Here is a 70,944-nt window from a genome sequence, read left to right as displayed (position 1 = left end):
AGAAAACTCAGATCAGCTGATGCAGGGATGATGCAGAATAGAAGAGATTGAGGGGGTGTGACTTTACTTGGAGTAACGCCATTATCTAAGAGAAACTGTTTTTCTTCGTCTCTCTGTGAATATTGAATAAAATATTTGGTAAGAACTCTTCTTGTTTATCTGCTTCTTGGCTGCCACCGTGGGAGGGATGATTTGATTTCCTGAAGCCTGACAAGAATTGTGCTTGTGGCAGAGGAATTCAAACCCCAGCCAGGCAGGGGTGGGAGATGATGCAGTGGCATAACCACCACAGCATCCACAGCTGCACTGCTCATGTTGACCCGGGTGAAAGGCAGGGTAGGCAAAAGCCTGCTCTGGACAACACCAATCTGGAGTTGGCATAGTCACTGGGCCTGGTGCTGTTGGGTGAGGGCAGTGTGGCTGGTTGGGTATCCAGGAAAGCCTATACCAGTTCAGCCCCATCCCTGGAGCTTTCCATGGGCTACTGCCAGTGGGAAGCCTGCCAGACATCAGAGCAGCGGCTGGAATGTGGAGCAGGGAGCAGTGCAGTAATCCTGGGCTAGGTGGAGGGAGACCTCCACTCCATCCGCATGCATTCTAACCCAGCAGATCATGGTTTTGGATTACATTTGCAGCCCGCCCAGTCTAACAGCAGAGCAATGTATGTAGCCCTTTCAAATAACCACAATTCTACTGATCAGGTCAATGGGTTGTTGAAAGTTCCCTCTTTCCATGCTTAACAGCAGATCAGTGGAACTTCGTCTATAAAGGCACAATTCGGCTGTTCATTGCAGATTCTGTTGGATCAGAGAACTGGGACACATGTGGACCTGCTTTGATTGAAATAAATAGAGCAAGGTTACAGCCTTGGTAAAATACGGTAATCTCTCAATTTATAAAGACTGAAGCGGAGTTTCCACTAAGCAATTGAGTCTTGAATTTTGATTTCTGACTCTTTGCTCTTTCAAAAAATACTCTCAAAATTGTTCACTAAATGGATGAGGGATAAAGAAGGAAGTGCTATCAGTAAAGAAGTAGGATTAGAACAGTTGGCCACTTGTGCCCCTGCTCAGAGACTCTTGCCTTAATATATTGGAACCTCTCAGCATCATTTGCCACAGAAGCAGGGGTAATCTAGGATTTAACATATAACCTCTTTAATTATAGGAGTGAATCATTAGTTTAGCCCAGCAGCCTATGCAAAACCAGGAAATTATCTGGCTAGGCATTAAAGTTTAAGACCAATTGTTAAAAACAAAACAAGGAGTAGTGAGTTCATTATGTTGTGATGAAGTAATAAGAGCAATACCAGTGCTGTAATCTTTATCTTGTTTGGATAACTCCAAGAATGATGAAAATACGGTAATCTGAAGACTGTAGATTGTCCAAGAGGGAGAACAGCCACCCGATACAAATTCTGTCCATTAATATGTCCCATTAATTAGTTCCAAGGAAGAGAGCAGCATGTTAGTGAAATGTTTGCTGAACGTTAGCTAGACACAAGCAGTGGAATAATGTTCTATTACAAACCATTTGATAGTATGCTGTTTCTTAAGAATAGCACAATAGGTGCCCTGACCATAAGTGATGTGTTTGTTCATGAGGTAAATAGGTAATGCATATATGTATTTGTATGCTTTATTTCCATTACATGTGTTAAATCAACAATGTGGGGAGGGTGTGGTTCAAAGTGAGGTGACACGTTTCTATTTAACCATGCTCCCGAGATTAATGTTTCTTAACTGTCATGGCAATGGAGGTGCATGTTGCATGGATAAATGTAGTTGATCTGATTAGTCCAATAACCTGACTATCTAGAGCCATGTGGCTTTATTAGCTCTGCAGGAGAATTAGGAACATGGCCTGAAATAACATGGAACATTGTTGTCTAATTATTCAATACCTTCCAAAATTATTTACATAAATACGCAATGAAACATTTGTTGATGCAAGCCTTTTGTTGGTAAATATAAATAATAGCTGTTTATACTCTTTCTGTTCAAGAAAAAAAGACTTTTTGTAACGTAAAAAGAAAAAAAATACTTCATTTTATAATAAAAAAGAAATACGACTTTCATTGATACCTTCCTGGCCACCCCAAGAAACCCATCACTCCTCCATTTCTGAGATTGGGCTGGCACAGTCCATTTTCCAGCCACTGTGCGACATTCATAGAATTGTAGTGTTGGAAGACACCCCAAGGGCCACCTAGTCCAACCCCATGTAATTCCCAAATCTCAACTGAAGCATCTATGACAGATGGCCATCCAACCTCTGCTTAAAAACCTCCACTGAAGGAGAGTCCACCACCTCTTGTGGGAATCTGTTCTACTGTCAAACAGCTTTTACTGTCAGAAAGTTCTTCCCGATGTTTAGTCAGAATCTCCTTTCTTGTAACTTAAATCCATCTCTTCAAGTGGGAAAAATCAAGCCTGCTCCATCTTCCATGTGGCAGCCCATTACATATCTACTCTCAGTCTCCTCTTTTCCAGACTAAATATACACAGCTCCTTCAATGGCTCCTCATAAGTTTCAGCTTACATTGTCTTATGCAGAGTCAGACTATTGGTTTTTCTAGCTGTATTCTGACAAGCAGTGGCTTCCCAGGGTCTCCTGCACAAGCCTTTCCCATCATCGTGTACCTGGCCATTTAGGTATTCAAAACGAGAGCTACCTGGACACTAAGCTGTATGTCCCCCACTTCAGTCTTCCCTTGTCTTGCTCTATAGTTGAGGCTGTTAAGTTAGTGTTATTGTGTTAGCCCAGGATATTTTGCTGCATGAAGCTGAGTCCAAATGGTGCCTCTCCTATTAGGGCTAACACTTTGCAAAGTCTTGCTGCACCATTCAGGCACTGGCTCCTGCCTGGATCTTTGACTTGCCACTACTGCCACAGTGCTGTCCGAGATAGGTTACTTCGCCTTTCTGCATAACATGGCCTGCCCCTGAGCCTTCATGTTCTCCATCTCAAGAAATAAAAAATACCCCTCTCAGACTTTACTACCCATCAGGGTTTTTCGGTAACACATGTATTATATTTCAGCTATGTGTGTTTGAAGAAATGTAGCAATTTTGACAACTCTTAGTGAGGATGAAATACCTTTATATATAGATAATAACTGAGCAATGCTACAAGAGGGGGGAATTGTTTTTCCTGACAATTTTTGATGTGGATATGCAAGTGAAGTTCTAAAGAGCTCGTGTTTTCCATTGTGATTAGTCATCACACTTTCCTTTCTCATATAAATGCAGAGGTTGAGCATTACTCATAGTACAAAAATTGGAACTGGCTTGACAGTAAATTCATCGCTCTCTCTCTATATATATATTAACCAAAACTTTGTAGGTTTCTGGAAGCCATTAAATAGCATTGTCTATATAAAAGAAAATGCATATTTAGGAGTGAGGGTAGAAGAAAATAAATCCAAATTTCTGTAAATCTTATTTATCCCCTGCATTTCCAAAGTAGCAAACGATACATAGGCCTAGTTTGTATGACCCAGTATGTCTACTTTTACATAATGGGGCCACACAGACGTGCAGGCTACTGGAAGGGAGCTCATAGAAACTTTGTGTCCCCCCCCCCCATCCTTTTTCCTTTCCTTTTTCCTTTTTTATAATTTTTTTATTATTTCACACACAAAAAAGAAATATAGAAATAAACAAATATACATCACCTCCTAGCAAGTAAAAAAGAAAGAAAGGAAAAACAACAACACATTAAATAGTGCTCACAATACGTTTAACATAAAAGTGTCTTTTTTTCTGTATAACTGACTTCCCTTCTACTCCTTACTTCTATTTCTCATCAATTATTCACTGCCATATTATAACTTGTTTTGGTTTTGATATTATTTATTCTATCCTCTGTTTTCCATCAAACTTAAAACTCCTGCTGAAGTTATTCAAATGCTGCTACAGTCTTCAAACTGTCATTACTATTTTTCAGATAAAATTTAAAAACTTCCCATTTTGAGGTAAATACTTACTTTGATTTATTCTTTATTCTTTCTGATAAGTTATCTAATTCCGCATATTCAATCATTTTTTGAATCCACTCTGATCTAGAAGGGACTTCTTCGCTTTTCCAATTTGTCGCAATGAGTATTCTTGCTGCAACGGTAGCATAAGGAAAATGTTCCTTTGCTTTTTTTAGGGATATCCGAATCTGTGATTCCCAGTAGGTAAGCTTCTGGTTTTTTGCTGAAAGATATTTTTAACATTTTTTCCAATCCTTTTTCTACCTAGCCATGCTGAGTCTGTCGTGAGTTGTCCAAACCAGGGTTTTTGGTTAATCTCTCTCCTGACTAACCATGAGCTGCCATCAAGAAGAAACCATAGTTTGGCTTAATTTGTTGTGCAAATCAGGCCAATGTAAAATGTGTAATTATCATTCCAACCCATTAGAGAACAAACATACTAAAGCTCTTTAATCATATGTGTATTTTTTCATGTAACTAGTTGTCAGCACTGAGAAATGCGCGTTAAATACTATTCTGGGTACTTCTACTGATTTTATGCTTTTAAAATCACATGTTCACCCTTCCTTTCCTCCAGAGGAACTTTCAAGTGCCTCTTGTTTGTTCTCACATGTATGTAAACGTGACAGAGCGGCTCTTAAAGAGAGCCTGCAAACTTGTTCCAATATAATGTGACTCTTTCAGTAGAGAGCAATTGACTGTGTTCTCTGCTGTGGGAAAAGCTTCCATGTGCAAATCCTCTGGGGATGTGATGTTTCAGGTGACAGGACCTTTTTTAGATGCATCTAGATCAGATCTAAAATTGGCATAAAATTTGCCTTCTTAAGTTAAGAGACTTTATTGTGCCTTCCCATATTTAACTTGGAATCGCAGCTCAAACCTCACACTTTCTGAACTAACGCAGAAGTGCTTCTTAACAGTTTAAGAAGGGACAGAGTGGTCATCTACTGCATTAAATTCATTGGCAGTAGATTCAGGACTGAGAAAGTACCGTACTTCTTCCCTTAACACAATTCATTTACGTGGTTTCACTCAGCAGTTTCTACACATTGCACCATCTTTTGCTTATAGTATTTATATGAGTGAGTAGGTGCCATGCACCCATAATCAGGTGGGTGACACCTGGCTTGAGAGCAGTACATGTGAAAAGGATCTAGGAATCTTGGTTGACCACAAACTTGACATGAGCCAACAGTGTGACGCGGCAGCTAAAAAAGCCAATGCAATTCTGGGCTGCATCAATAGGAGTATAGCATCTAGATCAAGGGAAGTAATAGTGCCACTGTATTCTGCTCTGGTCAGACCTCACCTGGAGTACTGTGTCCAGTTCTGGGCACCACAGTTCAAGAAGGACACTGACAAACTGGAACGGGTCCAGAGGAGGGCAACCAAAATGGTCAAAGGCCTGGAAACGATGCCTTATGAGGAACGGCTAAGGGAGCTGGGCATGTTTAGCCTGGAGAAGAGAAGGTTAAGGGGTGATATGATAGCCATGTTCAAATATATAAAAGGATGTCACATAGAGGAGGGAGAAAGGTTGTTTTCTGCTGCTCCAGAGAAGCGGACACGGAGCAATGGCTCCAAACTACAAGAAAGAAGATTCCACCTAAACATTAGGAAGAACTTCCTGACAGTAAGAGCTGTTCGACAGTGGAATTTGCTGCCAAGGAGTGTGGTGGAGTCTCCTTCTTTGGAGGTCTTTAAGCAGAGGCTTGACAACCATATGTCAGGAGTGCTCTGATGGTGTTTCCTGCTTGGCAGGGGGTTGGACTCGATGGCCCTTGTGGTCTCTTCCAACTCTATGATTCTATGATTCTATGTTGTTGTTTAGTCGTGTCCGACTCTTTGTGACCCCATGGACCAGAGCACGCCAGGCACTCCTGTCTTCCACTGCCTCCCGCAGTTTGGTCAAACTCATGCTGGTAGCTTCGAGAACACTGTCCAACCATCTCGTCCTCTGTGTTCCCCTTCTCCTTGTGCCCTCAATCTTTCCCAACATCAGGGTCTTTTCCAGGGAGTCTTCTCTTCTCATGAGGTGGCCAAAGTACTGGAGCCTCAGCTTCACAATCTGTCCTTCCAGTGAGCACTCAGGGCTGATTTCCTTAAGAATGGATAGGTTTGATCTTCTTGCAGTCCATGGGACGCTCAAGAGTCCCCTCCAGCACCATAATTCAAAAGCATCAATTCTTCGGCGATGAGCCTTCTTTATGGTCCAGCTCTCACTGCCATACATCACTACTGGACCCATAATCATAGCAAGTGTTAAAAGCTAATCAAGCCAGGCTAGCTTCCTGACGAGGTAACCGCCTGGCTGATGGGTCATTAAGAGAACAAAGAAAAGAGTCCTCTGTGCCAGGTGACGAATGGGTGGTGCCCCTTATCCAGTGCTTAGACAGTTGGAAGGACAAAGCCTGAGTCTTTGAAGGGAGAGTTGGCTGTGATTTGACCTAGAGGAAAAAGAAGCAGGCTGGAAAGTCAAAAGAGAAAGTCATGGCTGATTTCTGCTGGCATCCAAGGCTGTGGGACCAAGAGCCTTTTGGGGTGTTGATGCTGTGAACCCCTCCTTTGTAGGTTCAGGTTATATATGTGTGTTTAAGTAAACCTTGTATAATAAAGCCACCAGTCTCTGCTGTTCCTCATTCCAAAGGAAACACAGATCCTGGGTAGGCGCCTGGACCCCCTGGAATCTTGCACTGCTCAGAGATTGGGGTGGTGTGCAACAGTATGTTCTACCTTGGCTTTCCTCCTCTGGCTATTTTTGAAGATATGCAACAAACCACAACTAAGGCTACTGTGGCAAATGTTTCAACAGGTACTGCGATGGCTGCAGGAGTCCTGTTGGAAAATGAATTACCCTACTGTTCTCTGGTATCGAGCAGTGCATATCTTGCAACCATGAGTTCAGGTAAGTGGGCTTTTTGGGGGCAGGAGCTGTTTTTAGTAAATTAAAATGTGGGATAAAACAATGAAAAAACCTCAGGCTATTCTTGCAAATTGTGATGTTGAAAACCAGATATCGCTCAGCCCTAGTCCCACACCCATACATAATTTGGATTTGTATATAAGGAGCAACATTGGTCTTTCCCATAGATGTTCCTGTTTGTGTTTTCCCTGCTTTTAAATTTGTTGATTCTAATCTGTTGAACCTGTTTTTTAAAAAAATCCCTGCCCAAGAATTGTGTAAAAGTACACAGTCAAGCAATTGTAAATTTGCTTCTGCAGTTTTCTGGTTTGGTGCAAGTTTATAGATATAGATATTACCCAATGGAAGAGCTTCCCCCTGTTTCTCCTCCAATACACTTCATAGGAGGGACTAGGGTGGAAAATCAGCAGCTGCCCCAGAAGCAGTGCTGGAATAATAGCAGAATGTAACAGAGGGAGGATATTGACAATGCAGGATAACAAACGACCATTGTCATGACTTGTAATTCTGATTCATCATTTTGGCAGAGTGCTTTTAAGGTCAGTGAATTAAGAAAAAAAAAGTTGCTGAATGTGATTAGGCCTTTTTTCTCATGTCCGAATCTCATGTTCCCAATTGTAAAAAAAAAAAAAAAAATGATCAGAGACCTGGGATGAGAACTCTCTCCACCTTGCAACTACAGGAAGCTACTTTGGATAGCACTGTGATCACTATTTGCTGTTGATTCAGCAATATCATGCCAGGTTCTGGGCACCACTAAATATTACAATTAAATGTTTTACATTTTTTTTAATGAGAGAGAGAGAGATTGTTTTGACTCTGTGGAGAAGTCTGTACCTTTGGGGTTTCTTCATTTATTGTTTCCCTGATTTCTGTTCCTTCAAAAAGGATGGGCAGGGGGAGAAATGACATAAGTACGAGCTCCTGAGGATTGGGCACCAGTATGACTGCTCCAGGTTATGCATGACTTCCTACACATGGCTGTGCTGAGAGGTCCATTTGGGTTGGGAAATGTATAAACTGGGGTGTAGACAAAAAGGAAGTTGAAAGCTATGTAAACCAGTTGGCACAGCTACAAGATTTCCAGTAACTCCATTTGTAAAGTAGTCCAACACCTTTTAAAGTGAATTAAAAGACTTGTCCTGTTTTGCCATTAAATTATAGTTAAGACCCTCAGTTGGACTAAAAGAATATGAGTGACTTTTAGCGGTTTTTGGTGGAAATTTAGGGTATATTCACAGAAATTCTCTTGTGGTGCAATGTGCTGTGACAGGCATGTACTTAAGAGTGCAATTTGTTGTGTATCTGCTTATGCATTTGGAATTCGCGGTGTAGAAATTCCTGCTGGAGACTAAGCAAATGAATAAATCCATTTTTGGATTGCTGACATATTCTTTGATAAGTGCTCCCAGGACCGCTTTGGATTGCTTTGTTGTTGTTCATACTATGAGGAATTATTTTACCCCTCATCTGTTTCCTTCACCCTTCAAGTAGTATCTATACATTCTTTTACAGATCTCATAAAATAGCAGGATAATTTATTTTTTTAAGAGTAGTGTTGCTTTTTATTCCTGCTGATAAAATACTTTACAGATCTTAGTGTTTCTTTAGAAAGCTTTATTTCTACACTAGCATTAAAATTCAAAGGCATGATAGTTATTTTGCTGGGGAAATGAGTGTGTTATATAATTTCTCTCCAAGAAAAGGTTAATTCCCCTTTTCATCCTTTTACATAAGGCTCTCCACGCACTTCTGATTTTCATCTTCCAATCCGGCATGGGATGTTCGTTGACACCTTAGTCGTGATTTCTTGAATTGTATTAATTTCTGAGGGTTTTTTTTTTAAAAGAAGAAGCCTCCTCTTGTCTAGGCTGTTGAGGTCTGTACTTCAAATTCCAGAAACCTTTCCTGTTCATCGTAAACTATTTGGGAGTCCTGCTCCAGTTTGGAATGATCTGCTTCAAGTGATTCTAATCCTCATCGGCAGTGGAACAGTTTGTCCCACACAGAATCAATGTATATAGAATTCAGCTGCCAAAAGGGTAGCTGCCACTAGTGAGTTCATTGTTGGTTTCTATGGAGACAGAGCAGCCTATCCTGAACAGCTATTAGATCATACAGAAAGATGCATGTCTCTGTGCAAGTTCAGTACTGAGCAAGTCAGACTTCTCATTCAGTTTGACTTCCTACAGCATTTCTAAACTGCTCCAAGTAGTGGGTGACCATGCAAGGCTCACCCAGAAGACGCTTGACAGTGAATATTTTTAGCAACTTTTTTCAGGGCCGGAGACATTCCTCCTCTGATCCTCTTCTCCGCATACTCCAAAGGCGACGGAGCTCTGTTGTAGAGGTCCTCTCGACTTCTACGCATAGAGTTATGGTGGCCATTTCCTCTGTAAGCCCCGAGGAACTAAATGCTGCTTTCCATGAGAAAAAAAGTAAAGTATTGGCAATTTCCTTTATATAAACTGGACTTGGGTTTTATGGCAATGTGTCTAATCTTGTTCTCATAACTAATCATAGATTAAGTTCTTGACTCTTTACTTATCATTTTATACCATCATAAAAGCTTAATGTTATTTTTCATGGAATTTTAGTTGAGAAAAAAGCATCAGCTGCTTCTAGATAATGACTGACAATTACTTTATTCAGGAGCTGCTACATACAAAGACCCTTGAGAGGGAAACGTTAAGACAGAAGCCAGTTTTCAGTAAATGTTTTAATGATCCTGATTGCTTTGCCTGCTTTGAAATATATACTGCATACATTCGTTTTTATATGATTCACAAAAGTTGTATGATGAAAGATTTTACTTGGTCTTGCCTTTTGTGTTGCAGGAAGGTCTAGGCGTCCGACTGCGAAATACACAAAAGTTGGAGAACGTCTTCGCCATGTCATTCCTGGTCATATGCAGTGTTCTATGGCATGCGGTGGTCGTGCTTGCAAATATGAAAATCCAACTCGGTGGAGTGACCAAGAACAGGCTGTGAAAGGGCTTTACTCTTCCTGGTAATGTGAAGCAATTAGCTTCTACTAGAGTTCTAAAAATGTTGCTTTTAAATGTCAAAGGTTACCCAGAGTTACTTGTGAGCAAGTCCCATTGAATTCTATTGAACTTCTGAGTAAACAAGTTTAGAATCAGGCTCCACAGTCAGCGAAAAAGAACTAGTTTTATATAGATTTAGATACTTTATGTTTTAGATGTGCAGACCAGCTTAAATACAGTGCTAGTAATCATATTTTACATGAACTACATATGTGGAACAGGTAAGGTTCCTTTTGAATTCTGTGTCTTTGACTTATGCTCAAAATATGTATGTTAAAATTCTATTGGTAGCATTGGCTTTTGCTTTTTGTAGCATGGTTTTAATTTCAGATTTTTTTTACCACAAACCATATTTTAATTTAAATGAAATTTTAGAATTGAATAGTAAGATTTAGATGTAACGATAGCATTCCCAAGCACTAGAGTGCTATTTTATAAAGCTGTTAAAAGAACATTTTAAAGAAATGTATAGTTATTTTGTGCATGGATATAGAAATAGAAATCTGAATATTCTGTGCTATCTACATTCTTATCACAGTATCTTGCACCGTAATGTAATTTTGTTACATAACGTTTTTCAGCTAGAGATAATAGACATTAAATGGTTTAAACGCACATAGTTATCTAAGGTGGCATGGTTTGTTATTAGAAAATTACAGCTGAACACCAGCTAGGAAGTATTTTAACCCATAACTGCTCACTTCTTCTCTCCCTGCTCCTTTCCAGGATAACAGATAACATTTTAGCCATGTCTCGACCATCAACAGAACTTATTGAAAAATATAATATTATCGAGCAGTTTCAAAGGTAAAAGAAACAGACTGGTAATGAATTATTGCAGCTCTTACAGCTGTAAAGCTGACCTATTATTTCTTTTCTGCGTTGGTTTGGAACTGTTCATAACAATTCTGAAGTAAGAAGGAACGTTGGTGGGGATATTGATTGTGGAAAAGCATGCACAGCTCAATAATGTGCCTTCCTTTTCTTTGCCTAAGATGTGGCATAAAAACAGTAATTAACCTTCAGCGTCCTGGAGAACACGCTAGCTGCGGGAATCCACTGGAACAAGAGAGTGGTTTCACCTACCTTCCTGAAGCTTTCATGGAGGCGGGAAGTAAGTTTGCTCCTGCTGTTGTTCCTTGTTAATTATAAAGTGTGGCGCTTACAGGCTGTTTCTGCCACCTACTTCTTGGTGGCAGCTAGCTGAGAAATGTTTGCCAAAGAAAATAACTTGCACCTAATGAGAAAGTTGAAGAAATACACAGCTCCACTATGGAGCATTATAGATACTAAATCTCATAAACAGCCATAAAATAAGCAGCTGAGAATGGATAGCTGTGTTTAGTATCTGCAGCTGTGCATTTCGCACATTGGCAAAGCAATAGATTTGCATGTGGATTTTATTGCCTCCGCTGCAATCAAAAGACTTTCCCTTCCAACGAAAAGACACTGTTGCTCATTTCGGTAAGATTGACAGCTGCTAAGAAAGTGGGGATTCTGTTACTTCCCAAAACATTATGTTACATTGTGTGTGTGCGCACACACACACACACACAGCAAAATCCTTACTTGTTACAGGTTTGATATGCCATGTTTTGTGTGAAATGCCTTGACTAATTTCAATGTGGCATTTGCAATTCTCATAAGACGATATACTAAAATGGAGGAAGACAAATACAGGCTAAAAATTCTGAAAAGCTTTCTTAAAACAGATCCGAATATTTTTGTTGCAATATGAATACAATGAGCTGTGTATGGTCTTTTGATAATAATGATGTTCTAAACTGTTTTTTCTAGTTTATTTTTATAACTTTGGATGGAAGGATTATGGTGTGGCTTCTCTCACTACTATCCTCGATATGGTAAAAGTGATGACTTTTGCCTTACAGGAAGGGAGAGTAGCTATTCATTGTCATGCAGGACTTGGCAGAACAGGTAAAAATGCTCAACTACAAATTCACTGAGAATGTATTGTTATAAAATGCAAAATAATGATAATTTAGATTCCTTGATTCCTTTGTAGATTCCTTGATACATTCATATAATGAAGTCTATTCTGATAGAAATGCTAGCACAACGCCCTCATTGTTTCAAAAGCTGCATGCATGCATTTTTCACAATTTTCTTCTCAGATGTGCCACACAACTCCCAAACTGGTCTTTGTGTTCAAAGGATTTGGCATGAGAGCTTTTGTAAAGGGGAAATCGGAGGTGGGGATAGCATTTCTAGAGGCACTTGCTATTTAAGAAGCTTTTGTGCCATATCCATGAAGTGCCTTTTCAACACCATCCTACTTTCCATGCTCATACTTAAAAAACCCTACGTAATTCTTTTCCAAAGTATCCCTCAAGCATAAGTATATTAATCTAGCCCTTTTTGTAAAAAACCCAAAATGTGGTAACAAGAACAAGGCCACTCCCTCCTTCCCCTTATAGGCACCAATGCCTTGTAATTTTTGCAGATCTTTTGCTTTATTATTGTTAAGAACTGCTTTCTCATTCCTCTAAATCAGGGAAAGCACTGCTAGAAAAGCTCAGTATGTGCCTTCCCTGACCTCCATTCATCCGCTAGTAAAGACCTATTTGTTTCCAAAACAATTTCCCAATTTTTTCATCTCCCGTTTTGGGTGATGATGTAATCCTTAAGTCAATTTGTTGCCACCTGCTCAGTGTAGATGTTTCAAGGTTGTTGGTTTCTAATAATTTTTTGTTCTGGAAGCTGTTCTATGTTTCTATAGCAAATAAATGTGCAGTTCTTTATATAAATAAACAAGTATGGTGCAGTAGGGGGGAAATAATCTGGAGGAGCTCCTACAAGGCTGAATTGATTTTCATAACTGGCGACAGCTTCGGCTAGCCTGCTCTATTGGAAGGAACATGAATCTGCATCTGTACGCTCTGTGCTATTTTGAGAATTACGGTACATTTTTGTTTTCACCTAACAAATTTAACATTTCCTTCTTCTTTTTTGTCCTTTACTTACCTTCCAGGTGTTTTAATAGCTTGTTACTTGGTTTTTGCCACACGAATGACAGCAGACCAAGCAATCCTTTTTGTCAGGGCGAAAAGGCCTAACTCTATCCAAACCAGAGGACAGCTGTTGTGCGTACGGGAGTTTTCCCAGTTCTTGATTCCTCTCAGGAATGTTTTTGCATCCTGTGAACCCAAAGCGCATGCTGTGACTCTTTCCCAGTACCTGATCCGGCAGCGGCATTTGCTCCACGGTTATGAGAGCAGGAACCTCAAGTATGTGCCAAAGCTTATTCATCTGGTTTGCAAATTGCTGTTGGACTTGGCTGAAAACCGGCACGTGATAGAGGAACTTGTGGACCTTCCAGACCTGTCCGCTGAGATTGAAGAGACCGTTTCTCAGCTAGCTTCCACGCAGCTTGATAAAGAGCTGACAAGGCAAGACAGTAGTGCTTCAGAGCCGTTTTCTCTCTCGGGAGCCAATCCTCTTCATCCCAATGAACATGAATGTGATCCTCTTTGGAAGAGGAGGAACATTGATTGCCTTCAGCCTCTGGGTCGGGGAAAAAGGCGCCTGAGCTATAGCGACTCAGATTTGAGAAGAGCGGTCTTTGTCTGTGAGCAAGGAGAGACCCCCTGGTCGGTGCCTGTGCAAGTGCCACTCTGCAGCAAAACAAACCCACCGAACAATTGCCAGACTCTCAAGGTTGATTTAACCCAAGAACTCTTAATCCGTAGTACATTTACTTTCTCGTGTCAGGACAGGACGCCTTTAGATGGAAAAGAAGCCAATTCTCCATTTTTCCATAAAAGCAGGTATCCCGGAGAAGTGCAGCGTAGCCAAACCTTTTCTTCAGGCCTTTCGAGTGATCGGAAGGAAGAGGAGGCGGAAGAGGACGAAGAAGAGCTAAAAGCACTAAACTATAATTGTGGCAGAAAAGCTAATAGCTATGGCAAAAAAATGTGGTCCTCAGAGGACTCGGATGCTTCGAAAGCAGAGCATGAGATCCGCAATATTCGGGATCTCTGTGAATCGATCCCCCATATCGTTGTGCAGTCAGAACTAACTCTGGAGGCACGAAGAACGTTGGCAGCCAAGGCCCTGGCAGATGTGAATGAGTTTATGGGATCAGACGAAAAAGAGAAAAAAGTGGAGATGTGGCAGGTATTTTCATTTAGTAAATGTTGCACACGTGTCTAGTTCAGGAGAGCACCTCCAGGAAGTGGGGGGGGAGGGGGGAATCCTATAACATCTTTGCTTTCAGAGAGCATAAAGTCATACCAGTAAAGGCCATTCTTCCTACTGAAGCTTATGCTATCAAAAATATAAAGCTATAAAGAGAACATACTCAGGGGTGCTTACTATGCCCTACTTCATGCCCTTCAGCGATAAGACGCTGTAGCCACTAGCTTTGTTGTATTTGCTTAATCTAGGGACAATCAGGTGTTCTTGTACACATGTAATTACCGTGCAAAGCTGGGCTCTAGAACGAGACTTATGGCATCTGTAAAAAGACTACTGCTCCTCTTTCAGTTGTGGCAAAGTGAGTAGTTCATCAAACTGGTGCACACTCCCCTTCAGTGCTCCTTCATAATACTTGAGCACATATTTTGAGAAACATGGGAGTCAGTCCCCTACCAAAACACAGTCTGAAACCAAAATGGGCATGCAAATGCAAAAAGTTTTAAGCAGTGACAAACCCTTCGATTTCTGTGTGAATGTAATGCAGTCTAAGGGACACGGGTGGTGCTGTGGGTTAACCCACAGAGCCTAGGACTTGCCGATCAGAAGGTCAGTGGTTTGAATCCCCGCGACAGGGTGAGCTCCCATTGCTTGGTCCCTGCTCCTGCCAATCTAGCAGTTTGAAAGCACATCAAAGTGCAAGTAGATAAATAGGTACTACTCCAACGGGAAGGTACACGGCGTTTCCGTGCGCTGCTCTGGTTCACCAGAAGCGGCTTAGTCATGCTGGCCACATGACCCGGAAGCTGTACGCCGGCTCCCTCAGCCAATAAAGCGAGATGAGGGCCGCAACCCCAGAGTTGGTCACGACTGGACCTAATGGTCAGGGGTCCCTTTACCTTTACCATTAATGCAGTCTAAGGGCAAACCTCCTGCTTATGAGTCAACACAGGGTCCTAAACTCTCTGCTTACATTAAATCCCAAAACAAGAGCAAGGCATTTGTAAGAAAGACTCCGTTTGAAGCAGCAGGTGCTTTAACATATACCTCCCGGCCATTCCCCTCTTGCAGTTGTCCTGGCCAGCGAGGTAGGGACTTGAAGGCTAGTCGTGGGCTCTTTGAATGGGGCACCCAAGAAGGTAGGGACGCGGGTGGTGCTGTGGTCTAAACCACTGAGCCTAGGGCTTGCTGATCAGAAGGTTGGCGGTTTGAATCCCCACAACAAGGTGAGCTCCTGTTGCTCGGTCCGAGTGCCTGCCAACCTAGCAGAAAGCACATCAAAGTGCAAGTAGATAAATAGGTACCACTCCAGTGGGAAGATAAATGGCGCTTCCGTGCACTGCTCTGGTTCACCAGAAGCGGCTTAGTCATGCTGGCCACATGACCCAGAAAAACTGCGGACAAACGTCGGCTCCCTCAGCCAGTAAAGCGAGATGAGCGCCGCAACCCCAGAGTCGTTTGCGACTGGACTTAACTGTCAGGGGTCCTTTACCTTTATCTTTTACCCAAGAAGGTCAAGGGCACTGTGCCCTTGGTCTTACATGACTTGTCTCACCCAGGTCAAGGAAGCCTACTAAGAATGCATTGGCTGAAGGGGGCCCAGATCCTGGAGCTGGCACCACAAATGCATCCAGGCGTGTTGAATCTGTTTGCTTCTAAACTGGAAGGCTTTGCGGAAACTAGTTTGATGGTCCCCAACAAATGCTCTCTGCCCCATATCCCCATTATCTTTTCTCTCTCTCTCTCTCTCTCTCTCTCTCTCTCTCACACACACACACACACACTGAGAGAGAGAGAGAGAGAGAGAGAGAGAGACTACATAAGCTGCCTGAAGGCATTATTTTCCATATGCCTTCATATTTTCCATAAATGCATGGAGAAAGAGAGCAGGTTTGCCTCTGCTGCTCCTGTCACATTCCCAGCAACCCCCTCCCTGAAGACCACGGTCACATAGAGTGCTAAATCACAAATGGAACAAATGCTCTTCAGACAGTTTATCCCCCATGCATGTATGGCAGGCAGGGATTTGGGAATGGGACAAAATTGGGGGGTGGCACAGCCTTGCTTTCTTCCTCTGTGTGATTATACCAAAAGGGATCTGTGTTTATAGAATTCTACCCTAAAGCAAAGACAATTTATAGAAAGTTGACAAGGATTTCTTTCTTTTTTATCTTTAGAAAGAACTGAATTCTCAGAATGGAGCCTGGGATAGGATATGTGGCGAGACAGATCCTTTTATCCTCAGTAGTTTGATGTGGTCCTGGATAGAGCAACTTAAAGAACCTCTTCTAACCAAAAATGATGTAGATGTGTTAGCAAAAAATAACGTAGACCCTCAAGAAGCACTTAAATTATTAGACAAGGTAAGCATTTAATGTATTAAGGCAGTTATATACCACTTCAGGAAGACCTCACAAAGCATAAGATGACGCAAATGCGGCATACACATCTCCTTGCCTTTGGTTGCTTCCAGACGTCATGATTTATTTGCACATAGTTTGCAGCGAGTTTGTGATGTCAGCTATTTATTGAGCATTCATTCTAATTTGTTTATTCAGAGGTTATACAATGTTGCATAAATAGTTACCCTATACTTCCCAGTGTATTTTCCTGTCACTTTCCTTATCACAAAAAGTACAGCTTAACAAATGTACATTCACTAAGGCCTCTTCTTTCATGGTACTTGTATCTGCCCCTACGTTTCTGCATACCCTCTTTCATATTATTCCAGTGTGGGTTCCTTTATTATTTATCTTTTGCATGACCCTTAGGAGTAATGTTTGCATCCCCCCCCCCCGCCGCGTATTTCTACACCACTATGAAAATATGTCCACCTTTCATTTTGCCTCCTATACCATGTCACTCTCTGCCTTTAAACATGTTCATGTTCTCCTTTTACTAATAGCTTTTACTTTCTTTTCTTGGTAACTTATAATGACTAGGTGGGAGAGCCCTATAAGTGCATGCTGTATTTCATATCACTTACCCTTTTTTTGCTACCAATCTAGAGGTCTTATAAAAACTATTTTTTGTCCAGTCTACTAGGTGGCAAATGTTAGTGGGGCAGTATTTAAGAGAAATGCTCTTTTCCATGTATGCTAGTCACCTGTGCTCAGAACTTGTAAATTTTTGATGGGAAACATTTTTGTTTGTTGCATTTGAATACATAATTCAAGTGGACATAATTTACTGAGTAGCCTATATTCAGGGCTGGATTGAGATCCTTAGAGGCCCTAAGCACTTATGAGATTTTGGTGCCCCCATTTATATCAAATTCAAAATATAAACCACAGTAAACCATAAAATAAAAATTTATTTTTCAAAATGAAATGGAACCTACAGTAGGATGGAAAATAATGCTTAGTTTTCTATATTTGTATAAATAATGTTTATTTTTGTTCAGGTGGTAAATCTGGCCGTTGGGAATTTTCTGTGGTGCCCCCCTTCCCTTGATGCCCTAAGCATGTGCTTATTTTTGCTTTATGGTTAATCCAGACCTGCCTGCATTTGCTATGAGTGAATACTGTTGATAAATGCCACTGACCTTAACAGGCTTAAAGGGGAGGAGCACCTGTGGCTCTGCAGACATTCCTGGACTACAGTTTCCATCATCTCTGATCAATGGCCATGCTGGTTAGGAACTAGGAACTGGAATCCAGCATCCTCCAAAGGGCCACAGATTCTCCACTCTTTTATAGAGAACATTTTGTGCTTATGCAGAAGAGGGCATTTCAGCAGGTGTAGTTTGCTCTTTCACTAGTGGAAATCACAAAGGTGATTGTGAAGGAAAGAGTTCACGCTCTCTTTATAGAATCGTATAGCTTCAAGCATGCCAAATGCTGTTGGATTGTGGTATCTCCTCCACGTTGGTGTCTTTAAAAAAATTCCTACCTAACAATGTCTTTCCGCTCCCCATCAGGGAAAATATCACACTATACTGTGCATTTTAAACTGCGTGGTGCAATTGCAGACCATACCAATGTACGTGGAGGACCTTCTCCTTGATCGTGCCATTAAAGCATTTACAAAGGCAAGTGGAATGTGAAATTGTGATCTTTTGTAACTCACAGACTAGCCTAGAACGCTGACCATAATTAACCTGAGGGTAAACTATTTCAAACATTGCACTTCATGCAAAGAATCTGAACCAAATGTACTGTACGCTGGAACCAATTAATGTGTGGGTGCACACCTACAGAGGGCTATAGAATTCTGGTGTCAATCAGTGTCCACATGGAGCTTGCTTGCTTGCTAGGGGTGGGCACCACAAAACAAGATTTGTTTTGGACCTTGATCTGGCGATTTGGAAAGCAAACTGATTCAGCTCCGACTGCTTCAGAAGCCACCCACTTGGCCTCTTCTCCCAATTACAACCTTGCTTTGGGGGGGAAATGAAGCTCTGTGTCTCCCTATGCTTTGAGAGATTGGTTCTTCAACACCTTAGGACATGTTTTCCGCCGGATTTTGATGAACACCAGTTCGCTTATAGGAGAAATAGGTCAACAGATGATGCCATAGCCACAGCTTTTCACCTTGCAGCGAGTCATCTGGAGAGACCGGGGAATTATGTCAGAATGCCGTTTACAGGGGTACCCCGGGTTACATATGCTTCAGGTTACATACACTTCAGGTTACAGACTCCGCTAACCCAGAAATAGTGCTTCAGGTTAAGAACTTTGCTTCAGGATGAGAACAGAAATCGTGCTGTGGCAGCACAGCAGCAGCGGGAGGCCCCATTAGCTAAAGTGGTGCTTCAGGTTAAGAACAGTTTCAGGTTAAGAACGGACCTCCAGAACGAATTAAGTACTTAACCTGAGGTACCACTGTACTGATTATAGCTCGGCTTTTAATACCATCCTTCCGGACATTCTTATTAAAAAGCTGAAGGACCTGGACCTTTCCCCTACCATCTGTGATTGGATTAAAGACTTTCTTTTCTTTTTTATATATATAATATTTATTAACAGTTTTTTTTTTAATTACATTGCCAATAAACAATACAATATAACACATCTCTTAACATAATTTTCTTAACTTCTTTGGACTCCCTCGCATCTCCCGCTCCTGCGTTCCTGACTATAAAATTTTATCCAGCAAATTTATCCCCTTGTTTCTATTCTTATTATCTGATTTTCAATATTGTATCTCTAGTTTTAGATATCCTTTATTCAAATCTTAAAAGTTCAAATATAACCTGAAAATTATCCAAAAATTTGTCTTTTCTTAAATTTAGCTTATCTTCATATTTCACTTCATCTAGCTTATCGGTGCCAAGTTGTTTATATTCTAGCATCCTTCTTAACATTCATACAATTTACAATACTTTTGTAGATAAATCTTGAATTTCTTCCAGTCTTCTTCTACCGTCTCCTCTCCCAGGTCTCGGATTCTGCCAGTCATCTCAGCCAGTTCCATATAGTCTATCAGTTGCATCTGCCATTCTTCCAGTGTGGGTAAATCTTGGGTTTTCCAATGCTTAGCGACAAGTATCCTTGCTGCTGTTGTTGCATACATAAAAAATGTTCGGTCCTTCTTTAACACCTTCTGGCCGACAATACCCAGAAGGAAGGCCTCTGGTTTCTTAGGGAAGGTATACTTGAATACCTTTTTCAGCTCATTATATATCATTTCCCAGAAAGCCTTCACTCTAGGGCAGGTCCACCAGAGGTGAAAGAATGTTCCTTCATTTTCTTTACATTTCCAACATTTATTATCAGACAAGTGGTATATTTTTGCAAGTTTGACTGGGGTCATATACCATCTATATATCATTTTCATAACATTTTCTTTCAAAGCATTACATGCAGTAAAATTCAGCCCAGTATTCCACAACCTCTCCCAGTCCTCAAACATGATGTTATATCCAATGTCCTGTGCCCACTTTATCATGGCCGATTTGACCGTTTCATCTTGTGTGTTCCATTTTAACAGCAAGTTATACATTCTTGAAAGTACCTTAGTCTTAGGCTCTAACAGTTCCGTTTCTAACTTCGATTTTTCCACCTGGAATCCTAACTTTTTGTCAAGTTTAAAAACTTCTTTTATCTGAGCATAGTGTAACCAATCTCGCACTTTGTCTTTCATTTTCTCCTGACTCTGCAATTTCCAGTTATCACCATCTTTTTCTAGTATTTCCCAATACTTCGGCCATTTGGCCTCCATATTGAGTCTTTTCCGGGCCTTAGCTTCCAATGGTGAAAGCCACCTTGGAGTTTTATTTTCCAGTAAGTCTTTGTATTTTGTCCAGACATTAAACACTGCTTTTCTGACAATATGGTTCTTGAAAGTCTTATTAATCTTGACCTTGTCATACCATAAATATGCATGCCAACCAAAAGCATTATTAAAACCTTCCAAATCTAATACATCAGTGTTTTCGAGAAGCAGCCAATCTTTTAGCCAGCAGAAAGCTGCTGATTCATAGTACAACCTTAAGTCTGGCAGGGCAAAGCCCCCTCTGGATTAAAGACTTTCTGAGGGATCGCACACAAATAGTGAGGATTGGGCCTGTTACATCTACCTCTCTAAAGCTCAGCACTGGCACCCCACAGGGATGTGTGCTGAGTCCCTACCTGTACTCGTTGTATACATATGACTGTATTTCATCTGATCCATCCACTGCAGTTATTAAGTTTGCAGATGATACCACCATAATGGGTCTAATTACAGGTGGAGATGAATTAGCGTATAGGGAGGAGGTTCAGAAAGTCTCCACATGGTGCCTAGAGAACACCTTGCATCTAATTTTTAATCTTTGTTGGAAGCCACCCAGAGTGGCTGGGGAAACCCAGCCAGATAGGTGGGGTACACATAATAAATTATTATTATTATTAAATATCAGCAAGACAAAGGAGATGGTGTTGGACTTTCGGAGGAAGAGAGGGGAACTAGCCCCGTTGTATATCGGGGGGGGGTCTGTGTAGAGAGAGTCTCTTCCTTTAAATTCCTGGGAGTTTACCTTGAAGACCTCACTTGGAAAATCAATACAAACCAGGTGGTTAGGAAGGCCCAACAGAGACTCCATTTCCTCAGGGTCTTGCGAAAGAACAATGTCAAACAAAAATTGATGATCTGCTTTTACCAGGCCACAGTAGAAAGTGTCCTTTCATACTGTATTACAGTGTAGTATGCTGGTTTGACAGCCACAGTCCCTACAGAGAGTGGTGAACACAGCACATGATATCATGGGCTGTCCCCGGAGTTTGCTAAATGACATCGCAGGAGACCGCTGCCTCAGGAGAGTGAGGAAAATTCTTAGGGACGACTCACACCCTGGCCAGCACCACTTTAATCTCCTACCTTCGGGCAGGAGATACAGAAGTATAGTCAGCCACACCAACAGGTTAAAGAACAGTTTTTATCCGTGGGCTTTTGGGCTGCTGAATGGAAAAAAATAGTGGTGCGATTGACTTCCGACAAGCACACAGAGCGCGGACAAGACTGAGTGTATGTGGGTGGGCTCATTTAATTTCACTGCGTACGGGTGGTATAGTGAAAATAAAGGTTATTTATTTATTTATTTATTTATTTATTTATTTATTCATTCATTCATTCATTCATTCATTCATTCACTCACTCACTCACTCACTCACTCACTATTATGGGAGTAGTTGGGGGGGGGGGGACAACCGCAGATGTAATAATTTACTTTTTGACAAAACTGCATCCATAGCAGTTCACAATAGATTTGAACAGCTAATTTTGCAAGCGCTGTTCTCTATTTAGCTCCTGCTACTCCATTTTATAAACTACATCTAATAGCCATTGTAGTTCAAGTGGTAAACTTCAGATATTATTCTAGTACTAGGTGAAATGAGACACTCTGAATTTGTATATGCAGGATTCTATATGTAGGATTTATACTTCATTTTCTGTAGACACCATTGTGTTTTGAATTAGACAGTACTGTCTTTCGATAAAGCCTGATATGTATGTGTTATAATTTTATTAACTTTAAGTTTGCTTCCGGCAGGTGAGTTCTGATTCGGAAGGTGGATTGGACATTTACAGCATTCTGAAGAATATTTTTAAACAGATATTGGAACACCAAAGACAGTACTCCAGAGACCAAACAGAAACCCTCTTTTGATGTTTACATGCTAAGCTAGTTTTCTGCAGCTTTCCAAGACTATCTTTCCTTTACCATCCATTGTTATATTTTGTATTCCTTGGTTCATGTTAACTAATAACGTTGGTTATTAAATAACCACAACTAATTCTATCTGGCTCTGTACATAAGTTAATATTTAATGAGTTGCCATTTTGTGTCTGTACTGTGGCATTTTGTATTTAATTTATTGATTTTAGAAAGTTTATCATTAATAAGCTATTTTTTTCACACTGAGCTATTGCCATAATTTCAGTGCCATGATACGCAATGGTTTATTCCGTTAAATGTTTGCATATTAACACTAAGTATACAAGATGAAGTTTACGACAATGGTATTACATTTTATTTTGTGGTGAGTAAACATTGGCTTCTATTAATGACTGTTGTACAAATGTACAGCTTTTCCTCTGTAATGCCAAAACAAACATGTAGGGGGAAATAGAAACTTGACGTGCAGCACCAAGATAGGCAATCAATTGCTCATAGATCCTTTTTAGAAAATTGAGAATTTTGACTTTATAACACCATATAAATTTATAATTCTCACATTTGTTGGGAAAACTGAAATGTGAGACCTGTATTATAGTGTCATGGAGACCAGAAGATAAATAAAAAAAGAAAGTTATTGTTTTAAAGTCTCTTCATTTCCTACATAGATTACACTGGGCAACAATTTTTTACTTTTTGAATGTTGTCTAGATTTCTACAACTGATTTAGGGTATTTTTGCACTGCTGAATCAGGAAATGGCATTTGTTTCTCTCCATCAGGTCAGGTTTACTGTAAACTGAATGGTGGGCATTGATAAAGGTAAGTACACGTAAATTGCATGTTGCTTCACCATTTTTCAAACTTCAGGGCTTGAACTTCCGTTTCTTGGAACTCCTGGAATGCTCAGCGGCAGGGAGGTCTCTCTTCAGAGTCCAACAGTAGTCAGCCATCATGACTGCATCCCAGCGACCCTGATACCTGGTCTCCATCTCTTTCATGTCCTGATGGAATCTCTCCCCCTGCTCGTCACTCATTGAACCCAGGTTCTCAGGAAACCAGTCCATGTGTGAAAATAGGTAGTGCATCTTGACGCTCATGTTGCAGCCCAGGTTTCTGAAAGCAGTCAGCATGTTGTTGACAAGTTCTGCGTAGTTTCTGGCCTTATTGTTGCCAAGAAAGTTCTTCACTACCAGAACAAATGCCTTCCACGCTTCCAGTTCCACTTCGTTCATTGAGTTTCCGAACTCTGGATCTCTGATGAGCTGACGGATCTGAGGACCGTCAAAGATGCCAGCTTTCAACTTCTCCATGGTCAATCCTGGAAAAGCCTGGCACAAGTAAGTGAAGCAGTCACCACCCTTGTCCAGAGCCTTGGTGAACTGCTTGATTAAGCCGAGCTTGATGTGCAGCGGTGGGAAGAGTATTCTGTCTCTGTCCACCAGAGGGTCGTTGATGACGTTCCTTTCTTTGCAAGGCACCAATTCCTCCTGCACAGGCCAGTCCTCCTTCGTGTAACGCTGAGCACGGACCCTACAATCCCACATGCACAGAAAACATGGGTACTTGATGAAGCCAGACTGTTGTCCCAACAAAAAGTTCACCATCTTCAGGTCAACACAAATAAACCACTTATGCTGATCATAACCAATTTTCTCCAGTACATACTTCACTGCTTCATAGTTCTCCTTCAGTGTACTCGAGTGAGCCAGGGGTATAGAGGCAAACTGGTTGCCGCTGTGTAGCAGAACACATTTCAGTGATCGCTTGCTGCTGTCAATGAACAGTCTCCAATCTTTGGGTTCGTACTGTGGCACTCCAAGCTTGAGCAGAAGCTGCGCAATATCTGCACAGTACACCAAGTCCTTCTCTTCCGAGAAAAAATGGAGGTACTCTTGATGCCTGTTGCGCAAGAAGCTAATGCGAGCACTGTCAGAGAGGAGGTTTTTTTTCCTTCAATCCTGGATGCCAACAGTTCGGCAGAGTCCTTTGACAAGCTGAGGTCGTGAACTAGATCATTCAACTCCTTTTGGGAAAATGGATGTGGAGCATCATCTTCAAGAACCACTTCTTCTTCTTCATGTCCTTCAACACTGGAGGCATCTTCGTCACTAATGTCAGGAAGTTCTCCGAAGATAGGCACTGGAATTTCACCACAATGAGCTACAGGACGACGTGCTGATTGAAGATCAGGATACTTCGTGGGGCGGCTGCCCCATTAACTTAGTTTTGATCCCCCAACTTTATGCTTTGCCGCACCAATTTATGGAAGATTTTGAGGTTTTATGACTTCAAACTGATCCCTTTTTGACATAATCACCCAGAACTATCGGACCTGAATACTTCTTGTCATTAAAATAATCATTTCCAATCAAAACAATTATTCAACATGGCATTTTACCCCCACCAACTTCTTCTAAAATGCTCCACACAAGCGTACATGTGAACAAAAACGTAAAAAAAGACATGTGGCCGTAGCTCAAAAACTTGACCTGATTGAGCAAAACCAATGTGATTTTTGCATTCAGCACATCAGATTCGTCCTAAATCAACTGAAAAAACGCAGACAAATTTGTTGTTGACCAGTGTTATTGACTGGGGAGGTGGTGAGTGTTGCTCGTGACTCTTAAGAAAAAAAATTGTATGTTGTGAACATACAAATCAAATCAATCAATATATCCAGAGCCTTAAAACTGGAATATTGCAAAATATCATCTCATTCAGACCTTGTTGAGGCAGAATAAGATATGGACAGTTTTATCTGTCTTCCTAGGGTTAAATTGCTGCTTGAGATTTTGAGAAGTTCTGACACCTTTACTTAAAAGAAATATTGTTTAACAGAAGATGGATATTAACATGGACTAAAAGTTTTAAGTAATATTTTTTTAAAAAAAATTATGAAACTGGCAGATGGGAAATCAAAAGTTTTCTTTTTGCATCTTTTTCTAATGTTTCTTTCTCTTGCTCTCTCCCTCTCCTTTTTATTGTCCCATTCCGTTTTCTGTTTCCCGTCTTCGTTTCTCTTCTTTTTCTTTCTTTGGAGTCCAATGTTTGGGGGGTGGTAGATGGTTGATGGAGGACCCTGGGGAAGAGATAGGAAAAGGTTGGTTTCCCAGTATGAGAAGCTGGGATGAGAAAGGAAAGATCCCAGGTGAGCTGGGAGGAGCTACTGAGGGTAGTAAGGACCAAGAATTACTTTTAAGAGAAGACTCTATTCTACTTATTCAATCCACCTCCGGTTTTTTTGTAGTTGTAATTTGACTATATTGTGGGGAGAAATGAATAGATTTTTTTTTAAAAGGAAATCATTTTGAGAAGCTTTTAAAACTGCTACTTGTGTTTCCATGCTATTTTACTTGGGGGTGGGGGTGTTGCTGCTGCAGTGGAATTTGCTTACCATGAAAAATCATGTGAGAAGGGTCAGCAGGCAGAGATTAAAATGGAGAGAATATTATCAGGCCTGGTGTGTTCTTATGTATCTAAATTTACCAATCAGGGACTCGAGCTCAAACACAACTGTCCTATCTGGATGATGAAATAGCAAACAGACCCGATGGCTATGATATCCATTGCTATGATATCCATCCAGAGCAATCACTAGTGGTGAGGTGGGATTCAGTAGTCTCTGCTTGCTGTGGGTCGGAATAAGTCAATTAACTGAAGCAGTCAATTACCTCATAAGCAAATTGTATTTTTTCAACTCTTGGCTACGGTGTGTGATTCTATGCCTTGCTAGACAGGGGGCAGGAGATAGATTGAGTTATATCTTCCCCTGGCTGGGAGGAAATGCAGATCTTCAGTTCACCACCACTATTATTATTATTATTATCATCATCATCATCATCATCATCATCATCATCAGGACTTCAAAGCAAACATCAGTTGTAAGTTTCTCTGCTGGAAATAAATCTAGTGACAAAAACAAACCCCTGTGTTGCAATACAGAATAATCTGCTAATGGCTAATGGATATAGTAAATGTGTTATTATTAGTAGTAGAATGCCATCCAAAATGAAATGATTTGCTGGTTAGTTACACTGGTTAGTGAGTTCTGATCCACAAGTATTACATTTACCTGTATGGATATTCTATCGAAAACTATTTGCTGATGAAGATTCATCTTCGAAACAGTTGATTCAATCTGGATATACTGTCTTGGACATCATCCATTGAAAGACGTCGTGGTGTTCCCCACCAGCAATTCATTTCATTGACTACTTGGTTATGGACTGATATATATATTATTTTGAAGTTACTGAATTGTAAATTTTGGATGACATTCTACTACTAATAATAGCACATTTACTATATTCATTAGCCATGTGTTGCGGCTGTATTTGAGCAGGAAATAAATCTAGAACAGCAACTCCTGTCAGAGGCAATGTGGTAGTGCTTTTACCAGACAAAAACAGCACTGAATCTAACCCTTCATCTGTCAGCAGGCCTACTGCTGTTTTGGAAAGAGAATGCACTGTGGGAGTCAGGTGGGATTGCTATCAGAAATTATTGTCAATGGCTCAAACCCAATCAAAGCAATGCTTTCATTGCTGACACAATAGCTTGCTTCATTTTTCATAATTCCTCATAGCTATCCCACCTGACCCCCACAATGTACCACTAAGATGTTAACAAGAAATTCATCTGGCTTTACTGAGATACTGAGGTGAATTTAAAACTGCAAATTGATCAGTGCATCCTTCCCTTGTAAAAACTTTGGCCAAATAAATACAAACTATTGAATTGTTTGATTGGTTCTGTAGTCCTTTACAGTATTTCTTACTGAAATTATGCTAAACGTCCTGGGAATATATTAAACTTGTGACATCACTACTGCACCAGGAGAATATGAATATTGAGACAGCATTTAAATGGATTGGGAGGTATTTGCAAGAAATGTGAAATAATTGTTTTCAGCACTTTTTTGTTGAAGCATATGAATCTGCTGAACATGAAGCACCACCATCAGAACGACTTTGTTAATTCTCACAGAGGTTTTCTGACACTATTGTTAACAGTGATGCTATTAATTTTGAAGGAAGTAGTGAAAATGAACCTTTAGTGAGAAGGCCTTATAACTGTTATTGACTCATGAATTGGAAAACAGATTCAGGGAGAGACAATTCTGTTATAATAGCAGCTTGCAAGCATTTGCTCCAGTATGGGAATGAGGACAATTTGAACCAATATCTGAAATACTGAAACATTAGCCAGACAACTGCAAAAAGCTAGGAAACTTAAAACCTGAGCTTAAGTTGCAAACTCCTTATTAAAGAAATATATTTGGTACGATCTGCAAATGAGCTCTCAAAACATGAACCTGCATTTCTGGGACTTGGTCTTTTGGTCAAGACTGTATTGGCACTTTCAAACAATAATGCAACACTGAAAAGCTGCTTTTCAAAGTCAGTTTCAGGCCCACAGCAATGGTCAACGCCACATGATGAATATAAGCCAATCTCATTCTTTTAAGTTAATAAATGAAATCAGAAAACTAAGGGTTATAGTCAGTGAAGTCCTACTCCAAGTAGACCCATTGGAACAAATGAACCTAAGTCCTGTCCATTAATTTCAATAGCTTTACTTTGAGTGGGAACAGCATTGGATGCGACCATAAATACTGAGAATTTAGTGTTTCCATGGTTTGGCAATGACAGACCACAATTCTCAAAGGTCTTCTGCAAAAGTGTGACACCGTTGAGTTTATGTTGCTATGGAGCTGCTGTGACATGCCTCTGGAAAGTGCCATTCTAGAACTTAAATGAGAATGCTGCTGGAAGAGAAGGCAAGTTGAGGCTCCGTTCTTTTGAGCGCAGCCATGTCATGGAGGCATTAGCACAGGTGCTTTCATGTTCGGTGTGCTTAGAGTTGTTCACTCCCCCCGTGCTGGTCCTATCCTGCGCTCACAATTTCTGCAAGAAGTGCCTGGAGAAGATCCTCATCAGCCAGAACTGTAGCCATGTCAATGGACAGTTCTCCTGCCCAATGTGCAGAAAAGTAAGTTAGAGAGAGCTTTGTTTTGCCCTCTGCAATCTGCTTACAGATTGCCCTCTCCGATAGTACGAGTGGGTTTCCGGCTGCCCACATTCACGCTACAAGATGAACGGCGAAATATTAAAGCAGAAGCCGGCAGTTAGAGGTATAGCAACTGGGCAGACGTATATAGCAGTAGCACCATCGCAAGAAACATACTGCCTCTGCAGATAGCAACATTCCTCATGTAGCAGTTCTAGAGCTGCAGTGTAAACTCGGTGCAAGCTCACAGGGATCTGTATGACTTTTTCATTCCTAATGGGTTGTGTTCAGTGTGCAGTGTGCCTGTGTGCAGTGCTCAGGCAAGGGGGATTCCATGCGCCTCTCCACCTCACTTCAGCCCCCTGCATGGCCTGTGGGAGCAGGAATCGGAGAATATTGGGCATGAAGAAGCTTTTTGTGGTAACAGCAAGAGCCACTGTAGGGAGCAGGGGACAGGGGACCCCCCCTTGGGCATATGCTGCAGTGGATACAACCCAGCATTTACAAATTGCATGTACAAAATATATAACCACAGGCAAGAAAGGACCAAAAATAGAATCACATTTATCTCCCCACTTTGCATGCCCAACAAGCTTGTTTTAACTACAGTGGTACCTCTGATTAAGAACTTAATTTGTTCCAGAGGTCCGTTCTTAACCTGAAACTGTTCTTAACCTGAGGTACCACTTTAGCTAATGGGGCCTCCAACTGCTGCCACGCGATTTCTGTTCTCATCCTGAGGTAAAGTTCTTAACCTGAGGTACTACTTCCGGGTTAGTGGAGTCTGTAACCCAAACTGTTTGTAACCCGAGGTGTTTGTAACCCGAGGTACCACTGTAATACATACGCCAATTGCCACATTTTAACATTACATTTTAAAAATCTATCATTCAAATAGTCTATTTGCAAAAGACCACATTTCATGACAAACTGGAATTGCCCTTAATTGGTCCAGTTGAGAGTGTGTCATTACTCCCTACCTTGTTCCCTATCATGGCATAAAATATTTTGTGTAGCTGCTCCTGTAAATATGGAACTTCACTTGGTTTTCCTGTGTTTTGCAATTTCTATTATTGCTCCCACTATCATGTAGATCAAGAGTTTATCTCTATTACCTTTAAATTGACATCTCCAATCATTTATAAGGAACATTTTAGCTCACAAGAATTGGCAACCCAGAAGGAAACACATACAGTAGTACTAAAAAGAAACTGATATGCATACCGCATAGTTGCAGCATTTAATTTACCTTCACATTATGTTGATCGATAGAAAATCTGGGTACAGAACAATTACGTCATTTCCTCACATTAAACCTTTGAAGCAAAATGTTACAGGATGCATTTGATGATTTCATCTCACTTTCAGATCATACCCTTGAGAGGGAGAGGAATCATTGGCTTGCCAAGAAATATTCTGGTGGAGAATATTTTGGAAAAATATAAGTATGAGCTTGAAAATGTGCATGCCAAAGAACAAGACCAATTGTCCCAAATATGTGAAGAACATGGAGAGCGTATGAATTTGGTATAATTCCACCACTCCTTTTTTCCTATTCCTTAATGAAACTAACTTAACTGCAGTGCTTTACTTTATTTTCAATTGTTAATTTGGAATATGTATAAACTGCTAAACATTGCAAAATACCGCACCAGTGTATAACAATAACAACACATCAGATAAAAAGAGAAAAGCAATTCTTTAAAGAGAAATCTGATGCTGGCTGATTAAAAGGCACATTTACTTCAGAGCAAACTCAAGACATTCTGCTGCCTGAGGCAAAATACATTATGGCGCCTTACGATTTTATGAAAGAGAAGCTGACTGTCTGGGCACAGCTGGGCCTGTCAGCACTGTCCCCCAGCTTCTGCTGCCTGAGACAAGTCACCACACTCTAATAGTGGGGACCAGCCCTGGTTAACTCTAAAAGTGAGGGCTCTCGCCCTGCCCCTTCCAATATGATGGAAATTCACATGATCCTCTAGATTGGGTAAGAGTAAGACACTATGCAAAACACGTCAGGCTGGGGAAAGTGTTCTCTGCTGAACATCATCCAGGCACCAAGGAATTGCTTCAGTTGTGGTCCATTGCATTTATGCAGCTAACATAGCCACCGCTTTTTCAAGTGATATCTCGACGTTATGCAAGCAGTGTGCCATACTGTACCTGTTGGGTACTCCTTGCGACACCAGAGCTCCTCCTGACTGTGACCACACAGTTTGGTGACCTTTTAAAAAGGTGTCATTGTTCCTTTAGAGGTCAAATGCCTTTGTAGCACCCAGGCACAAGACCAGATCCTAATCAACACATTTAATTGGGGGGGGGGAGGGGAAAGCAGCAAGCACCAGCATTATCCCTTCCCTCACAGCGAGTAACCTCATTCCTCATTTAACAATCAGTTTGCTTAAAAAAAAGAAGAGTGGGTTGTATTCAGCTAAGCCATAATCAGAGTAGACCCTCTGAAATCAATGGACCTGGCTAACTTAAATCCCTTTATTTCAACAGGTCTTTTCTCAATATGACTTGGTTGGAGACAGCTCTTTATTTGAACTGTATGTGCTTCCATGTTCAAACATGGAAGGTCATTTGTGCTTTAAAAATAATAATAGTTATCTTCCTGCAGCATGATTACAGGATATAATTCAGTGAGTACTGGATTGGTGCAAGAGTAAATGAAAATAAAATATGAGTCTTTTTAATTTTAACAACAGAAACAGAGTTCATAGCTCTGAGGCAATGTCTTATTTAGATGCTTAAAAAGTGGTGTACATTTTTTGCTGTGCTGGCCGATAACATGACATACGTTGCCCATTCTCATCCAGGTATGCCTGACTGATGATAAGCCAATATGCGCCATCTGCAAACTCTTTGGAGAGCATGAGTCCCACAACGTAGCAAAACTATCTGAAGTTTACTCAGAGAGGAAAAAGAGATTGATCAAAGATTTAGATTGGGTAAACCAACAATCTGAACATGCTGAACAAGCTAAGAAGGTGCAGTAAAAGAAGCTTGATATTTTTTAAAAAAATCTCACCTGCATTAACAAAAACAATTTTTAATTTTCATGCTGAGTGATTCCACCCCCCCTTACATTTCCAACAAGGCAATAATAATTTGATAGGCTTTCTGATTTGACCCTGACTTATAGGACTTTCAGTGTTAGCTATAGCTAGTATGCTATTTGTTCTTTTCCAAAATGTCACACTTTTAACGCCTCTGAATGGACACTCATCACAGATACCAGGTTAACAAGTTAATTTTAGTGTGCTGGGTAAAATTGCCCTATTTATAAGAACAGATTTTAATCTGTTCGTAAGAGAGAAGTTACCTTCAAAGACATCACATATAGTAGTCTGGGTAGATAAATGTATAGATAAATGTGGACACGATTTCTCTAAGCCCACAAGTAGGTTATTGGCCTAAGTTGATGGAAAGCCATGGCAGCCACCTGGCCATTTAGAGCAATGACCAGAACTAACACCACCCCTGTGAATTTGATCCTAATTGGGGCTGGGTGTGTTGTCATATCCACATAGTGCTCCTTTTGTATCTAGACTGAGATTCACTTGTAGCCCTCACCCAGTCCAGTGCTGACCTATTTTCGGAACTCCCAGTGCCTCACCCATGTCCACTGAAAACTGGCCATTGAAAGATCTTGGCAACACAATTTAGTGCCCGAGCTTGCTAGTTTTTGTCTCCCCTCTCCAACCTCTCTGTGTCATGTCTTTTTAGTCTGTAGGCCTGGGGGCAGAGACTGTGCTATTCTGTTTTTCAAAATTGATTTGCAATCCGCTCTGGAAACTTTTCCAGCTGAAGAGTGGGGGAAACATCTTTTGAATGAAAGAATGGCTACTACTCTTAAGACTAGTTAGGAGAGGAGGAACTGGTGAAACCGGATGTGGAAGAAACTGGGTGTCTGTTTGTGAAACTACGAACAATATGATTACATGACCATATTGTTCTAGCACTAGGAGCAGTGTACATTACCACATTTGTGGTTTACTTTGGGCCAGAAAAGTGATGTTTCCCCCCTTTTCAGATATAGTGTCATAGCGCCTTCATTAAAAGCCATTTGGAGTTTTGTTATGGCAAAATATCAACCCATGAGAAATGTAATTGCATTGCTGCTGCCCCCTTACCTCAGACCACCCCATGTGAGAGAAGCAAAACAGCAGTATCTGCAAAGCTAGGAGGAGGCTCGAAGCAAAAACCAAACCAAACTGGCAAGGCAGCAATGTCACTGCCAGGCAACACCTTGGGGACATAGAAGTCAACTCATTGAGTGTTACAAGGGAAGGGGATAAATAAAAGCTCTTGGACACTTGGGACAGATGTCAGGAAGCACAACTCAAGTCCCTTTCTGGATTTTCTTGGGACTGGATATGAACAGGGATTGGTGGGTGAGGCATCCATCTCACTGGCCCAGCCCTGCGAGTCCAGGGATTCTTCCTCAAAGGCAGCAAAACACACTTCTTCTCTTCATCTTCTCTGACTATTCTGGTCTTTGAGTTAGAGGACAATAACAGCAGCATAAAGTTAAGATTTCTCAAATATTGGCAACTTTCCCCTCTCCTTTTGTGAAGATGTTATACATTTTCTGTCACCGTATGCCATTCCCATATATATGGGCAACCACATAGGCAGACTGCACAAAGTCACAGTTGACTGTAGGTGGCTAGAGAGTACAATTTCTCAGCTAACTCGTGATTGTTTTGTTAAAGAACAGCATGCTGCCTTTTCAGTAGCAGAATTTGAGTGCACAGTTTTTAGGGACTCATAGATGCCTCCAGAAAAGATTATGCTATTATATCCTCGATATAAGCCATAGGGCTTTCTTTGCAATGTATAATTGCTTTGAATAATGAAGCTGAAGTAGTTTTAAAAATGTTTAAATTGTACTTTCTGGGCATTACTAAGAAATTCTATATCATACTTCAACAGGAAATTGAAATGCTGATCAATGAACTTACGGATACTGCTGCTGAAGTCAAGGTTGTTATCGATGCCACTGGAGCAGGCTTACTGAAAGGGATCCGACGGAGAATGACTGAACTCAAAGCAATATTAGGCAAAGAGTATTCTATGAAAGTAGAAAACCTTCAGCAGCTGGCAAATGAGCTTGAAGTCCCAAGAAACCTTTATCAAGAAATGAAAACGCTCTTGGAACAGCATTCAAATTCAGTGCATTTTCTCCAAGAGGATAAAATACTCAGAAGCAAGATAGAGAAACTTGCAAAAGGAAATTCCTTATACCCAAACAAAAAAGATTACCATATTTCCGTTGGGCAATATTTTAAAGACTTGATCAAAGCCACCCATATCAACAACTATGTCTCCTCTAATTCTGATGAAACACCTACAAGGTCAGATGAGCTGCCTGATGTGTTCAGGCCAGAATGTCCCACATTTTCTTTTTCTGAAGAAATGTCTAATGAGTCCTTCTACGAAAAATTAATGGATTTTTTCCAAAAAGCAAACGAAACAAAGCAAGATCTTAATCAAAATGTCTCCCATAGGGATAACAATAGTACACCAAATAGGAATGACATCTAATTGGAAACAGAATCAATATCAAGGCAAGCCATGGAATAGGTAAAGCTTTAGAAACAAGACCACCAAGAGCAAAATTATTTATTAAAAAAAGAAACAAACAAATGTTCTTCTAATCGATTTTCACTACTCATTAGCAAATAAAATATTTATAGATGCAACCACATGGCATGGCATTTGACACATATTGTGTTGGGCCCTGCTAATTAATCATCATCACCCTTACATAATTATTTGAAAGTTTGGAAAAAAAGGTCACTGGTAAAATTCAAGAGGATACAACAATGCTTAAATAATGGCTACAGGATTGTACTTTTAATATTGCTGTCATCTGGCCTTACTAGTTAACTTGTAGACTAATTATTAGAAACCCAAACTCTCTACAACTCGTGTTTACTTTGCTTAGAAGAACCTTCCATAGCCAGGACTATGACCTTGAAGCTTCTAGAAAACTGATTTTGACAGATAAATTTGAGTAAAGAGAATTCATTTCACATATGCTTTAGGACATTTCCACACAAGATTCAGTGTGATCTTAACGTGGAATGCAAAGTGGAAGAGATGTTCAAAATTAAAATATACGTTTGGGTCAGTATAGACTTTTTATTCTCACCACAAAGTGATTAAATACTCATCATTAGCAGCAACTGTAGAATGCCAGATAAAATCAGCTCCAAAAGAAATAGACAAGCCAGTCATAGGCTGCAACACCATAGCCACACAACATTTTCAGCATTTGCTGCCTATCTCCCTTTGGGTGATCTGAGGCAACAAAATGGTTTTCTGTTAATGAGTTTACGTCTTCAGTGAGACAGATGTAGTGATTTACTGGTGAAGGGAACATTGAAATTGTAGTGAGCCAACTCATTATTGTCTCAAACATATGGTGCCAAGGTTTTCAGGTGCAAATGACACATTTTGAGGCATAGCTGCAGTCACAAAAATGTCACTGATGGTTATTCTTACAGATGTCCTGTATTTCACAAAATGAAACCACAATTTGAAAAACTGAAGTATTTCTGAGCATTGTATGAAAAATACTTGGTCTTAGTTCTTTCTTAACCACAGCGTAGTAATTTTTTGGGGGGGGAGAGGGGACTGTTTTTGTGTGTGCACAATTGTACACATCAGATATAGCGTATATATTTCGTAAATCAAGCTTTGTTTTATTTGTGCCTTCCAGAGCTGGGTCTCCTTTTCAAATACATGAATGCTGCAGACATCCATAAATTAATTTTCCATTTAAAATGCAATTTATATTTTCTTGATTATTACTTGCATGCATCTCAAAACTAGAAGTTGTGGTTTATATGTAAGTGTGTTATTCATGAAAAATATGCTGGTCATGATAATACACAACTCTTATTTCCAAAGTGTGGCAGAATGAATGGAAGTTACTGTTGACAGTAAACCTGATCTTTTAGCTAGCATTTTATACTTAAAGCTGAAAAGCCTAGTTATAAATCCTACCTTATCTGTGGCAATGGACACATCATTGGCTTGGTTCTTAATATACCTTCTATGAATGCAACACAGTTCATGTTCACAGAACAGGACTTTCCCCTTCTGCCCCTTACTGTTGCAGCCCCCTGCACCGCCCTGCCCCGATTCCTCCCCAGCCAGATCCTGGGGATCCAAGCCATTCTTCCACTTCAATTCTCCGCCCTCTACAACAGAGTACTGATCTACTTCACTAGACTGCTGTAAGGCTGAAAGATCTATGGATTGCAAGAGCAGCAATGGAAAAATATCAAAATTACAGATATGTTTAGGTAGCAGTAGTGTGGCCTGGGGCATAAAAATACTGGATTGAGAGGATTAAAATGATATAGGGTTTCTTCCTTTTTGAAAAAGAATCCTTGGTCCTCTATGTGTAAAGTGATCACCTGAGAGATTATTACAAACATTGCTGCAACAGCTGCAAAACAACTGTAAAGTGCTTGTTAAGCAATTAGTCATAACAGTGGCAAGTATCCATATTGAGAGAGAGAGAGAGTGAGTAGCCTAGGTTTTGGACAATCCACTCTGCCAGAACAGCAGATTCCATGTCTTAATCTGTGTTCTGCTGTGTTAGTACAGTACTTAGTCTGCTGTTTGATAAAAACGAACCAAGCAGTTTTAAAAACAACTTATTTCAAATATTTATTTTTAAATTACTGACAGTTTAGTAAAACCCCTTAAATTATATGAGCAACTATATTTTAGAACGAAAGCATTACTACTGCAGATTACTTTATGACTGGGCAAGGTACAGAACAATGGTGTATATACAACAGAAATAGAGGTTCTATTAATTCAATAGTGACTAATTGTCACTCCTTGTTGAGTCAGCTTCCATTCATCTATTTAAAGGCTCAAACTAATATATTCAGTGAACAAAAATATTCCACTCCAAAAATATACTGTTACCTGTTACTCTATTAAAAATTCTTTTTCTCTAGTTCAGCATGTGATATGGCAACAGGAAACAATTTTCCTATTGTACCAATTTGTCACCAATGCTATAATTTCATAGCCAAAAGATAATTTGGCTTATACTATCAGCAAAATTTACTAACGTGAAGTAAAATGATATTGCTTAGTATATAAAGCATTATCTCTCCTCATTCTGGCAACGAAGTTTACAGGGGCATTTATTTCGTCTTAAATATGTATCTCCAAAATTAGGTGCAAATGAGAATATTTCTGCATATAGGTGTTTATAGTTTTTGTTAAGGTAAGGTTCAAGTTTCAAGTCTGAATCAGAATCATTCAGCTGAAATGACCAGAACATAGCTGTCAACTTTTCCCTTTTCTTGCGAGGAATCCTACTCGGAATAAGGGAATTTCCCTTTAAAAAAGGGAAACATTGACAGCTATGGACCAGAAGCTCATCACATCTAACCCAATTGATCCAAGGCATGATCCTTAATGAACAAGCTCTTCTCTACATGCAAGCATAATACATGCAGCTACATGCTCTGATGGTGTTTCCTGCTTGGCAGGGGGTTGGACTCGATGGCCCTTGTGGTCTCTTCCAACTCTATGATTCTATGATACACACCTCTTCAGCAATATGGGACTCATGCTCCCTCTTGTGATAGAAAACAGAACTGTAGTTGCACTACCTTGCTTTCCAACAATTCAGAGTACTGTAGTTTAACCCACTCCTGCACTGACACAGCAGTTCATGTAATGAAATGGTCCCAGCAGGGACACAAGAGTGCGGCTTACGCATTTGAACCAGTCCAGAGTCTCACCCAAGGCACAAGAATGAAGGTAACAATTTGTATTAAATTATCTCAGGAGCGGGTATGGTTAGGTAGCCATACTCCTTGCTCTTTGGGCAAGTAGTTGCCCAACTACTTGATCTGAGGAGGCAGACCTCACACCTATTGTGGATCACAGAGCCCTCATACTAGTTTTGTTCTCTCTTGCCTTGTATGCTACCCCTAGGAGCTATTTCAGAGAAGTTCGTTTTGCCTGCTGATTCTTGCATCTATCCTCAAGGGTTGAGGCTATTAAGTATATGTTAAAAGATGCTGAGAATAGTAAATCATCCTGAAGTTCTCAGTGTTTACATAAGTGGCCTTTTTAATGTCTTTTTCTTGTCTGGTCCATGTCTTGGCCTGAGCTCAAATCCAGTCCTAGTCCTAAACTAAATCCTGTTGTCAATCCAATGTTTTCTGTTCCCGATTCTATATCCTTGTTTTCTGCAATTCTCAGAACTCTGTTCTCTCAACAATTCTGCAGTAGTGAGCCAACACCTCATAATCAATAACAGAAAATGCCACAGAACTGCTGGTAAGATCGATGGGGCACATTGAGCTTCACATGGAAATGACAGGTGCAGTTCAACTCTCCATAACCAGATAATAATGCCAGGCTACAAGGTTTCACTTTAACGACTAATTAACTTAAAGTAAGGCAGAGGGAAAACAGAATTTAATATATGGGGTGGAGGAATGCACTTTGCAAAAAAAGGGGAAGGAGGTAAATCAAGGAAACCCAACCACAATAGTTTGTGTTCCCTCATGTGAACTTCTGCTTCCCTGCCCACAACATGTGCTACAGCAATCTTGGTATTTCATGAGGTTGCAGTCAAAATCCCATATTCTGAGAAGTGAGCTTGGAACTAAGAAATAATGTTGGTTTCTTTTGCCCTTAACTGTTGCATGAAGTAGAGCACTGGCAGGAAGCATGAAATATAAAGCGCAAAGGTCATGCAGTTTGAGGATGGGAAGAGACCAACTTTTAGACTAACCATGAGAATTGAGCCCATAAATGTGGTACACCCTGCATATGCAGAGTGTCTTTACAATCTCCGAATTTGCCATGTATTAGGTAAGCTGTAGGTGGTGCTGTATATCTTTTAAATACCAGGTGCAAAGAATGGACACAACAGAAATCCTCCTCAAAATGTATAACGTATGGAAGTGCAAAGTCTTATCTGCTGAAGAATTATTCTCCTGCAATACACTGGCAGAGCTGGCACCCTCCCCACCCCTTGCCACTGCCTTACAGATTGGGCAAGTGGAAGAGAGTTTATCCTTAAGCAAGTTACAACAGAAGAGATGGGAAAACCAGACGCTGTTGGCCTGCAACCCTCATCACCTCTGACCATCTAGATTCCTCACGACGGCAGCCTAAGCATCTTGCACTGCCCGAAAGGCTAACAAATTTAAAGCTGCATCTCTTCACTGCACTTCTGAGGAAACATGCATAGGGTCGTGTCTATTAACGATGCCCTGGTCAAGGCTCCACGAGACTCCTCGGCTGCTTCTAACTCCTCCTCAGCACAGCCGCCTGCCAGCAGCCTCTGTCAGAGTGAGACCAAAGCCGCGGCAGCTATCAATTCTGGCGCCTGCAGACTTGAGAGGAAGGTGGGCGGGTTTTAGCTCCGAGGAAAGACGCAGAGAGGACGGGCGAGAAGGCAGTACGTGACTCGCCGGCCAGTCCTCGTTCCCTCCGAGTGGGCAAAGCCGAAGGCGCTCTCCCATTAGGAGAGGGCGGAGCAGGGGCCAAGGAATTTGAGCACCAACCAGGTAGGATAGGCTGACACAGGAGCCCGCACTCCTCCAATCAGAAGACACGATCTTGCACTAGGGCGGGGACACGGGCGCGTGCTCCAATGACAGCGGGCAAGCGTGGGTGACGGACGGGTCACGCTCCTTCCCTTAACTCGGCACACGCCGCGGGGGCGGAGTTCTTCCATTCTTCCGAGGTGGGGGGGGGGGCGGCGTCATCAGTCTTTTTTTCCCGTGATCCACTGCGGGGAAAGGCGGTAGCGCTGCTGCAGGAGCAGCACCATCGACGGCGGTTCTTCCATCCGGGTCTTGGATGGCGCTGGGTCATCCTTCTGCAGGTACCGGTGTGTGTGTGTGAGAGAGAGAGAGATGGGGGAATAAGGGAGGGAGCGCTGAGGGAAGAAGCAGCAGCGGTCTTTCCACTGAGGGAGCCGGCGCTGTTCTCGTGCGCGCGGGAGAGGGAAGAGCCCCTCAGGTTACCCCCGAGCTCCCCGCTGCGGAGGAGTGGGACAGAACCTCCGCTTTCCCTCTCCGCGTTCCAGTCACAGATCCTCTCCGCCTCCTCCTTCCCCGTCAGCTTCTCTAGCCCCCTTCCCCGCTCTCTTCCATTCTCTCTCCCCCTCCACCCCTCCCATTGCCGCCGCGCCTTCCCTGACAAACCTGAGGCTCCGGGAAACCCCGCCCACTAAGCGACCGCCGATTGGCTGCTCGGCGGTCACCCTCGGTTGCTGTTGGCCGAGGGCGCTTGGCTTGTACGTGTCGCGTCACTTCCCGTAGCAAGTTCGCGGTGGGCAAGAGAGAGAGAGAGAGACCTTGGCTTGTGTGAGGGCGGGATGGAAGGGAAGAGAGAAAGTGGGTGGGGCGCGAGGTGATGCTGCGGCGGGGACTCCCGAGTAAGATGGGGGAAAGCCCCGCCCCGTCTCTCTCCCTCTCGGCACCCCTTTTTCCCGCCTACTGCCGGCCGAAAACCGTCGCTGCTTCCTTCTCGCGCTCATCCTCCTGCGCGCCCCCCCCCCCGCCGCATCAACGTTCCCTCCCTCCCTCCCATTGGCTGGAACGTTGGGCCCCGAGAGCCCCTAGGCGAAGAAAGGCCTGCGAGGCGGGCGCCCCCCCCCCGGGGGGGCATTCTACGGTGGACGGGAGGGAGGGAGGGAGGCAGGGGAGGAGCAGGAGGTGGGCTGTTTCTTGGCAAGCGGCTCCCTTACCACGAGGCGCGCCGCCTCCTCTTCCCGCGCGTTCTCCTCCCTCCCTTGTGCCTGGCATCGCAGGCTGAGGGCAAGGATCGTGCGCCCGCCGGCTTACCTCCGAGTAAACCGCCGGCCTAGGGCCTCAGTAGCTCTTCCTTCGACATCAAATGCCCGTTCTGAGACTGGCAGCAGAGTAGGGCGGGACTGCGGGGTGGTCTCCTGCATGTCCTTGGGGGCTGGAAGGCTGCATTAACTTTGTATGTGTGTGTATGTACCGGTATGTATGTTAACTTTGGAAATCGGGGAAGGTGAGTGGCTTTCCCATGCTGTGGCCGCTGACTCTCTTTGTTTTACCACCGAGTTGCTGATGGTTAGGAGGGAGAAAGGGTAGGACGGTTTTGGAAGGTGGCACCTCTGGCACAGCTTAATCCTCAAATTCCCAATTTTAGATAGTGGCTTATGGCAGTTGTTAGAGCTACATGTTCCAAAGCTACAGACCTCTTTCCGATATGGGGCGGATGTGTTTTGTCCCTTGCAATTCTGCTGCTGGGCTGCATTCCTTGATATATCCCGTTTGTGGGTAGGTAGAAAGGTTGCAAAGCGACTCATTTGCTTTCTCTGGCAAAACATCAATTGCATTGGTAGGAAAATATGACCATATAGATTGACAGTCTGTAATAATATCTGCTTCTTTACAGTTGAGGAAGGAGAAACATTAGCCTCAGATGTGGTGGCTGGACTTGGCATTGAAGATGATAAAGGAAAGTACTTGGAAACCATTTTATGGGGTTTGTAAATCCTTGGGGGTAGTTGGTTTGTTAAGCAGTTTGCTGAACTTCTCCAGCTGTCTAGTGTGTGGGAAGACAGAAAGCACAAAGTTTCAGGAGAAGGGAAGGAAGCTCAGAGATGATAGACTTCAGGAAACAACTGCCTTCTGGGATACTTGAATAAACATACTGTAGATTGTTAGAAGCAATTTATTTCTTTAGAATTTGATTTATATTTAGTTGATAAAATTGATAGTACCAAACTACATTTCATTGATGGACATTAATCAGATGAAAGTGTAATCTGTGCGTAACGTTAGGTCAGATAAAATTGAGTTTATGAATGGCATTGACAAACAGTATAGAGGAGCTAGTGATATATCTTTTATATACTTGATGCATTTTGTAGTACAGTCCTCTTCCAACCTGATGTTCTCCATGTGTTCCAACTGTTTCAGCTACAACTCATTGTCCCTGACTAATGAGTGTGCTGTTTGGGGGCAATGTGCATTGAGAGTCCAAAAAATCTTGAAGGACACTGGGCTGGGGAAGGCTGCTGTAGTGCTACACTGCAGTAAAATTTGTATTTTGCTAATCTGCAAGTGCTGATCTATGTAAACGTAATAAAATTGGCTTTGATGCTGGAGACGTTCATTCAGTTTTAGAACTTGCAAAACTGAATATAGGGTGCTTGAGACAATTCCATCTCTGACTAAGCAGGGTTGGAACTGATAAGAAGCTAAACAGAAGACTGGAGAATAAAGTTTGTATAGCAGCTTTCACAGTAGTAGTTGGGTCATTAAATTATGTGTGTTTCAAGAAATAATAAACTAGTGCAAAGCAGGGTAAAACTTTGCAAGGCAAACTAGGGCCAAATGGTTACTTTTGATTTTAACGTGAATTAATTAATGTGAGTTGGGTTTAGTCCAGACTTTGGGCATCTGCCTCAGAACTCATAGATTATGACACCAGTGCTGCATCCACTGTTTCTAACAGCCTGGTTCTTACTGCTGTTAAATTTCTTGGAGAAACACATTAGAGTATTGTGGGACATCCAAACGGTGAGTGTTTCACAGCCACTTTAGATTATTCCACTGCTACTGCCAGTAAACCTGTTTTGGGTGTGTCTCCATTGGTATACTTCCCCCATCTTCTTCCCAGGGCATGTGGGGATGGCAGTAGGCTTTTTTAGGTCTTAGCAGATCAGTGCCTCTTCTCATCTGCCCTGTGAACACTCCCTCATTTTCCTTTCTGCCTTTAGAGTACTGACAGTGGAGGCCTAATATTGATAGTCCTCTCCATAACAGCTAAGATGGGACTTTTATTCTGGGAATGGGCCTCCCTCTCCATCTGCAGAGGGAGACTTGAAAATTTTTATTGCTATCCACACAAAAATACAGAATTGCTTTAAATATTTTAGGTACTAGTATTTGAGTCATCATCAAGGCTCAGTGCTTCGATTTCTGTGCATGTCTAATGAGAACAATTTAAGAAAATGCACAAGAAATTGTAGATGTTTTAATTAAAAGCAGTTGTTCAGTAAGGAGATGTGACTGAATCACACTTTAAATTAATCATTTTAAAAGTCAATTTAACTGCATATGATAAATGATTCCAATTATTTTTGTTCCGAGTACTACTTATATGGAGTAGGCTTTTAGAGATTTAGACATTGCTGTGATATAATGCTCTAGAAATTTTAAAATTTTATTTTAAAGTGTATGTTATATTTCCTTGCTTTGAGGGTAGTGGGTTGCCTCTGTTTCTTCTGTGAATGGGAGAACTCCTTACATTAGTGCAAGGGATGAATATCCAGAGAAGGCTCCCAAAGAAGAAAGAGGAGGTAATTTTTGTTGAGTCTTTGTAACCTCGCACCACCTCTTCCACTGTTCCAGAAGTTCTCTGAAAACTAGAATTTCGGAGAGGAGAAGGAATAGTAAAAAATCATCTTGCCCCCTTATCTTCCAGTGGGTGTATCCTGTGGATAGAGTTCCACTAATGGGAACTCTGGATTCAAGCCATTATAACTAATAAAACCCCCCACAAATAAGATAGCAACATCATTCTATTCTCAGCAGTAAAGAGAAATTAAACCAAATTATACCTTCTTTTTGTGCTGGTATGATTCAGCCATTAGAAAAATGTGGGATGATATTTCCTAATAGCTTATCCCTGACTACATTGAACAGAAACCGGTTTCCTCCGAAGCCTTCCTTGGTATGTCATGAAGAGCTTCATATAGCAATCAGATTTTTTTATTTTTTTAATATTCAAAAGCTGACTACATCATAGAGATTTTTGGCTTCTTCCAGTAAAGGAGTAAGAATGTTCTTGAGTTCCAAAAATAGGAAACTTAAAAAAAAAAACTTGTTGCATTTAATTACATTCCAAAACTCACTTGTCAAATTCTTTGAGTATAGGCAGTATTGATTTCTGAACTGCATCTTCCTTTAGAATAAGCTGATTTCCTGCACTACTTGTATAATATTATGACACTTACCATATACTTGATGTTTATATTTTTTGGGAAGGTTTTTCATTAACCTTTCTTCCTCCTTTCAGGTTTGAGTGGGGAACAGGAAGAAGAATATTGTATTGTAGTTCCTTTGCTTGAACATTTACAATCTACTGAATCTTGCTATCCAGAGAAGTGTCTATGGTTTAACCATTCTTTTATCCATCAGCTATTTGTTGTGTGTGTGTGTGTGTGTGTGTGTGTGTGAAAAAGTATTTAAATGACTTGACCTATTAGAAGCATTCAGGTAAACTTGTTCTTTTTAAGAACATAATCAACATACCTCAAGTGAAGATACCTGCACTGTGGGATGAGGTAGTAGGTTGTATAGTTTTTAGGGTCATACCCACCACTGGGAGATAACTATACAGTCTACTGTCTTTCCTAAAGAGGCAGACAATCATCGGTGATATCTGTATGGCTTTGTTACTGGCTATACAATTACAACTGGGAGGCTATAATGATGGCTAATCGGACACACTTGTCAAGGAAATGTGGACTCAAAGAGTTGGATCCTGAGGAACATGAATGGAAAGAAGCTTGTGGAAAGGGACTTCTATCATCTCCTCACCATCTGTTCCTCCTTAGAGTCAGGGAGCCTTCCGAAAGGTGTGAACTATAATGTGGGGAGCAGACCTGAATTGGCCAGAGGTACCTTGTGCAAAGTGTGCCTTTATCCAATGATTTTGTTTTTCTTTCTCTGAGCTAATAGGCAAAGTTGAGGCATCTTTCTCAGGAGGCAGCCCCCACCTCATTCTCCCAAGCTAGTCTGCTGCCCTAGGCGAAATAAAGGAAACGGTTACAGCAACAATACTGAAGTAAGATGTGCCTGTCAGTCCAGCTGGATCTTTATATGAAATGGAACTGTATCATCATTTGTCTAGGGCAGCAAATTGTATTGGGCTAGCTCACTGGTGCCCTATTCCGCACTGTTTAGGATATCCTTCCAGAAAGGCTTTTTGTGAAGCACAGATGAGAGAAGATGAAAGATGTCCCCATCTGCAAGTAAGTCTCAGGATCCAGTCCATGGGCAGGTAGACTCAGAACAAATTAACTGGAAATAGAACCCTTCTAAATCTATTTCTCTTATCAGGTTGAGGTAGTAGATTGTATAGTTGTAGGGCAGTTATTTTGCCCTCTTCAGGAGATAACTATACAATCTATTGCCTTCCTTGAGGAGTAAAAATTCTGCAGTGTTTTTGCTGAGTTTACCAGCAACCTTGGTGGGACCTCTCTTAATGGAAAAAAATGCAATGATTTGCACAGAAGATCTGTAACTAAATGCAACTCTATTTTTCAGCATTAATTTGATCGTTTCAGGTATCTGCATCTTGAAAATATGTGCCACTTGGTTTGATCTGAGTTGGATTAAAAAAACACCAAGTGATTTGTTTAAGTTTAATTGGGAGGATATTAAGTGTGTATACTATTAATGATATAACAAAGCACTAACAGTGAATGGCTTTGTACTTGCATAGCAAGTGGTTCACCTTCTATAGTAACTGAACACATACATTTGTGATACAGCATCTTACCTTATGTTATATAAAGTTTGTATTTCACTACAGCTAATCTTTTTTCTTTTCTTTTTTGAAGGATTGCTGAAGAAGTGGTGGGTTCCTAGGAAGAGGTAGTAGGTTGCATAGTTTTAGGGCAGTGGTTTTGCCCGCAAGGAGTTAACTATACAACCTGCTGCCTTTCTTAGGGCTTTAATATTACAACAGGATGATATTGGCTCAGTTTTAAATCTTCCTCCACTAGGTTGTGGTTTAAGGTTTGGAAGACTGGCTAGAAAAGTTTTGTTCACTGAGTAAGCCAAAAAATGTGGGGAAACCTTGAGCTACCTTTTAGCCTACAGAATGTATCCTTGGCTTTTTTGCTAAGAGAATTCTATGGTACAAAGTATTCCATCCAAACTGAGTAGAAAAGAGAATGGTGTAATGGTTTAAACTCTTAAGGCTCCAAAGTGTCATATGTTTAAGAAGTACTTAAGTAAACTAGGCTGCTCAATAAACTGCTTTGTAGTAGTACATTCTGTTTCCTGTCTTATGTTGCCTTTCTCCAACACCCCAGTAGATAAGACTGAAAAGTGAGATTTTAATGAACGGTATTGATTATCTAACTGTAGAGTTCACATGTGTCCAATTTTTGAACATGGCATTTTGGTAAGAGTCTGTGTAATTCTCCTTGAAGCAGCTGTTCCACATAAACTGTGCTGGTCTTACTAGGGCCTTAGAAATTGTGTGGTCCTATCCCCACATTTAGGAGTTCTCACATGTCTGCATTGTTTAGCTGTGAAACCAACTTTGAATGAGGGTTTTGTCCAATACTGCACCTATGGAGTTTTGCTCAGGCAACTGGAGATCCCTTAATCTCCTGCTGCACTCTCAAAATCTCATCTGGAGCAGATTGAGAGTGTACAAGCACTTCGGTATTTCAAATTTCAGCAGTGCCCTGTGCCAGGCCAAAATTTGGCGCCCCACCTCTAGCCTTCACTTTTGATCGATTCACTACTTCATAGTTGGGGTGCCCCGCTAGGCGCCCTTAATCTGCCTCTGATGCAAGGGGGCTGGAGGGAAACGTTCAGTTTTGCAGAGCAGCAATGTTGGACATGACCTTAAGTGCTTTATCTTAGAAACTGAACTGAGGTGTACACTATGGTAGATTGGACCCATGTTACTTCCCCCCGCAAAAAAAAACCTTCAGAAAATATTTACTAATCTGGTCCATTGTACACTCACATTATATCTCAGCATTTAATAAAATTACTGCCTTTTTCCAGACTGAGATGGAATTTCATGAAAGTCGTGTATTTTTAAAGAGCAAGGAAAAAGATAGGTGACAATCACTTCAATAGTTTATTGTTGATCTAAAAACATCAAAGCTTGGATTTCACTGCATGCTTTGGTTTTCAAGTGGCATGAAATGTTATAAATCATACTGACATTTTGTCTCTAGATTACACATGGGCTGCATCATGTGATGATGAATTCACTTTAGAGTTAATTGACAGGCAAACAAAACTAACACGACTGTAAAATGAGAGAAACATTAAGTCTTACAAGTTAAAGGAGTATGCTCTTAAGATGTCTCCATTTCCAGCCACCACACCAACAATACTCACATCATCACAAGCCACACTTCTAAAGCCACTAGAAGAGGAAAAAATATATAGCTCACAGTACTTGGCACAATCTAGTACTTACATTTAACTACTTTGACATATTGAAACAAACTTGTTCTGTTTTAGTACGAGAAGTTAAATTGCAGGTTTTTGAGATTTTGCAGTGGGTTTTTTTATGTTTTCCTGCTAAGCACAGCCCCAGTTTTGCCCTGTTTCAAAGCTGAGTTACTACAATATTTTTTAAACCTGAGTAGTAGGTTAATTCTGTGTTCATTACAACAGAATTGGTTTATCCATTGGCTGTAAGCTTCACTGCTTGCAAAGATTAAATTGGGGAATGAGGAAAGCCATGGATGGCACAGGTAAAAAACAGTGCACATAGCTTTTATCTACCCCTCATGGTCCTAAACGGGGGAAAGGGGATGTTGAATGGGACTTGGTGTCAAGGGGTCCAGTCATAAGGCAAAGCAAAGCAATCCCCAGAGTCTTTGTATAATTCACATATCACTGTCTTTAAACCCTGGCCCATAGCTCCTATGATGTAGTATCACTATACTTTAGACTGATTTTCAAAAAACAATTGAACTGAAGTCTTCCATATAAATACAGTTCAAACTAGCATTTGGGGTCACAGATGTGCTTTTATTCTCAAATCTGCCTTCTACTATAGATGTATTTAGCAACAAAGTGATAGGTGCTCTGATCTTACATTTGCAAAATGTTTCAAACTTACTTTGACCATCTGTGGGATCCTCCTAGTAAGTGGTAGCGACCGTTCAGCAAAGATGATTTGTTGTCATTTTTCCAGGAGTACACACGAAGTGAGAGGTCCATGGATGATGTGACAACGTGAAAAGGATCCTGGTTGGGGATGGGCAGATGCAAATTAAATCCTTTTAGTTAAAGAATATTTAGTGTACAGAACAAATTAATAGTAGTAAGTAATAGTAACTGTATATACCACCCAGATTGATGTAATAGAATTGTGGTGATCTTTGAAAGCCATTAATTCAGTTCCTGACAGAGTGTATAGTTTCAGCTCTGGTCCAGTTGCTAAAAGAATAGTTTGTTTGCCAAATCCTTTCATAATCGTCTCTCCAATCCATAGTTGTGCTGGTAATGTGAAGTCTGCAACCTGTCGAGCTTTTGCATAAAAAACATTTTAGCACTGAAATTTCTGCTCTGTTTACTGTGAAGAGTACTGCAACAGTGCTCATCGGTATATTAGTCAGATCACGATTCTCTGAATTTTGAGCTACATATTGTGTATCGAGAACATCATGCTGATTCAGACCCAAGCTAGCAGTTCTGTCTATTGTGCTGCTATGGACAGGAATGAAAACAGATAGGGAACACTGATTAAGAAAACAAGTTGCCTAGTCAATTGGGTATTATCTGCTGAGCTTGACAAAACACGACTATATAAAATTAGGGACATAGGAAGGCCATTGGTCTGTCTAGTTCAGTGTCGTCAACACTGGCTGGCAGCATTTCTCCAGATTTTCAGGCAGTTGTCTCTGCCAAACCTATGTGGAGAAGTTAGAGACTGAACCTGGACCTCCTACTTCCTACTACAGCACATGCTCTAGTACTGAACTGTCCTTTCCCATGCATTTTTTTATTCAGCTTTGACACAGAAAGACAAAGGCTGAAATCCCTTCCGTGTCTATTCAGAAATAAGCCCCATTGAATTTAGTGAGCTTATTTGCACATAAGTGGGTTGGAATTGCAACCAACATTTCAAAACAAATATGCTGTTCCTCTTCACCTATACAAGAAAGGTCCACCTGACAATTCATTTCCTTTTCAATAGCAGTTCAGTTCAGGGTGTTTTCTGGATTGCTGCTGAATAAAAGGATAAATTACCTTCTGCTAGACAACAGTTTGAAGAAACTTACCTGTAATACTCATTTTATATTTAGACTTCTTCTCAATGTGTATATCTAAGCTCACAATGTGAAAATTTCTCTCTTCATCATGCAGCACAGCTACTCTTGCGGGTTCTGCTGGTAACCAGCAGGTGTCAAGGCACTGACCTCTGATCGGAAGAGGACTAGATAAGAGTTCATCATCTACAGAATTAGTTGCAGAATGTGTATAAACCACCTGTTTCATATACAAAAACAAACATTAACACACAATAGCTGGGATCCAAAGAGCTGCTTATGGTATACTTGGATAGCCCAAGTGAGGATTTTCGCTTTGAATTTTATGCAAAAAATTATTTTGAACTTTGAATTACAGAGCTTCATGACACATCACAAATGGTGTTTGATACTTCCTTCAGGGTTGCATCCCTACAGGCCCTCCAAGTGTCTTGCCACAGAGTTGTGAGGGGGAATGACTTAGCCATTGTGGATCAAGTCATACAAGGTTCAGCCTCTCCCACTCCCCATATCTCTGGAGAGGCAGGAAAGGGAAGCTCTGTTAATGGGACATTTTTCTTTTGCCCAAGTAAAGATTGCTCGTTATGTGGCATGGAGATTTGAGTGGAATTTTGTTGACAACAATTGCAAGTTTATGAGAAAAAAAGAAGCCACAAAATAGTGGTAACTTTGCTAGGACCAACTAAATGCCACAACACAATGAGCAAGTTTTCAAGCTCTCCAGAACTCTTTAGGCTAGATGGGAAGCCTAAAGGTGTAACCTCATGGAGAGGGGGAGGGAAGGACACAAATACTAGGCAAAGTGTTGACACACCAAAGTAGTTTACAGTTTGTAACAGTCTTAAGTCTAAAGATGATGGGTTAAATCCAAAATTGCATTCAGTGTTACAGGTTGTTTCCATTTGAAATAGCCATGTGGAATGGGAGGAAATCAAGACTGCAGCATGCAGGGAAGGAGGAATTTAACCCTTTCTCCTGCACCACAATCCCAACTGAATCCCCACCACAACCCTGAAGTTGACGTTAGTCTCAACAAATGCTCAAATGCTGCAGCATAACAGTACCTTTGGTGGTAAAGCATTATCTGTAGGGCAAGCAACTATCCATAGACCATCAGGTGAACAAAGTAATGAATTTATGCCACAGTTCTGGAACAGTTGTGTGGATGAAATTTGGCTTAAATTGGCAGCTACTAACGTATAGAGTTTGCCTCCTCCGGTGCCTACCTAAACCAAGGAAGGAAGCACAGAAAATATAGTTAATGATTCCTTTGCAGCGACATGCAAAAGATTCAACTGTGGATTACCAATTTCTGCTGAGTCACCGATTGCTGGATTTCTTGCAAAAACAATGGAATAGCTCTGATCCAGCCCTGAGTTGCAACAACTTTAAAAACTACTATTCCACATTTTTAAGCAGGCTTTCGGCAAGCCAACAGGAAGTTTGTTTCAAACTGTCAGTCATGCTACACTTACCGTTAAGAATGGCTTGCTGTTTATTGTGTAGGCAACCACAGAGCATGATGCGGATGATACTGAAAACGTTGCAAGCTCTTCCCCTGTCTCTCCATGCCAGAGTTTGATTATCCCATGACAGTCTATTGTAGCCACCAATTTATCTGAAGGAAACGTGGCAATGTTTTGCAGTCCATTTTCCTGCTGGGGACTTGACCAAATCTGTGTACCCTGTTTAAAAAACACAAAATGGTGCCATTCGTGCCTCACTTATTTCCAATTCTCTTTTATCTTCAGACTATTTCATTTAATACATCTGTGTTATGCATGGCATGCAGTCCTAACCCCATTCACCCAAGACCAAGGCTAGATATGCTTCAAAACTTTAAAGCACACACCCCCACCTGAGAATTCTGGGAACTGTAGTTTACTTCTACAGACCCATACTTCCGAGCACCCTTAAACTCAACTCTCAGGATTCTGTGTGTGTGGAGCACAGATTTCTCTGACTGTGTATTTTCAAGTATGTTCTATACGCCAACTTTTTTCGGTGTGGAGTCGGTAAGAAAAAAAAGGAAACGAACACATGCTGTAGAAAGGTTTGCGTATTTGTTGCTTGCTTTCACCTTTACCTTGTTGAAACATGTTCACTTGATTTATGTGCACATCAGAACATAATGAGTCAGTCTCCATTGTATTTCAAAGTCCTGATGTGCAGCCAAAAATATTCTAACAGAATTCATTTCAAATAAATGGATGCTTCCTTGGTATCAGACTTTTGTCCTCCATATTGCCATCAACGTCATGCCAACAGTCTTTTAAAAAATGCCATGTCAATTTCTGGAATGTCCTTCAGTGTCCTTCAGCTCTCTATATTGGACAAACAGGCCAAACCTTACGCCAAAGGATAAACGGACATAAATCTGACATCAGGAATCACAAGACAGAGAAACCAGTAGGAGAACACTTCAATCTCCCAGGACATTCTATACAAGATCTCAAAGTAGCTGTTCTATTACAAAGGAATTTCAGAAATAGACTGGAAAGAGAAGCTGCTGAATTGCAACTTATTACCAAACTTAAAACCATGGAGAGACCTGGTCTGAACAAAGACATTGGATTCTTATCTCATTATACATGACAAAGCCATTTTTCACCTTCTCACCCCTTGCTTTTTCCTGTAAGACCTATTGCAGTCGTTAAGAGTCGTCAACAGGCTCATCACAGCTATCTGCCAATCACCCATTCCCACCACCCTTCTGAGTAATACCCCTCCCCACCTTCTCACTATATAGAAGGGTCTGGTGACTTCTGTTTCAGTGTATCTGAAGAAGTGTGCATGCACACAAAAGCTCATACCTAGAACTAACTTAGTTGGTCTTTAAGGTGCTACTGGAAGGAATTTTTTTAATTTTGTTTTGACTATGGCAGACCAACACGGCTACCTATCTGTATCTGGAATTTTAGTTTTCTTCCTTTCTACTTTCATTGGGCTGCACCCAGCTTTGTCCTCCTGTGAACAGAAGGGCTTCTTCCAGGAAAGGGGTTGCGATTCAGCAGAGGGGGCTCCCACTGGAGGACAGGAAGTTGCCATTTTCAACCATACTACCCCCGCCTCCTGCACTCCTAGAAGTCATGGGCATAGCCAGGGGGTACAGGTAATCAAGGAAATAAATAGAAATACTTAACTAAATGACCAATTGTGTCGCAGATAACTCGATTCTGCCCCCTTAAAATAAATCCTGGCTACGTTTGTGCTAGAAATGCTTTTCCTGACTGCAGGTTCCCTTTTAGCCCTTTCTCCAGCAGGATAATCCGTTTTCCACCCATCTCTCTTTAAATATCTCAAACAAACAGCAACTGCCTTGAAAGGTGGCAGATAAATGTAACTAAACAAACAAACAAACAATTTGAACTGCCTGGGCTTTCCTTCCTTTTCCTCTTTGAAGTAATTCTGAATATAAGTGTGATCACCCCTTGGCACCAATCAGAAATATTTTCCTTTTTTATTTTTTTATTTTATTAACGATTTTCTTGTTTTACAGAAGTATGTGTAATGTCTATCGTATTTTTTCCATGTAACATTTTTACAAATCGGTTTCATTTGTTGAGACATTAGGGGGAAATAAGGGGTGGAGGGGGGGGAAGATGGGTGGGGGTGGGGTGGGGTCGGGTGGCGATGTTTCTATTTTGCTTAATGTATGTAGGGTTTGGTGTCAGCATTGCTCGTGCAGGTTCTCTGCTGTTCATTTGTGTTTCTTTGGTGGTGAAAGAGGTTGGAGTTGGCCTAGGGTATGGTTGTTTGTTTGTGATTAGCTATGGTGATCTTTGTTGTCGTGTGATTTTCCTTCCTTACTAAAATCCACCATTCATCTTTTACAAGTTATTTTGTCCTACCTCTTGGACATTCCATGCCCTGACTGTGCCATCAGAAGAAGTGGTACACACAACAGACTTGACATTTCCTGTTGCAAATGTGTGCTCGTTCTCTGATAGGTAAGCCATACCAGTTATCGTTCCTATAACAACATGAGCAGAATTTTATTTGGAATTTTAAAAAAAATTGAGCAGAATTTCATTATGAAAACAACCATTAGTCTGGTGTGTTTTCTGATACTGCAGAAATGTGGCATATTATAAATCTGCAATAAACACTCAACATAATTTTATTTATTTAAAATCTTATAAACACACACACACAAACACACACACATGCATGTATATCTCTATACCACTTTATATTTTTAAAGAAAAAACCTAAAGCATGCAATAAATATATACTCCAAACAATGTAAAAAAGTAAAACAATGCAATAGATAATAAAAGCAACATAAAACAAGATCAAAAAAGAATCTAGAAATGGCTGGATGAACAAAAAGGACTTCAGTATATGCCAAAAATGTAAACACCGTTGCCTAATCTTCAATTACAAAAGCGTTCAGGCACATGCAATATACCAAACAGAAACATCGGTCTATCACATAACTCTAAAATAGCACGCTGAGAATAAAATGTACTATTCAAATGCACTATTCATTTTATTTCTCCCCAAATAAAAATAAAAGACAAGCTGCATATAATAATTATTTTAGTATACCATCATTATTCCATCCAGTCATATATTTTCATAACTCTGCTTCATTAAACTCCAAGTATTTCTGATTTCAGCAGTGAAAAGGGATTTATTTTAAATACTTGCTCCATATGCACATCACAAAGAGGGACCATGTTTTTCGTCCAAATCTTCCCCCCACCCATTTCACCTCCCCTGTCAAATTAGTAAGGTTAGGCATCATTACTGCATATCAGATCTTTTTCACCCACTCCATTATGGTAGTTATTTTCAATGAATATAAAAATAAGTAGAGAGGGAGTGATATGTGTTTCCTATTCCAGGAAATTAAATTATGAGTTTTTACCACACTTAGCCTACCTGTATGTCCTCTCATCGCTTTACATGTGTAGTCAACTGAAGGCCGTCCAGATATCTTTTTATGCTCAAGATTAGAGCGGTGCAGATAGTACTTTTTCCATGTCTGCATTCCTGGGATCACTGAGATATTGCAGAAGGCCCATCGTCTCAGACACATATTTCTATAAATTTAAAGAGTGGCAGATTTATCCTGAAATTTTTAAATCCTTCCTCCAGAGCAGTTTCACTGAATGAGGCAGAAATGAATGACAACCATCATCTGCCGTCATTAGATAAAAAACAATTGGCTACAAAGTCTTCAGCTGGATTTCATTCATTTACATATTTTTACAATGTACGGCATTGCAAAAATCTGCTCCTTCTTCCCCATCGCCTCTCGTCTAAAATTCTGATTCCAGCCTTCCTCATTTTGAGCTTTCCTACATCCTCGCCAGTCCTTTCTCCTCAATACAGAATTCTGCTGCCAAATAATTTATCTCTTTCATATCTAGCACAAACTCTTGTCTGCAAGTTTAATGCAGTGGCAGAGAACCTCAGGTGGGGGGTAAATGCAGCCCCCCAAGCCTCCCCAGACCTACCCACCCTTCTCCCTCTGCTGCTCCAGAGAAGCGGACACGGAGCAATGGATCCAAACTAAAAGAAAAAAGATTCCACCTAAACTTTACGAAGAACTTCCTGACAGTAAGAGCTGTTCGACAGTGGAATTTGCTGCCAAGGAGTGTGGTGGAGTCTCCTTCTTTGGAGGTCTTTAAGCAGAGGCTTGACAACCATATGTCAGGAGTGCTCTGATGGTGTTTCCTGCTTGGCAGGGGGTTGGACTCGATGGCCCTTGTGGTCTCTTCCAACTCTATGATTCTATGATTCTATGATTCCCCAAGCCCGATCCCTCACTGACCCTGCTATGTATCTTGTCCTTCCTCCTCCTAACCCATGTTTTCTGTAGCTATGTACACACTATACATTTAAAGCACATTTTAAGCATGTCCCCATCCCAAGAATCATGGCTGTAGCTTTGGGAAGGGCGAGCTATAGTTTCCAAGATTGAGGTGTGTGTGTGTGTGTGCGCGCTCTTTGAATGTGCATTAAATGCATGGTGTGTATTAATCATCATTCTCAGCTGTAACGAAGCTCCTTACATCCATTGCTTGCCCCCCTTGTTTTGACTATCCCCCAGATCTCTTTCTGTCTTCTAGCCATGTCCGTTGCGATCACCAGAGGGGACTTGGCTATGTTGTCCTTATCGAACTCTGCTGTTCCATGTTCGCGAATGGTGCTGTGTTCTCAGTAATAAGTAAACTGAATGCACCAAACCCAAATATTAAAATAGATAAGAAGTGTACTAACCTCCAAAGAGAAGAGGTCTCTGCAGCTTCATTCCATGTCTAAAACGGGAAAGCAGGACAGGTTTTAGAGGAAGTTCTTCAAGATTCAGGGGACTGAGTCACATAGCAGCGCACTTGAGCACAGTGCCTGCAGTTTCATTTATTCATTCAGCCAGTCTGTTATTTATCTTACCTCAAAGTCCCAGGGTGACTTACAATAAATGTAATAAAATACCCAACACACCACAGTAACAAGCAATAAATATAAAACAGAGCAATGAGGCTTACTGGGCCTCAGATTGCAGCCTTAGGCACATCTTATTTCAAAGTACTAAGTTGGACATTTAAGCGTTTGTACAAAAAAGAAAAGAAAAAAGAGTTCTGTTTTAAGCAATCATAAAAGTGATATTCATTCAACAGGTGATGTTTTTCCTGTCATGCAAATACAATGATGGGGAAAACGTTTGTCAGCTTAACGTCTGCTTGTCACACAGGTGGCAAGAGGCCCCGAAGCATCGCTAGGGAAGTTTGCAATCCTAGAAGCTTCCCATTAACATCTGCAGAAACAGAAGCGCCAGAAGGACCATCGCTTGGATCAGCGGCTTTCGCTCTTACTGGCTGCATTGTCAGCACTGCAGAAACATCGAGGGTGGGGTCGGCTTGAAAACAGAAAGCAAAGTTTCCAGGAAGAGCGCAGGCGCAAGCGCCTGTCTTGTTCGGGGGATTTCCACGGTGGCCAGGGATACTGTTGCGCGCTTTACTGAATCCAGTGTGTTGCTGCAGGATCTTCTCCCCCCTTTTAATGACTACTGTGTCACGACGCTGGACGGGGACATGCTGTCAGAATGGGACGTCCGGAATCCGGATCTCGCCCTCTTAAGTTCGCTCGTTAATAAAAGCAAAGGGGGGGGCGGGCAAAATTGTACAACGGGGAAGAAGAAGAAGAAGAAGAAGAAGAAGAAGAGGAAGCTGGGGAGAGAAGGGTTGCAGTGATTTGGGATGTTATACATCTATTAAAACAGGAAGATCGCGCTCCACGTATCTGAAGAGGTCGAGAGAAACTTGGAGCAAGCGCGCCTGCTACTGGCGCATTTGGCTTGGAGAGGTCGTTAAGGGAAGCCCTCTTTCCCCCCTTCCCGCGCTCGAAGTGGAGAAAGATGTTCTCTCCACCAGTGGCGCACGGGCGAATTTGGAGGCACTTGCAACCGGCGCTGCAACGCACCTTATTCACTTGAGCTGCTCTGAGTAGATCCGGTGGCTCCAGGTATGAGAACAGGTGGATGATGCAGTCCAGGGTCAGCGTCTCAGCGCTCATCTTCCCTCCGAGATCCCCCGCTACGGACAAGCGGAGTCCGGACGCTCCTCTTCCCTCCCCGCCCCTGTCCGGTCAGCCTGGGAGCGAAGGCGGGGCGAGGGCGTCACGTTCCGTCGGGGCTGGCCTGGCGGCTGCTTGCCACTACTTAAAAGCAAGCAGGTCTCAAACGCTGCTCCGCTGTTTTTGTCCCTGATCAAGAGGCATTTGTTGATTCTGGGCAATAGAACCCCTGGCATCCGCGCGCACGTTAAGGAAGCAAGCGTCAGTTTTTTAAAAAAAATCCTTGGAATTTATTGTATTGTGAACGTGCAATGTTAATACTCGAGGAGCTTTATCTCCTATATATACACGAGGCCAGCAAGCCCAACGGGCAGGGATAATGGGAATTGTAGCCCAACATTATCCCAGGGTCCCTATGTCTGCTCTACACACTTCTCTGGGAATAAAGCCAATTTTTAAAAAGTGGGACTGTACATCTCATAGAACTCAGAAGCTCCCAGTCTTTTCTAGATCGCGTTGGATCAGCTTCCTATGAATGGTTAATTGGAAGAAGTCTCACTCTGCAGGGGAGAGACTATACAATTCACTGTAACTGCCTCGCACAATAATAAAAAAGCTTGAACTTAGTTGGTAATTTAAGCCAATCAGAGATAAATATGTTGATGTGTTCGTTCAGAGGGTTTTACATTCGTGGACATTTTCTGTTCCAGGTATCTTCAACCTTTTCAAACCTAGGTACTATTTTTAACCCAAACATGCATCTGGGGACTTTATTTCTTAATCTTTTACCACGTGTTTGCTCTTGTGGCGATCCACCTTGGATCAGGCCGCAGCTCACTAGTGGGCCCCGCCCCAGCAGCTGAAGACGATCGCTCTACACACTATGGAGAACATCATTGTTTGAGCCTGTCCTGCCACCTGATGCCCCCAAATCTGCCTGATGCAGCACACCTTACGTTCTTCTATACAGCTACTACGGCGGTAAACAAAAGCCATGAGATACAATTGATGATGGCCAAAATACCGCACTGCAGGGGTTGGATCAGATGAGCTCTTTGGGATCGTTTCCAACTCTACGATTCTAATACAACAAAGCACCGCCATAAAGGACCAAGAAGCAGCTTAGAACCAGCACGGGAGATTTAGCGATCATCTGAACTCTGGGCAACGTCCCGAGTAAGCAAGCGGGATCACCCCGCCCCCCCCCCCTGCGCTCTTTCGCCCCGCGCGCGGAGAAGCTTGCGAACTGCACCCGGGAACCGGAAGCCTCGCAACACAAGCATTGAGGCGGCGCCTCTGCATTTGCGCCTCTCCCAGGCAAACAAGGGATTAGCGTCTCTTGCGACTTCTCCAGTCACCGAGGCCCGACGAGCATTCGCCGTGTTCGCAGAGCATCATGGGAAGTGTAGTTCACCGAGATGTTGGGATCCTACATATGGAATTAAATATTTAGCTCTCGGGGAGCTTTGAGTGTTTGCTTGGGTGCTTTGACGACCTGATCCCCTTTCTCGGTAGCTTTCAGAGCTAGGTGCCAGTAAGCTATTTTAACACAGTATAAGGCATCCCTGGCAATGGAGTTACACATGGAAAAATTTTGCATCCCCACCTAGTGCTGTATTTCCACTTAGAACTGACACGTGCCAGTGATTTTTTTGTACGGCTCTATATTTAATTACAGGAAAGAGCCACTGTCTTTTTCCTGAATGGCACGCAATCTGCTAACTTTGGCTACAAATTGACGAGAAAAGCAATATTTTAAAGATTCCCCCCCCCCGTCCAGTTTGGCCCCGGAGGTGGGACACCACACGTGTGTGTAAATTGCTTAGTGGTGGGTCGTTTCAGAGTCACAGATGCTGGACCTTGTCCTTTTTGCCAAACTCCACATTGGAGAACAATTTAATGTTATCAAAGTTATAATTAACTATCGATTTATTTATTTTTTAGGCTGCAATATAACCCTGCTCACTAGGGAATAAATTTGACTGAACTTAGTGAGAATTACTTCTGAGTAAACACATGTATGATTGCCCTGTAAAGTATGCAACCCTATTCACTGTATTAAAGGCTATAACATTAAAACCTGTGTTATTTTTTCCCTTTCTGTAGTGATATGTGATGGAAACAGGAACAGAATCAAGGTCTTTTATTGCACTTAGTCATCCTCTTTGTCAGTGTAAGTTTTATTTGAGCTATATTTTTTCAAAGTCTTGAAGGTGTGTCTCAGTCTGAATGTTTGGGGGGGCGGGAATCTGAAAGTTCTTGGCATCCCAGCATAAAGTTTCCTTAAATAACTGCAACTCTCTGGAAGTACCTTAGTGCTTATTGTGTATTTCTAAGCCAGTGCTAGACAATAATAAATGAGGCAAATTACATGCCAGGATGTGTTAGTGATAACTGTTTTCCACTAGAGACAGAAACAGTGAAATTTTCCAGCACAACAGCAGTACTGTACTATTTTCCCCTCTCCTCCCTCAGTGAGACAACAGTAAACTCTGCCTGGCACAGACAATCAGCTGCGTCCCCGAGAATATTCACTGAATCTGATAACATCCTATTAGTAGCACTTGCAATGACCTAGCAGCTGAAGTGGGGGGGGGGAGGGGAGGTTCACCTAGGGAGGTCTAAGCATTTCATTTAATCTTTTCTTGTCTCTGTGTCCAAAAGGAAATCACATGTGTGGCATGAGCCTGACCCAGAAATTATTGCTGGGTGTAGGATATTTTGTGCAAATAAGGAAGGGCAGGGTCTGTAAGATGAATCACCAAAACAGCCATTATCCTGAGGAAAAACCTTTTGTGGGTGGATTTACGGTGATAAGTGCCCTTACAAGGTAACATTGTGATCTGTCAACTCCCTTGAACTGCTGGAAAGCCCAAATTCATGTGCTACTGTAGATATTAATGGGAGGGTATTTAAAAGTAGATCAGTTCTCTGGAAACCCTCATAATTCATATAAAGTTAAGAAGTGATTGCTGCTTGGAATTGTGTACAGAAAGCTAAAATAGTATTTTTAGGACCTTGCACAGAGCAAAAATAAATAAGAGAGGCACTTGCTATAATGGCAGGAAATAAGCTATTACCACTATTTAACTTTTGGCAAAGCAAAGCTGTTGAGAATTCCTGAATGTGCATGATGGTCTTAGATAAGGTCGAATCTCAAGGATGATTTCTCTTCCACCTGCCCCCGCTGAAAGCATGCGTAGGAGAGTCTTAGGAGTGAAGTAACTTAACAACCAAACACTTGCATTTCAAGTTCTTTAAGGCCAAGTCAGGATTTCAAAGCTGAGGCATGCAATAACTGGGAGATAGGCTGGCAGCATTTTGTTGTTGCTTCCCCCCTTTCTACTGTATTAGATAAAATAACAAATATTGCAATTTATGTGTATCCCCAACAGCATTACAATAATAATGTAAGAACCAGTTGTGAATATAACAAATACAAAGTAAAAGTCCAACAGAATTAGTCAACTGTAGCTACCATTAATGCAATGATTAATATGAGTAAGATAAGGTAAGACAGGAGGATATATCAGGGTATTACAGCAGTTCTCATAATTTTCATTAAAAATACTGTGTCGAGTCTTGAAAATTAAATTTCATCCACAAGAATGTAATTTAATTTATCTTGCACTATGTTATTCCAAGAGACGTCATTTTTCTTTCCAGTGCAGTTATTGTCCTGTTGTCTGCCTTCTCCCAGCTTTGTCAGAAAAGGAACAACAGAAATAAGAGGCTAAGCATCTCCAAATTTTTTGTATGCTTAAATGCTGATCCTGCTAGGGTTTAGGTCAGCATTTAGGCATACCAAAATTTGAAACTCTGTACTGCTTGTTTCTGGTCTTGTCCTAGGCATAGATGTCAAAATGGGCTATGTTTTTGTTTCAAACATTGCAGATTGTGGACAAGACGGAGTGCTTCCGGAAGTGGCAGAGAGATATCTCTAAATTTGTCTGGCAGGGCAAAAAGCCCAGAATCAAGTTTAAAATATTAACTGATGCGAAAGAAAGAGGGGGCTTTGCCCTGCCAGACTTAAAGCTGTACTATGAAGCCGCAGCTTTCTGCTGGCTAAAAGATTGGCTACTTCTCGAGGACACTGACGTACTGGATCTGGAAGGTTTTAACAATGCTTTTGGTTGGCATGCATACTTATGGTATGATAAGGTTAAGATCAATAAGGCCTTTAAGAACCATATTGTCAGGAAAGCAGTATTTAATGTCTGGACAAAATACAAAGACTTATTGGAGAATAAAACTCCAAGGTGGCTTTCACCCCTGGAAGCTAAGGCCCGAAAAAGACCCAATATGGAGGCCAAATGGCCAAAATATTGGGAAATACTAGAAAAAGATGGAGACAACTGGAAATTGCAGAGTTTGGAGAAAATCAAGGATAAAGTGCGAGACTGGTTACATTATGCTCAGATTAATGAAGTTTTTAAAAATGATAAAAAGCTAGGGTTCCAGGTGGAGAAATCGAAGCTAGAAACAGAATTGTTAGAACCAAAGACTAAGGTACTTTCAAGAATGTATAACCTGCTGTTAAAATGGAATACACAAGACGAAATGGTTAAATCAGCTATGATAAAATGGGCACAGGACATTGGGTATAATATTATGTTCGAGGACTGGGAAAGGTTGTGGACCACTGGGTTGAACTTCACTGCATGTAAGGCTTTGAAGGAAAATGTAATGAAAATGATATATAGATGGTACATGACCCCAGTTAAACTTGCTAAGATATACCATTTGTCTGATAATAAATGTTGGAAATGTAAAGAAAATGAAGGAACATTCTTTCACCTCTGGTGGACCTGCCCTAGAGTGAAGGCTTTCTGGGAAATGATATATAATGAGCTGAAAAGGGTATTTAAGTATACCTTCCCTAAGAAACCAGAGGCCTTCCTTCTGGGCATTGTCGGCCAGAAGGTGTTAAAGAAGGACCGAACATTTTTCATGTATGCAACAACGGCAGCAAGGATACTCATCGCTAAGAACTGGAAGACTCAAGAACTACCCACACTGGAAGAGTGGCAGATGCAACTGATGGACTATATGGAACTAGCCGAGATGACTGGCAGAATCCGAGACCTGGGAGAGGAGAGGGTTGAAGAAGATTGGAAGAAATTCAAGATTTATTTTAAAAAATACTGTAATTTGGTTGAATGCTAAGAAAGGATGCTAGATCATAAATAATTGTGCACCACTAAATTAGTGAGAATTAAGATGATAAGTAAATTTGAGAAAAAACTATAAACCTTTTGGAGAACTTATAGATTATATTTAAATGAATTTGACATAAGAGTGTAAACAAGATGATAAATTGCTGGCAAGAATTGGCAATGATGTAAATGGGAGCGGGAGGCGCGAGGGAGTCCAAAGATGTTATGAAAAGATGTTATGATATATGTTATACTGTTTTTTTTATTTTTGCATTTATGTTTGAAAAATCCAAATAAAATATTATTAAAAAAAACAAAATGGGCTATCCTAGCCAGTCACCTGCTTTGGCTTTCATGATGAAGTCAGATGAACAGCTATTACAGTGGTACCTCGGGTTAAGTACTTAATTGGTTCCGGAGGTCCGTTCTTAACCTGAAACTGTTCTTAACCTGAAGCACCACTTTAGCTAATGGGGCCTCCTCCAGCTTCTGCACCGCCGGAGCACGATTTCTGTTCTCATCCTGAAGCAAAGTCCTTAACCCGAGGTACTATTTCTGGGTTAGCGGAGTCTGTAACCTGAAGCATATGTAACCCAAGGTACCACAGTATATCAGTGCAAATGCTTGCGTCTTAAAATCCTTCTAACTATTATCTCCCTTTAAATGCAGAGCATTGTCAGGAGGTAGGTGCATTTTTTGCCACAATGAAGTACCTTCAAAAACCAATAAAGGCCTCCAGAAGCCCTTGTCGGAGGCTGTCCTCTTTAGATTCTTTCCTGGTTTCCTTCCAATCAGCTTCCCCTGGATGAGTAATTTTGTTGTGTCCATTGTGATGTGTCTGGATCATTCAGTGACTTGTGCAGAGATTGTGGCAGAATTACCTGCCCTTAGCGGGGTTGCACCCATAAATGATTCATGCAGGAGCACTGTGAGTAGATTCCTCAGGCATGAGGTAGAAAAGCTTTATTTATTATGATTTAAGAGAAAACTGCCTCTGCGAGAGACAGTGTGAGGTAGGGGTTAGGCACAGGAAGATCCAGGTTCATATCCCTATTCAGCTATACTGACTGTCACCAGACTGACTTCCTTCCTCCTGGTTTACCTCATGGGATTGTTCAGATTCTAAGAGGGGTGGAAGAAACATATGGGCCACCTTAAACTTCTTGGAAGAAAGGCAGGATATATAAATTGGTTAAGCAGCCGAAAGCTGAGGGCAGGAATACATGGACAGTTTTCTGAATGGAAGGTTGTAGAATGTGGAGTCCTCCCTGCCCCCTGGCCCCAGAATCAGTATTGGGACCTGTTCATAAATGATCTAGAGTTAGGGGTGAGTAGTGGTTATGTTTGTAATATGGTATCTTTGGCTATTTATTTTTAGAGTCACTTTAACAAGTTGGTTATTCGAGGCATCCGGCACATCATAAATACACACACTCCAAATTTCAGATTATCAACATGGTAAAACTCAGGCCACTTAAAACAGCTATTATACTATCAATCTCAGTAGAAATAAAAAAGTTACCCATTATAAAAATGGTGCTCTAAAAACAATACTAGTAATAGTAATAGTTTCCAGAGGATAGCTATGCTTACAGAATGTCTTAGAAGGTTGAAATGTTCTCCCAACTTGCTTTTGAACATTACTGTTTCTAATGCCAGAATTGTACATGCATTTTATTATTTTAGGTAAGGACTGAGCTGCTTCTCCTATGCAGAATGCAGGAAGGGAATGCTGGCAGATGATTGCATGAACGGCATTGGAAGGTGATCAGGTGAATAAAAGCCTGATGTCGCCCAAAGCACTTAATATACATTCAATATACGTAAGAACATAAGAAGAGTCTGCAGATTTAGACATATTCCACCCTGCCCTGCCCCTCTGCCACATGACCCTGCAGGAGAGCAAGTAGCCAAATGTGTAGATCCGGCCCTGAAGTTCCCTAGCCTGTTTGCAAACCAATCTGAGTGAGCGCTCATGAAATAGCCGTAATCTAGCTTCCCTGAAAACAAATCAGGACTAATGCTCAGTAAACATGCTGTTGAGAAGTGCCTGAAGTATCCCCTCCTCAGTGAGAGATGGATTCCAGAGCAAACACTATAGTTTGGTTTGGGCGGGTGTGGTAGTGTGAACCTGAAATCTTTGCAAGCAAAAGCCCAGATTGTTCTTGAGATGCATGGGAAAAAGCAACCTACTTTAAAGTGATCAGAGGAGGAATAAATAAATTGAAACACTAGCCCCCAAGGCTCCTCATTCATCCTATTCCCTTTCCCCTTTGTTCCTTTCATTTCCTTTCTCTAAATATTCCAATTTCTTCAGACTTTTTGGTGTCTGCCCAGGATGTGTCTTTGCTGTAAAGAAGTATTGTATAGGCTTCATGAGAAGCTTTTCCTGCGTAATATGTTTCACAGGCATAGTTTCACTGACATGAAGGAAAGCTCTCCAATGTTGAAGTTAGAGGCTGTCCGCCAGTATTTTGCTGTTTGACAATCTTGACACGAGACATCAAAATGTGACACCTTTGTATCCTGATAACTGGTTAACCTTCCTTGCTTTCTCTGAACTTAAAATGTTTTCTGAACCACAAAGGGGACATGCCAGTACTTGGTCTATTTTCTAAATATGGCATTAAACTTGACAGCGTTCACAATGATAGGTGTGATGCCTTTCCTTTCATTTACTCCTAAATTATAGTTTGGAAATATGCCTTTTGCAAACAGATGCAAACTAAGTGTCTACACAAGTCACACTTGGCATAAACAAAAATTAGCTTCATAGCTTCGTCCAGAATTTCCAAGACACACATACTTCGATGACTCAGCAAGACTTGCTTCCATTAAAGCAAGATGCTCATTTACTTTACATCATGGCATAAGCGTTCAATTATACAAAAATACAGAGTGCTCCTTTTATACCAGACATACGGATAAAAACTTACTTTGATTGTCTCTAGTGGCTGGTAGAGCTAGATCACTTAGAACTCAACTGCATGTGCATCTTTGTACCATATGTCCAAATATTTGGAAGAAAGAATTATATGGGAGCTGGATCATTGGCCCGGGCCAACAATTTTTCATGGATGAACATCAGCTTATTGGGTGATATCCAAAGATCTCTGCCTACCTGCACAACATGATTTCTGGTTTCACTTCTCCTCTCTCCAATCTCCCATGCACCCTCTCCAAAATCAGTGCCAAAGTGTTGTGGGACCTTCTGGAGCGGATTTTTTTTGGGGGGGGGAGGGGGGTGAAGAGGAAGCAGAAGCCTTGTTATGCCAGCAAACACCAACTCATGTTATATTAGATCTCCCATTTTTATTTGCTACACTTATGCCCACTTTTCCTTTTTTAAAAAATGTCCAAAGCAGCTAGCAACAATAACACAAATTTAATGCGACAATATCTCTAAGGATTAAATTGTAGTAAGTATGAACATGTGTGAAGACTTTTGGAATATTTTTTTCTGCAAAAAGTATTTACCGTACATATACTGCACTATTTGGAATAAGTTTTACAAAATGCTCCCCTTTCTTCTATGGTCTTGTGGCAATTTACTTTCTATATCAGGGCTGGGATCCTAGCAGTCAGCTTATCTCCTCATTCCCCCTGGCCCATGTTTCGCAGGTGGGTGCGGCCACCCACCTGTCAGTCACCTGACATCACAATGACATCAGATGACCAGTTTTTGCCTGCGTAGGTTGAACTCAAAGCAGTGCAGGTTAAAGCACAGCAATCTGCAACCCCCAGCAATCAGCTGATCACCGGACCCTGCAAGACACCATGCACCCAACACCATAAGACCCAACACCAGGTGTTGAGCAGGTGGCTGTGGCATGACCAGATTGGCCTCATGCGCTGATTAGACCCACAGGCCAGTTTTCCCATCGCTGGTTTACAGTTAGGCCTTTCAAGATACATTTCTGATCAGCTTCCCTCCTGTCACACTCTGGATTACTGACCTTTCCCACTTTTCTCTTCCTTCTATCCTGCAATGAGGAAAGTTTGGCTTGATCTAGTCTCTTCAGAGCTATGTTATAGAGACATGAACAGACCTGTAAGATTTTTTTAAATAAAAGAATGATTTTTAATTTCAAGTACAAAACATATCCATACAAGGAAGAGACCCATCAGATTTGTTCTTCTCATTTGCATTTCAAAAATCTCAAAACCGGACTGGCGTTCTTCGGAAAGCACACACACACACTTATGCAGAACACGATGCAGCTTCCCTGAGTTTTGGTTCTTGCATTTTGCTGGTATAGAATCAAATATGGAATTGAATCTCTGTTTGAAAGTATGTAATTTGGGTTTAGATAGGTGTTAGTGGTGAAATGGTTCAAACACTGATATCTTCTCAAATCCTGCCATTGAAAAGACTTTCAAGGGTGGCTGTTGAGGTGTTTTGACAACAAAACAGAGCAGCTATGATTAGCTTGATAAAAGGGAGGGCTATTGATGGCATGTATGTCTAGGATCTAGTTACAAAATGGGCTTTTAACATTTGAATTCAAATTGCGAGAGGCTAGCGTTCCTGAAGCCTTGTTTTGGGACGGGGGGGGGGGGGTTGGTGTTGTTGCTATTGCTTGAGTAACCCTTTATACATATGAAAAATGAGACATTAATAACCCTGACCAGAGCCAACCATTGTGTGTGGAGGCATTGTGTAAGTTTCCTTGCTTCGTGCTACCAGTGGATTTGAATCTTGACACTGAAAGCAAAACTGACTCTCAGTGAAAGTGGAGCGGCAGACCGTCTCTTGCAGGCTAGTTTTCCGGTTCTGAAGTGGACTTTGCGGAGACCTCTTTTGTATCTTCCAATATATAACTCATAATTAAACTGCATCATTCGATGCTGACCTAACCGGGCACTAAACTGTTGCCCAGCCTTGCTGCAAAGACAACCCTGATAGACAATTAACAATAGGAATACAAATGTGGAAACAAATGACAAATGGCTTTTTGGGTGTAGCTTCAGCCTGCTATCTTTGTTCAGGAGAAGATTGCTGCTGCTAAATAAAGAGATGGAAAGGCAGCCTTCTCCGGTTAGCATCTGGTGAGAATGAATATTTCACATTGGGAAGAAACTGTTGCTCTCCTTTGCAGCCCATCTGCTTTTTAAGTCGAATAAACATATGGTAGGGCAAAACAAATGAATTGCCCTGGTTGTTCTACATTGCTGACTCCACACACCACTTTTTTCAGTGGTCTTGAGCAAAATTTCCTAACAACCTGATCTTCAAAATTTTCTCTCGGCAAATGCCCCCCCTGCTATAAACAGGTACAAGACCACCACCACGTATGGGATGGGGAGCATATGGTCATTTGGAGGCTGTTGGGCTCCAACTCCCATCAGCCCCAGTCAGCGTGGCCGATGGTCGGGGATAATGGGAGTTGTAGTCTGGCAGCATCTTAAGGGCCACAAATTCCCCAGATGAGTTTAAATTCCTAGTGATTTCCATGGGTGAAATAGGTGTTCAAATTTACCTCACTGATATGTGTTTAACATTGAATGGGATCAGACACAGTGAGATCTGCAGCACTGTAAGAACCTGAAGCCTCTGACAGTATGTCTGGGAGTGGCCACCAAGACTATATAGCACCAGTCCCGAAAGACCTACATTGGCTCCCAGTACATTTCCGAGCACAATTCAAAATGTTGGTGCTGACCTTTAACACCCTAAACGGCCTTGGCCCAGTATACCTGAAGGAGCTTCTCCACCCCCATCGTCCAGCCTGGACAGTGAGGTCCAGCTCCGAGGGCCTTCTGTTGGTTCCCTCCCTGCAAGAAGCCAAGTTACAGAGGGCCTTCTTGGTAGTGGTGCCTGCCCTGTGGAACACCCTCCCAGCAGATGTCAAGGCAATAAGCAACTATTTTACTTTTAAAAGACAACTGAAGGCGGCCCTGTTTAGGGAAGTTTTTAATCTTTTATCTTGTTTTTAGTCTTGTGTTGGGAGCTGCCCACAGTGGTTGGGTTAACCCAGCCAGATTGGGGGGGGGGGTATAGATGATGATGATGATGATGATGATGATGATGATGATGACGACTCCATCCTCTTTCACTGTTACATGTTCCGGATTATGATTCTAAGTCGTTATTAGATTTCCAGATATTGGGGCCTTGGGCAATACTGACCAGGAAGTTCTCTGGTGCAAGTGCCCTTGAAATGAACACATGCTTCTGGAAGGCCGTAGCTCAGCGGCAAAGCTTTGTGCTCAAGTCCAGCTTGCGTGCTTCCCTTCAGCATCTGGGCGGCGGCTGTGTGAACTAGAGGGGCCAGTGGCATGAATTTACAGGGCTTGTCTTAGGTTTGTATGCATGTTTAATTCAGGTAGGGCTGAAAAAGAAGACTCTTGTCTGGAACCCTGGAAAAACACTAGTGCAGTGGCCCAGCGTGGGGGGTGCAGGGGGGGCGGCTGCACCGGGCGCAACATCTGGGGGGGCGCGCGCTTGCCGCCTCTGGAGTCGCCGAAGAGCCTCGGGCGCAGGCTGTAGCAGAGCCCCATGTCTCGCGGAACCGACGAGCTGTGCGCGCGTCCAGGCTGAAGGCGTCCGGCAGGCAGCGGCTCTCAGCGCTCGCCACGGTCCCCGCGCGTCAGGACCGTGGAGGGCGCGCCAGGCAGCCCCTCCTCACAGCCCCGCCGCCGCCGCTGCTGCAGCTGCTGGGCCATGTTGCATTTTCCTTGTCTCTCTGCCCTCCTCCTCCTCCGGGCAAGCGGCGTCGTTTGGGCGGCAGTGCCAGCGGCAACTCGCCTCAGATCATCTGACACGGACCTGCCGCCGCCGCCGCCGCCGTGGCTACCTTACCGTAAATACCCCAGCCCAGGTAGCAGCAAGAAGAAGCTGGCAGCGACGGCAGGTTAGGGGTTAGGGGCGCAAATTACTTGCCTTGCCCCGGGTGCTGACAACCCACGCTACGGCGCTGCACTAGTGGTTATGAGAACATTGAGCTAGAAGATGGGCCAGTGACTCTACTCAGTATATAGCAGTTTCCTTTTGAGGGTGCCATTTGAATTCCAAAATGCTTTGTGTCCTCCTAATTCTCTCTTGAATCCTTTCCAACAAGGCAACATCCTTTTTGGACTATGATGCCCAGAGATGAACACATGACTCAAAACGGGATTCCCACCCCCCTTCTCCACGGTGCTAAGCAGAGCAGTGCTACCACCTCCCAAGAGCGGAGTCATCAGGGCAAGACTTGGGGGCAGGCGCACAGAGCCCCATTCACAGACTGAGCAGGAGGGCCCCGAAATGCAGCAGGCCTGCCTTACTACATCTGGAACTAAGTGGCGTAATACTACCACCTAAAGAGCCCCCTCCAAAGACCATTAAGTCCAGAGTCTAAAATTACCTTATTGCATCGCTGCTTTGCAGGCTGTGGAAACAACCCTTCCATTGATGCAACCTAAAATGGTGGCTCCATTAGCTTTTTGGACCGCAAGATCACATTTTACTTCATTATCCACCCGGACCTCCCCCTCCCAGCACTGCTATCTAGCCTAGTATTTCCCATCTTATATTTAAGCATTTTCTGCCCTTGTCTTCAGCAGACTATCTTCCTCCGGTTACTTTTCTCCTGCCTTCTGTGTAAACTACAGCTTTTAAAAATCCACTTCAAGTGAGCTTTTAACTGGGGGTTTGGGGAGGGAGAGGAAGAACAACAGCCAGATGGACGGAGTATAATTAATAAATTATTATTATTACTACTACTGCTATCTAGTTTACCTTTCTATTAACCATAGCTCGAAACAGACAATTAAATGTTTCCCAAAACAGGCACAAAACCCCCCAAACCTAGTCAGAGTTCTACGTGCTAAGGGTTTATAATTCGAGGCATGAGCTCATCCAACCAACCAATCCACCCTCTTTTCTATGTTGACGGCGTTCACCCAAAGGTCAATTCGACCATTATTAGTTCATCCCCCGTTTACTGCCGTGGATCTCGCCTACCACTAGATGGCGCATTGACAAAGAAAACAGAGCAAACTTTCGGGCGCCTGTTCTGTCCCTTCCTGGACTACCTGGCCAGTTTTTGTTTTGTTTTAATCCCACGTGGGATTTCTCTTCGGTGGCGGAAGCCGTGATCGCCCCACACCTCACACTCTCCGGCAAAATTTGGGGTTTGGAATAAATTTGTGTTGGGAGAGGGGGAGGGGGTAGAATAAATTTATACCCTCCCGCGCGCATAAGATATATAAATATATATTGGACAGCGTTTAATGCACGTGGGGCGAGCGGGTCGTGGTGGCCACTGTCCCCCTCCGAAGGAGGTGGCTCCTTTCCGAGGAGACGGGAGCGCGGGGCGGGGCAGGCGGGGGACCGACCTGCCGTTTCATAAGCCTCCTGTTTTGGAATGTGGATTTCTACTGTAGTAAACAGCTCGTCTTGCCCTCGAGGGATACAGCACCGCGCTCGGGCGTTTTGTCAGATCAGTGGAATTAAAAGTATTTGCAAATTGCTTTTCTACTCATAACTCTGTCAAATGTGCTAAGTGATATTTCGGATCACCTGTTTGTGCAGGGCGCATGAGACAACAGCAGCAGCGCTCTTTTTTCATGCCTTTTACGTTTGTATTATGATTGTTCTAGTATCACCGGCACCATCACGATGATGATTATTATTGAAACCCCAAGCTGCGGCTGCTGCGCCGTTTCCAGCCCCGCCACCACACCCCTGCTGTTATCATTGGACGAGTCCTCCCTTGTGCGAGTGTGATAAGGGGATCATAATAAAACCGTCACCCCACCCGCGGCCCCCCAGCAGTGTCAAGTCCCGCTGTTAGGATCACACAAAAGCCCTCTGCCACAAAGCTGGCGTGTGTGTGAGGGGGGAATCCCACGAGGCAGGTGCTCAAGGCACCAACTTGGCGAAGGCTGCCAGGCCATGGGTGGGGGGCAAGGGAGAGGGGCAAGATCCAGGTTGGAGGAGGAGGAGAGATCCCGCAGCACATGGAATCCAGAGGAGAATGTGCCCTCGCTCGCAATCGTCTCTCCCTCCAGACCATCGCTCGGCACTTTCTCCCGACTGGGAAGGGCCGAGGTGGAGGATGAAACAACCAAGCAACTTAAAAGCACCCAGCAACAATCCCCCCCCCCCGCTTGCCTCCCCCGGGCCTTGCCACACACAACGCCCCCCCCCCTTGAAGCTGCAGGGCACCTGCCTGAGCACGGGGTGAGCAGCTCGGCCTCCCCCGCCCCTCTTTCGTCCCGGAATAAATCGATCCAAAAGAAGTGGCGGCGCGAGCGGGGAGGGGCGCGGGGTGGAAGGCAAGCCAAGCATATAGGCAAAAGTGGCGAGGCAACAATGGTCTTTTTCTTTCGGGGGCTGCTGTCTGAGAGTCTAGCCTCGCCGTCAATAGCGGCCGATAGGATCTAAATTGTCCTGGGCTCGAGGCTTTCGCTACTGGTGCCGAACAAAACAGAGATCTATTTCCTCGGCAGCCTCTTGCTGCCCCTGCCGCCGATGGAGCGTCCCCTCCGTCCCTCCCTCCCTCCCTCCCTCCCTTCTCGGTCTCCCGTTTAGCTGGGAGATGTTGCTCCTGCTGGGGCGGAGAGGCGAGGGTGGTGGCTTCTGCGTCTGGGGCAGTCGGCTCATCCTGAGGCAGACACAAAACAAACACGCCGGGGGGGGGGGGGCTGGATGGAGAGAAGGAAAGGAAGTTGGGTAGGCACCTCAGAAAAGCCCTCTGGAGAATAAGAGGGGAATCAGCTGAATAGCTCAGTTGGCTAGAGCGTGGCACTGATAACACTGGGGTTGCAGGTTCGATCCCCGCAAGGGAGAGTTGCATATTCCTGCTTTGCAGGGGGTTGGACTAGATGATCCTCAGGGTCCCTTCCAACTCGGTGATTCTGTGAGTCTTATTTAGGGATCGGTATGTCAAGCACCCTGTCAGACCCAAGGGGAACGTAGGCTCCGATCCTGCCCCCTCCGTCCCCCTTGACTTGGGAACCAGCCCCACGGAACTGCGCGGGACCTGCTTTGGGCTAGACAGGTGTGGGGCGCCGAGGTGTGCGCTGCGGGCCAAG

General features: G+C 42.2%; 3 protein-coding genes and 1 long non-coding RNA gene across 8 annotated transcripts in view; 3 read left to right on the top strand and 1 right to left on the bottom strand.

Moving 5' to 3' along the window:
- PTPDC1 (protein tyrosine phosphatase domain containing 1) overlaps nucleotides 1-22,854 on the top strand; it is a 33,985-nt gene extending 11,131 nt beyond the window's left edge. For 2 of the 3 annotated variants that reach the window (XM_081848865.1, XM_081848864.1), the window contains exons 2-10: nucleotides 6,792-6,884; nucleotides 9,740-9,911; nucleotides 10,675-10,755; nucleotides 10,944-11,062; nucleotides 11,746-11,883; nucleotides 12,938-14,082; nucleotides 16,278-16,463; nucleotides 18,020-18,130; nucleotides 22,073-22,854. In XM_081848865.1, the coding sequence (XP_081704991.1) occupies nucleotides 6,800-6,884; nucleotides 9,740-9,911; nucleotides 10,675-10,755; nucleotides 10,944-11,062; nucleotides 11,746-11,883; nucleotides 12,938-14,082; nucleotides 16,278-16,463; nucleotides 18,020-18,130; nucleotides 22,073-22,189 (2,154 nt within the window). In that variant the 5' untranslated portion in view covers nucleotides 6,792-6,799 and the 3' untranslated portion in view covers nucleotides 22,190-22,854. Of the gene's footprint in view, nucleotides 1-6,791; nucleotides 6,885-8,578; nucleotides 9,341-9,739; nucleotides 9,912-10,674; nucleotides 10,756-10,943; nucleotides 11,063-11,745; nucleotides 11,884-12,937; nucleotides 14,083-16,277; nucleotides 16,464-18,019; nucleotides 18,131-22,072 lie in introns of those variants that run through there. The other variant, XM_081848863.1, reaches the window with a different exon arrangement.
- Nucleotides 22,855-27,967: 5,113 nt separating this feature from the next.
- On the top strand, nucleotides 27,968-45,264 carry LOC309334525 (tripartite motif-containing protein 54-like). 3 transcript variants are annotated; one of them, XM_081848901.1, is made up of 7 exons: nucleotides 27,971-28,191; nucleotides 29,578-29,736; nucleotides 31,032-31,202; nucleotides 33,151-39,103; nucleotides 40,651-40,910; nucleotides 42,469-42,562; nucleotides 43,282-45,264. In XM_081848901.1, exons 1-4 carry the CDS (start codon nucleotides 28,018-28,020, stop codon nucleotides 33,760-33,762), a joined length of 1,116 nt encoding a protein of 371 aa, XP_081705027.1. In that variant the 5' UTR covers nucleotides 27,971-28,017; the 3' UTR covers nucleotides 33,763-39,103; nucleotides 40,651-40,910; nucleotides 42,469-42,562; nucleotides 43,282-45,264. The 3 variants fall into 3 exon arrangements, with proteins under 3 accessions (XP_081705029.1, XP_081705027.1, XP_081705028.1); XM_081848902.1 differs by having other exon boundaries at nucleotides 42,464-42,562; XM_081848903.1 differs by lacking the exon at nucleotides 29,578-29,736 and having other exon boundaries at nucleotides 27,968-28,191.
- Nucleotides 45,265-46,073: 809 nt separating this feature from the next.
- FBXW12 (F-box and WD repeat domain containing 12) lies at nucleotides 46,074-55,909 on the bottom strand. Its single transcript, XM_081848900.1, has 10 exons — nucleotides 55,676-55,909; nucleotides 54,476-54,513; nucleotides 53,132-53,292; nucleotides 52,096-52,217; nucleotides 49,720-49,929; nucleotides 49,309-49,470; nucleotides 48,257-48,464; nucleotides 47,320-47,501; nucleotides 47,092-47,219; nucleotides 46,074-46,386 (listed from the first exon to the last, which is right to left on the bottom strand). The coding sequence occupies exons 1-10, from the start codon at nucleotides 55,766-55,768 to the stop codon at nucleotides 46,293-46,295; spliced, it is 1,398 nt and encodes a 465-aa protein (XP_081705026.1). The 5' UTR covers nucleotides 55,769-55,909; the 3' UTR covers nucleotides 46,074-46,292.
- Nucleotides 55,910-57,134: 1,225 nt separating this feature from the next.
- On the top strand, nucleotides 57,135-62,839 carry LOC309334545. The gene is made up of 3 exons (XR_014153156.1): nucleotides 57,135-57,302; nucleotides 57,875-57,941; nucleotides 62,611-62,839. It is a non-coding gene; the product is annotated as an uncharacterized lncRNA (long non-coding RNA).
- The last annotated feature ends 8,105 nt before the right edge of the window (nucleotides 62,840-70,944 follow it).

This window comes from Podarcis erhardii, assembly GCF_964252035.2.
Source record: "Podarcis erhardii genome assembly, chromosome: 2".
Taxonomy (NCBI): domain Eukaryota; kingdom Metazoa; phylum Chordata; class Lepidosauria; order Squamata; family Lacertidae; genus Podarcis; species Podarcis erhardii.
This window is presented reverse-complemented; position numbering and strand designations above follow the sequence as displayed.

Excerpts from the sequence above, each read along its gene's own strand:
- LOC309334525 (XM_081848901.1), top strand. The coding sequence starts at position 28,018 with ATGGAGGCATTAGCACAGGTGCTTTCATGTTCGGTGTGCTTAGAGTTG. Across the intron at positions 29,737-31,031 it reads ATGGAGAGCGTATGAATTTG|GTATGCCTGACTGATGATAA; the intron begins GTATAATTCCAC and ends ATTCTCATCCAG. Across the intron at positions 31,203-33,150 it reads ATGCTGAACAAGCTAAGAAG|GAAATTGAAATGCTGATCAA; the intron begins GTGCAGTAAAAG and ends ATACTTCAACAG.
- FBXW12 (XM_081848900.1), bottom strand. The coding sequence starts at position 55,768 with ATGAGCGCTGAGACGCTGACCCTGGACTGCATCATCCACCTGTTCTCA. Across the intron at positions 52,218-53,131 it reads AGCGATGAGAGGACATACAG|GAACGATAACTGGTATGGCT; the intron begins GTAGGCTAAGTG and ends ATGTTGTTATAG. Across the intron at positions 49,471-49,719 it reads ACAGCAAGCCATTCTTAACG|GTAGGCACCGGAGGAGGCAA; the intron begins GTAAGTGTAGCA and ends TCCTTGGTTTAG.